This window comes from Panthera onca, chromosome F2 (genome assembly GCF_046562875.1).
Source record: "Panthera onca isolate mPanOnc1 chromosome F2, mPanOnc1 haplotype 2, whole genome shotgun sequence".
Classification (NCBI taxonomy): Eukaryota; Metazoa; Chordata; class Mammalia; order Carnivora; family Felidae; genus Panthera; species Panthera onca.
The window spans coordinates 1447326-1519414 of record NC_138356.1 but is presented as its reverse complement, the minus strand read 5'-3'; positions in this window follow the sequence as shown (position 1 = coordinate 1519414).

Below are 72089 nucleotides of genomic sequence, written 5' to 3'. Positions count from 1 at the left end.
GTGCTGTGTATGTTTGCCGCGAGGCATGTGCATTCACTCATGAAGCCAATGAATGTGTAAGTGCCTGCTATGGACCCAGCCCTGTCTAGAGAGGGAGCCAAGTGAGGAAAAGCTGATGCCGGTCCCTGCCCTCAAGGAGCAAAGTCTAACGAGGGAGACAGGACTTCATCAACACGCTAACAGAGGTGCAGCAGTGATTGCACTGAGTAACCGCTCAAAGGGAAAACAACAGACGGTGATGGAAGACCGTCTGGTGAAGGTGAAGGATTGTGAGGTTGGTTGTTGGGGCATCTCAGAGGGAGTCACGCTGGGAACTGGTGGCCCCCACACCCAGGAGATCAAGAGCAGGGCACAGTATGGGGAAAGGGCCCATCCACAGTCGCAACCAGAAGGCGAATACTCAGTGAAAACAGAAAGGGGAGATTCACTCCAGGTGTGGCCAGGTGCCACCCAAGCCTCCATAAAAGGTGGAGGCAAATTCAACTCGAGTGTCATGGGAAAGTGCTGCAGGTTTTAATTAGGGCGATGACACGACCCGATTTCATTACATAGGGAGACAGTAGACAATAAAATTGGAAACACAGTTTGGGAAGACATGGCAGGATGCCTTCAGTGACAGTCATGAGAGATTTCACTTACTTCACAGGCAGTGGAGAGTTACTAGAATTTTATTTTGATTTTTAAAAAAAAACTTTTGTTTCTAGACTTATTATGCAGTAAATACATATTTTAGGGGTGGCTCAGTCAGTTAAGCATCCATCTCCTGATTTGGGCTCCGGTCATGATCTCACAGTCATGAGATCAAGTCCCAACTCAGGCTCTTCACCAACAGCACCAAGCCTGCTTGGGATTCACTCTCTCCCTCTCCCTCTGCCCTTTCCCTGCTTGCTTGTGCTTTCTCTCTCTCTTTCTCTCTCTCTCAAAAATAAATAAATAAATAAATAAATACATATTATAAAGCAATCAGAGAATGCAAATAAGCAAAAGAATATATGCATAACCCATAACCACACCATTCAGATAATGTACATTTTAATGTATTTAGAGTTGACTTTTCCATGTGTTTTCTATGTGTATACCTAACTGTATGTGTTAATATACTATCTTATATACTTAATAGTATACATATGTATGTATTACAAAAACTGACTCTTATGAGCCTCCTGGAGGCTACTATTTTGAATGATGTGCTGGAGACATCTATTTCAATGAAAGCACTAAAATCATTTTCATGAATGGATGGCATTCCGTTGGATGTATGTTCTGCAACTGATCCCACTAAACTCCAATTGTTCAATGTTTAAGACGCTTCAAGTTTTCTGTATTATAATTAGCCTCCAATACAATTAATATCATCATAGCTAAATCCTTCTATATATCAGTAATTATTCCCTTAAAGTATATCCTACAAGTGTAAGTGCCAGATAAAATGGCATGAATACACTAAGGCCTTTGATGTATCCAGTCACATTATCCTCTAGAAAATCTGTATCAACTTACAACAGCTCCAGTGGTAAAGAAATGAGCTACCTACTCACAAGTACAGGGCATTATAATACGTTTTTATTTTTGTCTTTTTTTAGAAGCAAATGGCATCTCATTGAGATATATATATATATATATATATATATATATATTCTGCATATCTTCTATTACTAATGAGGTTGAACATTTTTTAATCATTTCCTGGTCTTTGTTTTTCTTCTTTTCTGAATGTCTTAGCCATTTCTTTTACTCATTTTTCTAATGATAGATTTATCTTTTCCTTCATATATATTTTTTATTATATATATTTCAATATTTATACCTATCTATATCTGAGACTTCTTTATGTATAACCTTTTCTGACATGTGATACAAGTATATTTTCACAATGCGTAATTTGCCTTTTACCTTTAGGATGCCTCTTTATCATACATAAGTAGTCCCTTTTTAAAATTTCAAAGGCATTGATGATTTCCTTTATTATTTCTGTGTTAAGGGTTATGCTTAAGAGTCTTTGCCTCCCAGTGTCATATAACTTGACATTGAGTTTACTTCTAGTAGTTTGCTCTTTCTACTTGAGTCCTGAACCCATCTGCCCTGCGATGTGAAATGCAGACCTTTGTTTTTCCTATATATTTCCCCAGAAGTTTGAAAGGCAAACTCTTACCACATAAAATTTGCACATACACCCAATTCTCTTCTGCTGCTTCTCTGCTGTGTCACAAATGTTCAGTCAGTGATAGACTGTCTTCATCCCCAAAGCACATGGTCCATGTCAACGTCTAGTACATGACAAGTCACTCTTTTTCCTCTTCTTTTCCAAACGTTTATGAGAAGTTGCGTGTAGCTGAATGCCACGGCTGGAACACTGTGCCCAGGAATATTTATCTCACACTATATAGAATGGACTAAGAAAGGTGAAGACATTGCAAAGAGGAGCCCAGAATGCAGCAATGACCTTGAAACAAGTGGTCTCAAAGACAAATCTCATTTTGAGCTTTAATCACCAGCTGAACACAGGGGGAAAAAAATCTTCCTGCCATCAAATTACAATCTAAGGATCTTTATATTTAAACTCTGAGGGATGTGATTAAAAACGTAAAGCTGTTAACTGACCTGGAAAAATTATTAACTTAACCCTGAGGGTACATGTCAGCCATGGGCAGAGGGGTAAAGGTGACTCATCTGTCAATCCAGGGCAAGATGTGTGCTTCACTGTTAGTCCAGGACTCCAGGAAGGAACTTATTTGAGTTTTAAAACAAACTTATACGGGGAAAATGGCAGCATGGGGAACTCTGGGAGTCTATCCCTTCCTGAGAAACACCCAAACACCTGACTAAGAAATGTGAAATCAACCTTGCTGCACTCTGGGAGGGTCAAATGTTTACAACCAAGTGACAGCTTAGCCAGGGGGTGCCCGGGTAGCTAAGTTGGTTAAGCATCTGACTTCGGCTCAGGTCATGATCTTGCAGTCCAGTAGTTTGAGCCCCATGTTGGGTTCTATGCTGACAGCTCAGGGCCTGGGGCCTGCTTCGAGTTCTGTGTCTCCCTTTCTCTCTGCCCCTCCCCCACTCGTCCTCTGTCTCTCTCTCTCTCTCTCTCTCTCTCTCAAATAAATAAATAAATAAACATTAAAAAAAAGCTTAGCTAGGAAAAGGTGAGTGAATCTGTGTAGACCAGGGTCACCATCTGACTTACCCAGAAGAACTGACAACAAGTGTTCAAAAAGAACTTATATGTAAATATTCAGAGGAGCACTGTTCATATATACAAAAGGTGGAAACAACCAAATATCCATCAAGTGATGAATGGATAAACAAAATGTGGGCCACCCATACAATGGATATATTGGAATAGAAAGGAATATTACAATACAATATTATTTGGCCGTAAAAAGGAGTGACATACGACACAGTCCACAGCATTGATGAACCTCAATAACATTATGCTAAGCGAAGAAGCCACAATGATGTAATTCCATGTATGTGACATGTCCAGAAAAAGCAAATTCCTAGACAGAAAACAGATCAGTGATTCCCTGGGGCTGAAGGGAAGGGCCAATGGAAGTGACTGCTTAATGTATTTGGGCTTTTTGGGGGGGGGGATGATAAAAAAGCTGTGGGACCAGACAGTGGTGAAGGCTGCACACAATGTTAATGTATGTAATGCTATTGAGTTGTACGCTTGAAAATGGTAAAAATGGTAAATGTTATGTATATTGTGCCATATTTTTTAAAACCATATAATGTATAGTTCTTGAAAATGTTTATATATCTCATACCAAATAATATATATACCCCACATGAATTTATCTAATATATATATATATCTAATATATATATATATATATATATATATAGTCTATGTAAATACATGTATGTCTATAAATTTCTAGAAAGACATGGAATAATTTATTTTTTTTAATCTTTATTTAGTTTTGAGAGACAGAGAGACAGAGTGTGAGCAGAGGAGGAACAGAGAGAGAAGGAGACACAAAATCCGAAGCAGGCTCCAGACTCCGGGCTATCAGCACAGAGCCCAATGTGGGGCTCAAACCCACAAACTGCGAGATCATGACCTGAGCCGGATGAAGTTGGACGCTTAACCAACTGAGCCACCCAGGCACCCCTGGAATAATTTATTTTTAATTATCTTACAGTGGGGAGGCTTTTTAAAAGCATGTTACATAACCCAGAAGTATTAAAAAATAGTTACTTTGTAGACATTTTAATTAGAAAAATTCTGCATGGAAGGAAAACACCAAAAACAAGTTTTCTTGCTTTAAAAAGAAAAGCTGAGGAAACAAACTATTGGGACTACATCAAAATAAAAAGCTTCTGCACATCAAAGAGAATAATCAACAAAGCTAAAAGACAACCCGCTGAGTGGGAGAAGATATTTGCAAAGGACATATCTGATACAGCATTAGTATCCAAAATATATAAAGAACTGACACAATTCAACACTGAAAAAAACAAATAATTCAATTTAAAAATGGGCAAAAGCCATGAACAGGCATTTGTCCAAAAGAGACATCCAGATGGCCAACAAACACATGAAAAGATACTCAGAATCACTCATCATCAGGGAAATCACATCAAAACTACAATGAGATATGCCCACACACCTGTCAGAATAGCTAAAATAAAAAACACAAGAAACAACAAGTGTTGGTGAGGATGTGGAGAAAAAAGAACCCTCTTGCACTCTTGGTGGGAAGGTAAGCTTGTGATGCAGCCACTCTGGGAACTGTATGGAAGTTCTTTTAAGAGTTAAAATATGATCCAGTAATTATCCAGTAAAATATCCAGTAAATATAAATAATTTAATTATCCAGTAAAATATGCTTCAGGTATTTTACCCCCAAAATATGAAAACCCTAATCTAAAAAGATATATGCACCCCTACGTTTCCAGCAGCATTATTTACAATAGCCAAGATATGGAAGCAGCTCAAGTGTCCAACAATACATAAATGGATAAAGAAGTTGTGAAATCTATCTATCTATCTATCTAAAGGAATATTACTCAACCATAAAAAAGAATGAATTCCTGCCATTTGCAACAAGACAGATGGAGTTGGAGAGTAGAATACTAAGTGAAATAAGTTAGCCAGAAAAACAAATACTACATTATTTCACTCAAATGTGGAATTTAAGAAACAAAACAAATGAGCAAAGAAATAAGAGACAAACCAAGAAACAGACTCTGAACTATAGAGAACAAACTGATGGTTACCAGAGGGGAGGTGGGAGGGGGATGGGTGAAACAGGTGATGGGGATTAAGAGCACACTTATCATAAAGAGCACTGAGTAGTGTATAGGATTGTTGAATATAGTGATATTGTACACCTGAAACCAATATAACACTATATGTTAACTATACTGGAATATAACTAACTAAATAAATGAATAAATAAATAAATAAATTGAAGAAAACAACAGCATTTCACCTACAGAAGAATGCTATTATTTCTAATATATGCAATGCTCTTACAAATCAATAAGGAACAGGCAAAAGTCAGCGGGAAATTTGAAAGAAAAAGAAAGAATATACAAATGGCTTTCAAATATTTGGAAAGAAAGCTTGACCTCTCTTATAACAAGATAATTGTCAAATAAAGTTACGTTATTTTTCACATCTCTAATTGGTAGAAGAATTAAAAACAGCAAGGCGAATAGGTGAGAATTAGGGGATTTTTATAATTATAGCAATTTTCCCACATTGCTGATAAGGGTGGAAGTCAATAAAACCCCTAATAAAGCAATTTGGTAATATACATGTAAATTACTAATATATGCATCTTGTGGTCAATAATTTTATTTCTAGGAATTTATTATAAATACTCTCATACATGTGAAGTGGCATTTACAGTCTTTTACTTATTGTTTTTAAGATCAAAAACTTGGAAATACCTAGAAATACCCATCAAGGAACTGTTAATAAATAATACAACACACCACATGGTAGAATAGGATTGGAAAAGGTTTTATGTACAAATAGAGAATACACTCCAAAAAATTACTAGATGATAGAAACAAGGAGTAGAACAGTGTGCATAGTGCATTTACCATTTATGTAAAAAAAAAAAAAGAATATGAATATGTATAGATTTGCTTTACAGATGCCTGACCTATTTCTGAAGAAATTTTTTAAAACTTTTGAAACTTAGTCATCAGAGCGAACAAATGGGTGTCAAGAGAGAAGTGGGAGAATGGTATTGTCTAACCTTTCCTACATTTTGCATTTGAAACTCTACGAATTTATGACCTATTAGAAAATTTAAAGGCATATTTTACGGAATACTCTTAAGTGGAATGCCAGTATTTAATCAATGGCATTTAAGATTCCACAATGGTAGACCTAATTGGGGAAATACAAAAATGAAGACATTGTTGAAATCTAATAACACTAAGCGGACCTCATTAAAAACCATCACTGGATGTAAAACTTCATGAGGAACTTAGCATACTAAGATATCGCTAAATCCGGAACTTGTGCCTTTTACTCGTGGACAGCATAGACGGTAACTTTCCACATCAGCTAGAAGACACTCGCAGTCAGGTCCCGCTGAGGGAACCTGGAGGGTGGTTCTGTAAATAATACAGTGAGGCCGGTCCCAGTGCAGACTGTGAGTAGCAGCACCGGGGCTGGTGTTCACGGATCCCAGTGTCACAGGCCAGATGCCAGATGTGGGCTGGTGGGCTTACCTTCCCCCCACCCCCCTGCAAGGTTTCCTCTCCTCTCACCACCGCGAGTGTTCCAGAAGTACCATCAACAGGAAGTGAGCGGATCTGGACCACCATCTGAGCTTCTGAGAGCTTCTGAGAACACATTTTCTCCCAGCGCTCTGCTGAGAACTTTATATGGTTTGCATCATGTAATGCAGCCACTGACCCCAATTTAAGGTACCTATCAATTCCCCTACTTTACATGCACATACTGACAAGGAACCTGCCCACATTTTGCACGGAAAAAGTAGTGTGGCTGAACACAGGGCTCAAACATGGAGGGGAGAAGAGGCTAGTTTCAAAAGAACCAACCAAGAGCTATTTCGGAATCCTCAACACGAGACCAAGTGCCCGGGTTTCAATGCTTAGTGACGGCTTGAGGGTCATGGACAGAGAACTCTAGAACTCACAGCATGCAATTCCCAATTTTGTACAAACATGGAAAACATGGGGTGCGTGGGGGGCTCTGTCGGTGAAGCGTCCGACTTCAGCTCAGGTCATGATCTTGCGGCTGGTGGGTTCAAGCCCCACGTCGGGTTCTGTGCTGGGATAGCTCAAAGCCTGGAGCCTGCTTCGGATTCTGTGTCTCCCTCTCTCTCTCTCTCTCTCTCTCTCTCTCTCTGCCCCTCCCCTGCTTGCACTCTGTATCTCTCTCAAAAATAAATAATCATTCACTAAAAAAAACGTATTTGAAAATTTTATCAGCCCATGTTCTGCTTCAATGGACACATTTGTTATTTTTTACTAACGCATCAACTGACATTAAAATAAGCTGCTCGACTTGCAGGAGACCATGGCAAAGGAATGACAAGGCATTCCAGCTCCAGGGAGCTCAGAACAACACCCATCCCTGCAAACAAACTCTCAATGGCATCATTTCCCTCCCTTCCTCTAGCTGATCCCTCCATCTAATTTTATTTTTAATGGTCTTGTGTGGTTTTACTGAAAGCCACCTCAAATATTTTTCTGAAGTAGTTAGAATATGAACCAAAAGCTAAAAAAAAAAAAAGAAAGAAAAGAAATCAAACCCAGTGCCAGTGAAAAGAACTAGAACAGAGGTGTACACAGAATGCCTGCAAAGTGCCAAACTGAGCTGGCAGGCAGGGTGGTGTTTGGTGTTTGGGGGAGAAAACACAGTGCGCTGTGCTGTGTTACAACATCAGGCATGCATATCCAGGGGACACTCGAACCCAGGAAAGAGATGGCCAGGCAGGGGCCAGAGGAAGTGATCCTTCCCTTCCCCCCGCCCCCAGGTGGTTGGACATCCCTCTCCAGCACTTCCGGAATACCTGCGTAAACCCCCCTGCACAACAGCATTTTGGGGCGCACGTTTCAGCCTGTGTCTGTCTTGAAGATACTTGAAGGTTATCGGAACGATGTCTTTTGTGTCCTGAACACCTACCGAATGTGCGGCACCTTCTAATTATTCAATAAATGTTAAATGACTTAGCGAAAAAGTAAACGAAAGAATAAATCAATACCTAAAAGTCTGAAGCTGAACCTTCAAGAAGAAGTAGAATGTGGCCAAGCAGTAAAGATCAGCAAGGTCTAGAAAAGTGCTGGGAATAGAGGCCATGGGCTTTTCAGGGAAGGTCTGGAGTTGGAATAGTGAAAGGGAGTGTACGGGAATGTGTCAGGAGGAGGCTGAACAGATAAGCAGGGGACCCAGTCATGGGGCACCTCTGACACCACGCGGTCTCTGAAAATGGACACCTCACTTTATCGGGGAATTAGTATCACATTAACATTCAAATTCTAACTAAGGGTGTCCCTGTTCAATTCTGTTAAATCAAGAACAATTTTATTAACAACGGGTAAAAGGCAAATATAGTATGTTATATTTGATGGTTTAGAGATGATTGTTTAAATAATGGTACTAGGGCACCTCGGTGGCTCAGTTGGTTAAGTGTCCAACTCTTGACTTTGGCTCAGGTCATGATCTCACAATCTTGAGATGGAGCCCCACATGGATCTTCCTTGGCATTCCTTTTCTCCCTCTCTCTGCCCCTCCCCAACTTGTGCAAACAAACGCTATCTTTCTCAAAATAAATAAGTAGAAAGAAAGAAAGAAAGAAAGAAAGAAAGAAAGAAGAAAGAAAGAAAGAAAGAAGAAAGAGAAGAAGGGAAGGAGGGAGGGAGGGAGGGAGGGAGGGAGGGAGGGAGGAAGAAATGTAGCTTCATGGAGAGTGGTGGTATCATTGTTTAAATAATCCATCTCTAATTATCTTAATCCATTCCACAACTTGACCAATCTCAACCTTCAAGTTCCCTCCAGGCACGGAGGTACAAGAGAGACAGGCTGTCCAGAAACTCAAAATGAACTATACTCCAGCAAGACTCTGAGAGCAACCTCCTCCTTTACTGAGTGCCACCTGAGAAATGTCTCATCTCCACTGAAGACAGCACCTGTGATGGGTTATTGTCACTCACTCTGTCCAATGCTAACAGATCCAACAATAACTGAAGACCATAGAGAAGAAAAGAATGCTTTGTATCAGGTGTGATTATAAAATAATAGGACTCTTTTTGCCATAAATACAGCAGAACCCAAAAGTCCTCCTCCCCAACCTTTTAAAGTGACCAGTTAAAAACTTGAAGTCAATGCGCCCCGCCTGGGTGGCCCGGTCAGCTAAGCATGGGACTTCAACTCAGGTTATGATCTCATGGTTCGTGACTTCGAGCCCCGCATCAGGGGGAGCCTGCTTCATATGCTGTGTGTCTCTCTCTCTGCCCCTCCCCTACTTGTTCGTTCTCTCTCTCATTCTCTCTCTCTCTCTCTTTCTCTCAAAAATAAATAAACATAAAAATTAAAAAAAAAAAATGCAGTCAATGCATCTCACCCCACCTGAGCCACAAGAAAGGCAGAAACTATTTTTTTAGGTGATAACATGACCCTTACAGGCGGAGGACATTCTGGAGTTCGGTGTCAGCTCAGTGCGTCAGAAGGAAAACTGACTACAGCAAAGCTAGAATAATGTCTGGCAGGCACTCGCCGGCATTCACATGGGCCGTGTTCAACGGCTTCCTTCGTCAGGTCGGTTGTGGGAGTGGCAGCCTGAGGATTGTGTGCAGCAGACCCCGCTGAGAAGGAAACGGTGGGGAGCACCGTTCCAGGCGCCCGCTCCTCCGTGCGAGCCCTTCTGAGGCTGAGTTTAATGGGCTGGGGCTGCCTACGGGTCACCCCTTTCCAGGCAATTTTCGACGTAAATCGTCACCTCCACCTTCCTTCCTTTGGTGCCCGGGGATCCTGGCTGACCACTTATTCCGGATTTTGGAAAGGTTTCTTTTTTTAATGTTTGAAAACTTACCTGCACACAAAGACTTGTGCATGAATGTTTATAGAAGTGTTATTTAGTTCTAATAGCCCAAAACAGGAGCCAACTCAGATGTCCTTCAGTGGGTGAATGCGAAACAAACAGGGGTCCATCCATCCAGTGGACGCTTCACGGCAATAAAGAGGAGGGAACTCGTGCACCACAACCTGTATGGATCTCAAGGGAATTATGCAGAGTGAAACGGCAGCTTCATCCAGACTGTAGAACTTCATTTGTACAACGGTCTCAAGTGATAAAATTATCACGACAGAAAGGAGACGAGTGGTTGCCAGTGGTTAAAGATAATGGGGGGCCAGGGGGGCTTTATAAGGAAGAACGGGGATCCTTACGATGGAATCGTCCTGTGTCTGGACATGAATGGTGCAATTACTAACATAAATTCACAGACACACACACTCACCTATACACTCACGAATAAATGCGAAATTAGTAAAATCCGAATGAAGCCAGCGGAATGTATCGATTCAGTATTTAAGGCTGTACTACAGTTTTACCAGATGTTACCAACTAGAGGAAACTGGGTAAAAGTCACATAGGATCACTGTAATTTATCTGACAGCTACCTGTCAATCTAGAATCGTCTCAAAATAAAAAGTATAAAAACAAATTCTTTGTAGAAATATTGTTGACCCAGCCTTCACGCCTTCCTATGGGGTGGGCTGGCCTCCCTTTTTGGTGAGAAGGGTCCATGAATTTTTCATCACCAAAGGACACCCGAGTGCCAGTCGGAAGACACAGATCAGTCCAAATCCACTGAATGCAGGTGTAGGGTCCTGTATATATACAGATACATATCCTGTATATATATATATGTATATATATATATACATATATATATATATATACACAGTAATATAAGATAGAAGAGTGATATGTATGTGTATATATATTAATTTCCCTGAGAGTTTGGGGCTCCTGTTGTATAGTGTAGTGTATCATGTACAATAGATGCTCAGTGGTTGGCCAGATGAAGGCAGCGAAATTGATCATTCAATGGAGCCATCCAAGCAAAGGCAGGACAAATGCTGACCAGAGTCAGGTGGCATACCTTGGTGGCTTTCTAGTCCTGTCAGTCCGTACATCTTGAAGAACACTTCATGCTGGGGCATCTGGGTGCTCCGTCGGTTAAGCTCTCGACCCTTGGTCTCCACTCCAGTCGTGTTCTCGTGGGTTTCGTGAGTTCTGGTCCTGGGTCAAGCTCCACGCTCCGGCTGGGGATTCTTTCTTCCTCTCTCTCTGCCCCTCACCCACTCACGCTCCATCTCTCTCAAAATAAATCAATAACCTCGGAACAAATAAAGATCTGTCACGGCGAAACTTGTATCTCCAGCCCAAACCTCCCCTCTGAACCCCGGGCCTGTCCATCCAGCCCCCGCCCTCCCCACAGCCTGACCCACTCCGGCTTCCTCATCTCAGCCTCCCTCCCTCCCACCTCCAGGGAGGTGGCACCTCCCTCCTCGTTGTTCCAGCCCAGAACCTCAGCCACCCTCGAGTTCTCTTTTTCTCCTATTCCACGTGCGTTCCATCGGCAAATTCTATGGACCACGTCTCCAGAAAACATTCACCATCTCTGACGACAGCCCCTGGTGCACGACACAAGCGTGTCCCCCCCCCCCCCCCGTGTCGTGTCGCGGCAACCTCCCTGGGGCCGACTGGGGGGTCCAGGCCCCCGGCGGCTGCGCCCTTTGCTGGAGCTCTCCCACACAGACTCCCGGCCGTGACCTACAGCCAGTGTGGACACTTGGGAAGAACTGCGTCCTGAGGTTCCGCCCCGAGCCACCTTTTCAGTAGCTGCCTGCGCTATCCTGCTCAGCGACGAGAGACTCACTGGCCGGTCACCCTGTCCTGCCAGCCAGCAGCCAGCCACTCTCCAGCAACGGAGCTGCCTGCCGGGTGTCACTGGTCCCACGGGCACGAGGGATCCCAGCCTGGAGGAGCAAGACTGTCCTGCTCAGGCCCACCCACATTACCGACCTCAGAATCGAGAAATAAAGACACTGCTGTGAGTCACCATGGCCTGGAGGGATTGTCGCGCAATCTCCCAACGGGCTTCCCTTTCCGCACCTGCCCTCCACGGTCCACTCTCAACACAGGGGACAGGGCCATCACCGAGGGGAGGGGTGGGGTCAGAGAGACTAGGGACCAGAGTGTAGAAGCAGCCACAGTAAGCCTCTGTTTCCACTCCCAGTGCAATCAGCGGCCAGGGAGCTACGTATCAGAGAAGTGATACGGTTCACTTGCAGCTTAAAGCTATGGCTCTACCAGTTGAATAGACAGGGTGCACTGGCCTCCCTCAGCACGTGCTCACCACAGGCCCTTTGCATGGGTTGGTCTTCTTCCTAGAATGCTCTGCCTTGAGACGCTCACCATGCACCTCTTTCCACTCATTTCTCCAACATCATTTTCACAGAGAGGCCCGTGTTGGCCCCCCTATTTTAAGTTGCAGCTCTCCCCACAGCTCCCCTATCCCCTTACCCTGGTTCATGCTTCATTCCTTAAGCTCTGGTCATTTTTTTTTTTTATTTTTTTAATGTTTTATTTATTTTTCTTTCAATATATGAAATTTATTGCCAAATTGGTTTCCATACAACACCCAGTGCTCATCCCAAAATGTGCCCTCTTCAATACCCATGCCCCACCCTGCCCTCCCTCCCACCCCCCATCAACCCTCAGTTTGTTCTCAGTTTTTTTTTTTAATTTTTTTAACGTTTATTTATTTTTGAGACAGAGACAGAGCATGAACGGGGGAGGGTCAGAGAGAGAGGGAGACACAGAATCGGAAACAGGCTCCAGGCTCTGAGCAGTCAGCACAGAGCCTGACGTGGGGCTCAAACTCACGGACGGTGAGATCATGACCTGAGCCGAAGTCGGACGCTCAACCGACTGAGCCACCCAGGCGCCCCTGTTCTCAGTTTTTAAGAGTCTCTTATGCTTTGGCTCTCTCCCACTCTAACCTCTTTTTTTTTTTTTTTCCTTCCCCTCCCCCATGGGTTTCTGTTAAGTTTCTCAGGATCCACAAGTTTTATTTATTTTTGACAGAAAGAGAGACAGAGCATGAGCAGGGGAGGGGCAGAGAGAGAGGGAGACACAGAATCCGAAGCAGGCTCCAGGCTCTGAGCTGTCAGCACAGAGCCCGATGCGGGGCTCGAACCCATGAACCGTGAGATCATGACCTGAGCCGAAGTCGGATGCTCAACCGACTGAGCCACCCAGGCGCCCCTTAAGCTCTGGTCATTTTTAACAACATGAAAATTACTTATGGATTGTGCTTCTGTCTACCCTTCTCCCCGAGAAGCTGAGCTCCACGCAGGCAGAGATCAGCTTGCTCAATACGTAAATCTCAAACTTTAACTCGGATCACAGCACCACGTAAGAACGTCTTGAGCCAGCACCGGGGCTCTTTGTGTGAGAAAATGTGTTAGTCAGAGGACAAAGGCGGTTTTAGGTCTTTAACCACACCGCTGATTCACCCTGGGCTCTCAGGCTGTGCCAGCGCTGGTTACGCAATCTCGGTGACCGCTGACCATTAGGCAGGTGGAAGGGACTGGGTGCCTTGACCCTGCGAGGCTCTCCTGGTGAGTCAGGGCTGTTTGGGGGGTGGCCCCTACCTTTGACGCTGCTACCTGCACACTCCCAAGGTGACGAAACACAGTGCAGACAAACAGACGGGACCGCCTTGGAGAGCCCAAGCCAGACACAGGCCGCAGGGGAGGCTCCCTGGGGCGGGAGCGGGTTGCAGGTTGCCGACTCACAGCCCCGAGCCTGCGGGGAGCTCCGAAGGGCCAAGCGGGACTTCCTCTCAGCTCCACAAAGCAGCAGCTCTTGGCCTTTGCCTCGTACTCTGTTGCTGACAAATAAAAGGAAAATTCGGCAGGATCTAAGCTACTCTAAACAGGATGCGTGGGGGTGAGTATTGCACAGTGGTGTGTGTGGAAGGATGGAGTCATGAGGGGGTCACGCACTCGCCATGAGGAGGTGGATGTCATTCGGGGGGGGGGGGTCTCTTCCTGCTTCCTTCAGCTGTCCTCTGTTGTCTGTGACCAACACATCCAAGTTAACACGAGAGTGCGTGGTGAAGAATTTCGGTGTGAAAGCCAGTCCACCAAATATAGACACAAATGTTTAGTGTTCGTTTGCTCCAAATGTGCTCGTTTTGCCATCCTTCTTTGCATATTTAAATTTGTACACCCTCACTTCGGGGCGTGAGAAACGATCCTTCCAAAGTAAGCCTCCACAGTGAGGCAGTGGGAGAAAGGGCTCAGGAGCTAGAGGCTCAAAGAGGGTTTGTTCTAGACAGGTCCCTGAAGCTCTGTGGAAAGACGCCACACACCCTCCCTGCGGACCAATACCCGGTCCAGTGGGCGGGGACCAGCCTGGGGCAAGTACTCCGAGAGGAACAGGGAGACAGTCGGGAGTCCTCCCTGCCTCGGTGTCCTTGCCCGGGAGCTGAGAGGAACCATTGCGCCTCCCTGGTGGTACCAGTGGGGACGCGGATGAGGCCGTTCAGGAGAGGAGTTGGGACCATATAAGGCACTTGGTCGATCTTAGCCGCGCTCATTATCACCAGCCATGGCAGGACGATAGCAGGGCCCCCTGGACCTCTTCCCTGAACCTTCACACACTCCTCATGGGGTCGGAAGTCAAGGCTGGCGGAGCATACACAGGACAGGTTCACACGACAGCATGGCGACCAAAGCAAATTCAGAATACCCCACTGCTCCCTGGAGTTCGTCCATGGACACGCACCAAAGGAGTCCCCTCAAATCCTCCCTCACGTGCAACCTCACAGGTGTGTGTCGTCAGCTTCACCAGGTTGATCGTTACGAGTTGCCAGAGGCTCTTTCTGATTCATTTCCACGTCTGGGAGCACAGGAAGTCAGCGCGGGCTCCTATGGAAAGAGACCTACACCTGCTTTCGGAGACAGTATCAAACCCAAGTTGTCGTGGGACCTTGGGCAGCACACATAACCTTCCAGCGTCTGAGTTGTCCTTGTGGTTAAAGGGCAGTGCCATAATAAGGAACATATGCAAACGCGCGGCTAAGCCATCCCAGAGAAGGAGTTCAGACACCCATGTTATGCCCTTTGTTCCCTCTACTCCACTAGCAATGTTTTGGGAACGTCTCAGCTGGCCACAAGTTTATATAACCCTTCATCTGCCAATTCTAATACAGAACTATGTTTGAGGTGTTACAGAGCACTTAATGTTCACATAAAAGCATCAAATTCTGCATTGCAATATGTGAAATAAATCCAATTCTCATCACTAATGATAATAAAAGGAAACACTCTGAAAAAAAAGGCTGTTCTGTACCTATAATTGTAAATAGCCTAGTAATCATCAGAGGGGCCAGGTACAGATGATCTCCAAGATAGATTAAACAGCATTATTTTTCTAGCTGACTTTCTCATAATTACCAATTATTGAACTCTGAGTCTAATTTCTAGATTTCACGCCCTCTTTTTCCCTAGTCTTGCCCAACTCATTAATTGATGCACTCACTCAACGGTTATTAGCATGACTAAATGGCATGTGTGGGTTTGCACATTTAGGATACGTATGCAATAGTGAGCACAGTGGGCTAAAATAGCTCAGCACATAGAGTCCGCTGGTGAGGAGAGACAAAGCGCTGGTACAGCAGTAAGTCCTAGGATTGGGGTAGACACAGAACCCCCTCACAGTCCACAGTGGCTGTTGGCCCAGCCTTGGGGCCCCAGGATTCTTGGAACGAATGATAGACCAGATCCAAAATGATAGCAAAAGTTAGTAGGGCAAAAAGCGGGAATACTATTTCCAGGAGAGAGAACAACAAATATCAGACCTCAGACCACACGAGAGCATGACGTGTTTATATAAACGCACAGCGTTAGAAGGCAATGGTGGTGAGACAGAAGGGCGGAGAGGTAAACAAAAGCAGAGGCAAAGGCATGCTAAGAATTATCTTCTTGAAAGTAATGGAGAACCATTGATATATGTGTGGGAAAATTATAATGTAGGAGATCGAGGAAACCAGGGAAAGAAGATGCCATAAGAGAGGGCGGTCAGCATGGCCCAGGGCCACAGAGAGGCCAGGTAAGAGGAGCAGAGCAGTGGCGACGGCGAACAACCCCAGCTGCTACAAATGAACCCCGGGCCTCAGTAACTTGGCACGACCGAGGTTAGCGTCTCACTCGCACAAAACTCGCACCGGGAGATGTTCCCGGTGAGTAGCGGTCTTCCACACGGTCACGCACGAAGCCCCGCGTCTTCCATACTCTGGATCTGCCCTCCTCAGTTTCTCTCCATTCAGCCAGACGGGGGAAATGGATTCCAGGAACTTCCAGACTTGGAAGTGCCCCACATCGCTTCTGCACGTATTCCGTTCGCCAGAGCTCAGTCTCATGGACACGTGGCGGTGAGAACATATAGCACAGCTGTATGCTTAGGATGAAAAAGGACACAGATTTGGGGGAACCTGTATAAGTGTCTGCTATAAGGACTAGAAAACGATCCTTCGGAGGTAGCAGCAAAAGATGGCTATTGACTATCAGTTAGCTATTGCTGCCTAACAAACCACCCCAAGACTTCGTGGTTTAAGAAAGCAACTGTTTATTGTCTCTCATGGGTCTGTGGACTGGCTAGGAAGCTCTGTCGACATGGGAAGGGCTCGTGGATTTAATTTGGGCTCGCCCATGATCCCGTTATCGGCGCAGGTCGGCTGAGGCTCCACTGGCAAGAATGGCTCAGTCGGGCTCCACACAGCCTCTCGTTCTCTGACCATCAGCCTGGACTTTTCACAAACAAGTGGCAGGATTCTAAGATAGAGAGAGGATGCACGCAAGACCCCTTGAGAGTTAGACTTGGAACTGGCACATTCCATCCCATTCTCTTGACCAAGGGAAATCAGTACACGGCCCAGACTTAACGAGTGGGGACACAGATGAACCTCTCAACAGGAGAACTATAATATCACGCCATATATGGGTATAGATACCTTTCTAGGGAGGGATGGAGAATTGGAGCCATTTTGCATGATCCGTCTCCCCCAGCGACTAGGGCAAGACCATTGCATGTGACATGAGCTGTGGACTCGAAGCAGAAGCCCTGGACTCAGGACTGAAGCCGATCACTGCATGGCTTTGTGGGGAATTGGGAGAGGAAGGGAAAAGAGAAGAACAGAACTGGGAAGAGAAAAGAAGAACAAAATGAGAGCAGTAGGAGATACGGCACACTGTAAAACTTTGCAGTTTAGAAGCAGAAAGTTGAAAATAAAAAGCAAAAACAGAAGCACCATGGTGACCACCCTACTTAATTTTGGAGTTGAAACATAAAAAATCCAAACTCTTACTGGCCTGATGAAGGAGAGACAGGAAGAAGAGAGAACAAATATGTATGCATGCATATATCCAGCAAGGAAGCCTCCTTGGAGCCAGTATTTCTGCATAATCGTCAGTAGATAACCAGTTTAAAAGAACTTCGGGACTAGTCCAGGCCATTCTCGTGTCAAGGAAGACGTGTTGAGAATTTCTACATGAGTACTAGAGGTGGTTACTCCTACCTGGTTATACTTGAGGAGTTCCTGTGTGCCAGGAGCTGTGCTTGGTGCCCGAGCACTTGTTCTGCCCCTGCAGGGTGTCCCGGGGGCCCCACTCACTCGTCTGCAGTGACACGGGTGCTAAGGACAGAACGGTGGGTAAGGAGATGAATGAACAAGGTAACCGTGACGATCAGACCTTCCTGGCAAGCCCCACCTGCAGCATTTTAAATCTCCCTCGGGGCCATTTAAAGTATCCCCCTTTGGACGAATCGGGCTCACTGGGCGCAGGTTCAGTCTTTCTGATTTTGCCCACTCCTTCCTCTCTTCCTCAAGCTGTCAGCCAGGCACAGTGGGGCGGGCTACACCCCGCATGGCCGTAGAGGCTCAGGTGGCCGTGGCTGTGGGCTTTTCCTATTAGCTGCAACCCTCCTATTCTGGGAGGGGAGGGGTGCTTCTAGCCCTCAGTTCTTGAGGTTCTCTGGCGCTTATCTGCGTGTCTCTGAAGCAACCAACTACCCATCACATGTGAGTCTGCAACCCCTCTTCCTTCTTCCCAGGAGCCTTCAGTGCTACTAAGGGGTGGGGCTACAGGCTTGCTCCCTGCCTGATGAAATCCCTCTTTTTCCCTGGAGGTGCCACCACACCACGCCCTTCTGTATGCTGTGGGCAGGGCTCTAAGCTCCCAGGGTTCATACTTGATGTGCTGAGAAATTTAGAAATTAGGTGACACCTCTCCCTGTCCCTCTCCCCTTCCCCTCCCCACTCCTCCCTCTCCCTCTCCACTCCCCCATCCCACCTCTGTCAGGCTTTCTGCAAAATTTTGCTTTCAAGCATATTAAGTTGCCAAATAGAAATTGGATTTAGAAATTCAAAAATGAAAAATTGTCTGCTGGTCGGTAGGTGTCTGGGGTTTTGCCGTAGGATCCAAGGCCAGTGTCTCCTCTGCTCGTAAAGCCTCTGGGACACAAAAGTCAGTACGATACAACACGCCTGGAAGATTTGTTCCCTTTACAGAATCCGTACGTCTGTTCCACACCAGGAGGTATACCAACGCGGCTTCTAATACTGCAACTGTGACAACATCAAGTGTATTTAAGTGGCAAATCCTTCTCGGTGGGGAGAGATAGGAGACGAAAAGAATATTATTTGAATGTACGAGCCCTCCAGGACGGTCTTGGGCTCTCCCTGTTAATTTTGCTGTAAAATATTCCCCAATTTCTCAAAGCAGAAAATGCCCCTTACCGTTCATTGATTCATTCACTGAGCACATAGTCAAAGAATGCCTCTTATTCATCAGGCAGTGTAGCAGGAACAGGTTATATAGTGGCAAATAAGGCGGACGTGAAATGTATTGCGCACGAGGGCAGACAAAGAGATATAAATCATTCTGTCAGCATCTTGTTCATAGCTCTGGTAGGGCACTCCAAGTTCGCCGAGCATTTCGTAGAGTCACCAACAGCCCCATGTCACGTGCTGGTAGTGCGTCCTGAAACTCAACGGCGGTGAAGCCCTACCTGTCCTCACGCAAACACTTGTGCATGTTTTTATCATTATCACCTGGAAGTTTTAAGCGCATGGCCAGATGACCCAGGAAACACCCATTCCATCAGGTCAAAGACATGGTCACTGCCTTCACATGGCGGCTAAGGAGGGAACACGTGGCCTATGGCACATTGGCCTGAAAGGCCATCCTTCTCCGTCTGATGATCTTACAGGTAAACAGCCAGCGGAGTCGACACAGAGAACACACGTGAGTTTTGAAATGTCACCGGCCCTTCTCCCCTCCAGTATCTCCAGACAAAGAAGACTGGGGAAAGAACGTTGTCCGGTTTTGAGATGGAAACCTGGTCGCAACTTTTAGAGTTGTAATCCACAGTACGCCCCTGAGCGTTACTGGAAAGGGAGAACACTTCAGAGTGGTTCTCCCTGCAGCTCCGCTCCTTAGAGGCAGAAAAGGAAAACTAAGGATTGTTCCTCTCCCGTGTTCCAAAGAGCTGAATGCTAGCTGACTTCCAGATGAGAAAGCTGCGAGAGGCCTCTTATGTTTAAAGCCTTCCTTGGACCAAACGTTTGAGTATGGTGTTCTTGTAAGAATTTCAATGAACAATTAAATAGGGGGGAAAATAATTTTCTGCAATACATAAAGGTTTCGTTTTGTTTTAGCTTTTATTTCTTTTCTTTCTTTTGGTGGAAACAGAGATTTCTCTCTTACAAATCAAATCAGGGCAAAGCCAAATGGTGGCCAAAAGATATGAACAGAGGAGGGGACGCTTGGCAGATGGGTCTGCCCAGACGGAATTCTAAAAACTCTCCAAAGAAACAGGTAGGGAAGGGGGAGAACGCCAAGCTTTGGAAATGAAGACAAACATTTCAATTAACAGGGAGTCTTGGTGTCCTTCATTACACGTGAGAAGACGGTTCTGAAGCACCATTTGAACAGATGTTGTTTAGAGAAGATTCAAGCGAAGGAGGTCACACTGGGAAGGATTTCTGCCAGGAGCCAGACGATAAGCTTTCATCTGTACGTGGGTGCCTGGGGACACAGAGTACCTAGATGCTGATGATAAATTGCATTTATGTCTCTCAACAGGCACAAAACCCTTTACAGAAATGTCACTGATTTTCAGAAAGCACCTGGGAGGGGCCGAGGAAGCACTACTGATCTCGTGTCCCAAGATTCCTCTGGGTAGGGACATCCCTGAGGTCTCTCTCCTTCTTGACTTTCAGAGAAGATGTACCAATCCCAAATACAAGCTGAACGCTTCAAAGAATTTACAAAGAGTCATGGGTGAAGTAAGTTAGAAACAGCTTTTTTTCTCTTCTCTTGGTGGTTTTGTTTTGTTTTAATAAGGTTAAACAATGCAGGCATTTAGAGTATAAATCTTGGGAGGAATCATGGCCAAGCCAATTTACATCTCTACCGTCTCCAGGTCAGAAAATCAAAAAAGACACAAGATGATTTGTCGACGAAACTGGCAAAATGAATTTTCAAGTTGTGCCTTTTAATCCAAAGATTATGATTCTGTTGCGTGTGGAAGGGGGAGGGGCCCGTGTTTTCTTAATCTAGGTAAATTTTGAAAAACCGATATAGATTAAAAGGGTCTGAGCGTAATTAAATTTATGAATACAGAGAAAAATATGAAGTTTTATTAACTATGGAAGGAATGTGGGTTCTTAGCTGCCCAGCCAGTTCACGACGACAAAGGAGATCAGCTTACAGGGGTTAAATAAACACAATATTTTATATTATAGTTCAAATGAACCCACTTGCAACCAGACTCAGGCTCTGAAATTGGCTTACCAGATTGAAGGTCTCCGGGGACCCTCGGGAGCCCTGCTCTGAGGTGCAGCCACCAAGTCGCAAGAGCCACACAAAGGGCCCAGCCCAGCCCAGCCCGCTCTCGGGACTGTGCTGCGGGCCTTGTAAATCTTGCTTATGTTTTCACATCCCCACATGGTGCATATTCCACAGTCCTAAACATTCTCGTGCTGGGTTTTGTAACCAGTTTGCTGGTGTGCTAAGCGGTGTAGCAGAAGCAAGGAGTGTGAAACCGTGTTTAGGCAAAAAAAGAAAATGCAGAGGAAGTCAACGTTGAGAACAAGGCCTTGTTTGGAGGGGTGGGGGGGCAGTCAATGAACTCACAACTGGAGAGGGCGCTGGGATTGGGTTGGCTGACGACACCACTTTCATGAATTCGTTTTCAGAGGTCTAAGCAAATGCACTTGGGGCCAATGTTCCAGGCTGAGACCGGGGGATTCCGCACTGCAGAGGCAGGACAAAAGGCCAGGAGACGGGCCGCTTTTCTGGGTGCAAGGGCTGCTCTGCCAGAGCCGCCAGAACCAGGAAGACAGGCACAGAGTAAAGTCCCCTTATCAAGTGTCCTTTGGGCAGCCAGGAGCTTGGTAATGGGCGCCCACTATGGGTCTGCCGGCAACTCCCACAGATTAATATTTCAGGAGTTAGGAACCCAGCTGAGCGTGAAAAGAGCATCCACTCAGAGTTAGGAATCACGTTTCAAAACTGCAGGGGAAAGAGAGAAAAAAAAGGAAGAGCCTCATTCATCTTGCTAGTACCGGACTCTGGAAACCTGACTCAACTCCCGCCACAGGAAAGGACGATGTTGGTCTACGTAGAGGCCAGCGAGTGTGGATCCACGAGTCTCGTCCTTCCTGAAGAGGCGTCCCTCTGTAGCTTTCCTGTAGCAAACTGCAACGTTGCTTAAACTTCCTTTGGTGAAACAGCGCTTTTCAAGAATGCGTTCCCAGAACCAAAACAAAGACTGGAGACCGCACAGTGTTTTTCTACAGGGACCAGGAGGGACTTTCTTCCCCGTGTCCACGATATACTTGCCCTCTGTTCACAGAGAAGGGCAGACGGCAGTATTTTCTTTGCCTCGCTAGCCTGTTTTGTTTCTTGAGAAGTCCCAGGAAACAGGAGGCCACCCCGTGAGGCTGAGGCCGCGGGGCACAGGGCACTCCGTGCGCCACAGCAATCCCAACATCTTAAGCAAACAGCTGGAGCCCCTCTCCTGGTCGTCACAACCCAGGCGGGCTGGCTGCCCCGGCCTCCCCAAAACCGATCCCCAGGCTTCCCCCCACTCCACGCTTCCCCCTCCCGTCCCCGGCTCCCACCAGGACCCCGCTGGGTCCAGGCCGCTCCGGGCTCCCACCAGACCCCCGGCTCCCACCCAGATTCAGCCCGCCCTGGACCCCCACCCACACTTCTCTCCATCCTCAGCTCCCCACCTCAGGTGTCTGGTTCCCTCACCCCACCTCTGGCTCCCCCCCATCCTACAGCCTGATCCCCACCGCTGCAGGATGACCCCTTCTGGCCCCCTCCCTGCCCCACACCTGGCTCCCTCTACCCCTAAGCTCCCTTCCCCCGCTCAGGCCTCCCACCGGGGCTCTGGCTTCTGACACCCCAGTACCCCTGTCCCCCCCAACACCCCTGCCTGCCTCCCTGGGCTCCTGCCCCTCACCCCTCATCTGCCCCCTCCCCTGCAGGCTCCTCTCCTCCTCCTCCTGCCCTTCCTCCCTCCCTGGAGCGTTCCCTGCCTGCCTATCATCTTGCTCTAATTGTTTCCAGATTCGTGTGGGAGGTCAGGGCCCGGGAGTGCTGCTTCATGCCAAGTTTATAAACAGAGCAGTGTTTCCAGATGGCCGCTGGCTCCAGCCTGGCGAGCAGGTTGATTGGGACCAGAATAACAACAGGTGGAGAGCAGACAATGAATTCCTTGACACTTATTTACTCCCTTAACTTTTTCTTCCTCTTACAGCCCTCAACTCCATCTGCCATAGTCACCTCCGACAGATTTCCAAAATGTTCAAATGAACAAGGAGGGAGGCAGTGGAATGCAAAAGAAAACAAGTTATTTCCCTAATGAGGGTGGTGAGTTGGATGTGGAAAGCAGCGGGAGGGGGTGGGGGTGGGGGGGGCTGTGAAAATCAGAGACGCAGAGGCACGGAGAAAGAGACGTGTACCACCACGGACACCCCCAGCCAGAAGCCAGAGCCGGACCACGACCCACGTGGAAAAGAACAACAGCAAGGACTCAGTCGCTTGTCGGTGGGTCCAGCCCACATACTGCCAACATGGCTGCCTAGAGCATTGTGGTCCGGGCCCAGTGGGGGGAACCTAATGCACTCCCGACTCCCCAGTCTGGGCCCCTGCCCCACTCCTCAGGCTCCCGCCTCTGAGCCGCCCCTGCGCACCGAGGGTTCCCACACAGACCTCCTGACCATGTTCTGGCTGTTAGCAGACAGTAGCCAGGAGTCAGTGGTGTAATTCTTCTGGAGCAAGTGTTCTGGGAAATGCCTCATGATTCTCTGAAGGAGGATTGACCAATGTGCTCAAAGCCCATTAAGATACCCAAGCGACTCAAATAGAAGGCAATCGGCTAGAGTTTGGACTGACTCTCTGAATCGGTGACAATGCACAAAGGGGTCTCCTGTGGAAGACCTTTCTACCACAAAATAATCTTCAGCTCACAACGGAGCGGGCTGGGAGGTGGCCTGAGAAAGGAGAGCCACACTGGGCCAACTGTTTTATGAAGTGAAATGAAGGGTTTTAGTAAACAGCAGAGGCACCAGATGCCTCTAGTTAAACATGGAATTGTACCAGCAAGTTCTGCAGTGATTGAGAAAGCTTGCAACAGATTTATACGCGAGGGAATAAATTACAAGTTACACTGTCCGGCGAGCTTCACAGAGGCCCCACCGCCAGGGCTCCACACAGAAGAGCCCCTCACAGAGAGACAGAGGCACACGCGACCACGCCAGCTGGACGTGGGATCGCCAGTTGGCCCTGACGGGGCAGAACTGTCTTGAGAGGAAGAGGAAGGAGCAGGCGCGTTTCCAGCTGTAAACCAGGCTGGCTCCGTGGCGGAAGGATGACGCTCACAGGTTTGAAGCCCTGACCTACAAAAGGACTGGCGAAGGAGACGCCTGTGAAAATAAAGCACATAAATATCAAAAGTACATTCTTAAGTGTCTCTGAGCTAAGACTAGATTATCTTTCTGAGTCCTTTGAATCTGAGTTTCTCCTTATAAAATGTAACCTGACACTCTGGCTTTGAAGACTGGGGATCTGGGACCAGGGCTGTGCAATTTATCTGAGCTGACAGAGATGTTAGTGCCCAGGCGCCGGCCCCGTCCTCCTGTCCATCCGTCCCATCCCAGGTCCTGACTTACTGACCTACAGGAAAGCCAGCACAGCACTGTAATTTGAAATATATGGTCGCTCTAGTTTTGTTGCCTCTCAGCAAGATAGATCAGAGATACAGGGACTCTAAAGCGCCCACCGAAAAGGCCGGACTTGGCCAACTTAGCCTTCATGTAGAAAGAACACCACTTTCCGTGTCTTTAATTACCTTCACCGGGTTTTCTCTACACGGCAAGCCCTCGGAGGTTTTTATCTGCAAAGCTCCAAACATCATATAAGGAATTCTTAAGAAAACAAGACCTGCCTTAAACTAAAGAACAACAAAACGAATTCGAGGGAATCAACTCATGACTGGGGGAATGAATGGAGCCAAGGGGGAAGGGGGGTGGGCAGGGGGAGGGGGAGCCAGGAGCTGAGGAGCCAAGAGCTCAAGAATCGGCTCGCATTCCAGCCCCATAAAGTCACTCAGTGAAGTCAGCTCCCCTTTAGAGGATGTTTACCCCTAGAGGAGCATCTGTGGAAGACGCTGGACGTTTCCTGGAGAGATAGCATTGCTGGCGACAGGTGCCCTCTGCATAAATATTGCAGATCCCACCGTATTGAGAAATATCAGAAGGAACGGTATTTGTCATAACTAATGAATCCTGGCACATAATCACCCATGCACTAGGGAACAAGTTCTACCCAACAAAAATGAATGCCAACAGCTGAAGCGAATTCTGCCCGCCATCACTCCCGTTCATTTGAGTACCTAGTAAGATTACCCTGTGGCTTGAGGCAGCCAAGGCAGAATTCTCTACCATGACCACCCTTGTTATACAGAAGAACTTTTTTCCACTTGTACTCTAAGACTGGGCAAGAAATGTTGTTCCCAACCACAAAGCCCTGAGATACACCATTGTGGCATGTGCTGAATTTACCAGAACAGGGACACACAATTTGTTCCTACAAATTGCAAATACCAGGTTAAACTGAAAGCTACTTTTATAGCTTAGATACTCAACACTCTTCTCTAGATGGTTAGTGGAGAGTGGGATTTGTTTTGGCTCTCCCTGTCTACACAATTACAAATACGTGGCAGGAAATAAAAATTTAAAAAAAAAAGAGCTACTGATAACATTTAGAAAGTTAAAACATTTTCCGTGGCAGGCATTTCTTAATTTCACTGATAAACGAACACAGTTTGTATTTGTAATTTCACTGGTAAGTGAAAACAATTCATATATCAAATCACGTGGGAGGATTGGCTTTCGCATGTGCCACCTTGATGTTGAATTTCATTCGAAGGCCGAAATGCAAAGCCTAAAACAGAGGGAGAGAAACATTTTCTTCAGACGACTTTATTTTTCAAATTGGAATTTATTGCACCTTTTCAAACGTAGACCAAAATATTTCAGCAAACGCAATGTGTTTGTTATTTTTATATACTGGTGGTGTTCTTAGGCGGAATAATGAGGCCGTAAAGTAGGCATGCCGAGGTCTGAGCGTACAGAGTGGCTTTAAATCATGGGTGTTTACTACACTGCTATCCTACAGAGCATGCTTAAATACTTCCTGAAACGAAACTTATTTAGAAGTTAGCTACACTGCTCTTGTAGTTCACCAGCCAAGCTACCCTTTATGTAACGCTTAAAACACTTCCAACCAGAATTAAGGGTTTTTTTCCCCCCCTTATACTTGGCAAGCAACTGAAAAGGCTAGTGTGGAGGAGGTAAGCAATGCCATTTCCAAATCCCGAAAGCCAAGTAAGCTGTCCATGGTGACTTAACCCAAATCCCCTCACAATGGAGTATTTGTTAGTGCCAAGTTTAGACTTCAAGGATGCAAAGTCAGAGATTTCAAAGTGTGGATGATAAGCACATCCTTTCCGTGACTTTTTTCCTAAGACTTAACCCCTCCAAGCTGTCCTTCCCCGTGCTTTGCCAAAGCCCATCCCCTTTTATGCAATGTTCTCTCAGACAGAAGTCATCGCCTGCCGCACCCAGCGCTGGCCGCATCTCTCTACGGGGCTGCATCAAGCCCGTACCAAACCCTGCCCAAAATGCTTGCAAAGCAATTGCAGCCAGAGAGAGAAAGCGGTAGGCATCAGTAAAACCAGGTTTGTCTTATGTGCTTTTTTCCTTTAACTCGGGGAGACAGTCAGCAGAAGATTAGACAATTTCTCTCCAAATTCCGTCCTAATCCCATTAGGTCCTCCAATTAGCACCGGTCTGCATTCCCTAGGTAAGGACAGAAAGCAATTAGAGGCCTCTCGCTGTGCCTAAGAAACTGGCAAAGCTCGTCAAACTGATACTTCCCAAAGCAGCCGGGTTGCAGGAACACCCAGACAAACTCGACTGGGGGGGATGTCCGGCAGCCCGTCCGCCCCTGTGGCCTCGCCTCTTTGTAACTTACTCTTACTCAAATTAGAATTTCGGGTGTTTTCTTGCCTGGTAGAGTGGTTTTCTGCTTTCACCTCCAAGTATCCTTCCAGGGCAGCATGGGTAAATTTGAATCGTGTTTCTAAGCCTTACCGGGGACAATGAAAATGGAATTGCGATCTGAAGCAAGCTTCGTGAACCACACGTCATTTTCAACTTGTCCCCGAGAAGGCTGGTAAGTTGAGACAAGGACTTCAGTAAAATCTTTTCTTTCTTTCTTTTTCAAAAGTGTATTTATGGGGCGCCTGGGTGGCTCAGTCGGTTAAGCGTCTGACTTCGGCTCAGGTCATGATCTCACGGTTTGTGGGTTCGAGCCCCGTGTCAGGCTCTGTGCTGATAGCTCGGAGCCTGGAGGCTGCTTCGGATTCTGTGTCTCCCTCTCTCTCTGCCTCTCCCCCACTTGCACTCTGCCTCTCTCTCTCAAAAATGAAATAAAAACATTAAAAATTTTTTTTAATTGTATTTATTTATTTTGAGCACACGAGTGGGAGAGGGGCAGAGAGAGAAGGAGAGAGAGAGAATCCCAAGCAGGTTCTGCACACCCGGCACACAGCCCGATGCCGGGCTTGAACCCATGAACCGTGAGATCATGACCTGAGCCAAAGTCAACAGCCGGATGCTTAACCAACTGAGCCACCCGGGTGCCCCTGAAATCCTTTCTGACAGTAACTACAAATAATCCCAGAGCAATCCAAACGTATCTGAATAGGCACCGTAAATTGGTAACCAGTATGTTCATACTTCTAATTCAGCAATTTTGAGCTCTACTTTTTCACGTTATTCAGTTTTGCTGCTTTTGAAGCAACCGTTGTGTGTTTAAAGCTGCAGCCAAGGAAATGGCTGTGACATCATGCGTTTGCTGATAAACCAAACTTCGCTCTCAGCGATATGTCTGGTGTATGATATCCACATGACTCAGTTTAAAGTTTGTAAAAGGTTACTCTAAAAGGTTAGTGTAAGGCCTCTATTGGTAAAAGAGTCTTATCCAAGGATTTGGCGGGACACCAAATCTAATCTGCTGGTGGGGGCGGGGAGGGGGAGGAGGTATGGGGGGCGGGGCTTGCGTCTTTACCGTGCGGGCAAAGCAGACAGGTTCCTGGTGCCCAAGGCCCTCGACCCTACGCTGAAGGAGCAACACCCAGACACAGCTGAGCTGACCTGGGCTTTTTGCTGTCTCTGATTCAAATTCTTTGCCCAGCACTGTTAGAGCTGTAGCCATTTAATGAAATTAGGCAAAAAGGACTCAGAACGTATTATGAGTCTTGGATAAAAGAATCTGTTGAGTACCATTTTGTTTTACCGTGCTGTCTCTTTACAGTAATAAAACCAGAACTCCCGAAATCTGAAATGAAGATTCTTATTCTATAGAATTTAAAGAGAACGGCCCGAGTCAGCAGGGGGTAATAATAACCTGAGCTGGGATCTGGAGATAAGCCACGAATTTCAAAAACGAAAATTAATTCCATCGCAAAGGGGAATAACCCAACTCAAAATGTTTAGATGATATCATGTAAGATATTACGTGGAAGAAAAAGATTTCCCTTTGTATTTTTAAAGAATTTTTATTTTCATTCAACATCATGGGGTTTCTATAACTTGTGAATGTTTCCAAAAGTAGAGATTTGTTTTAGTTGTGGGGATGCATTGTTTTCAATGTCACAGTCACAGTGATGTATTCAAACAGCCCCATGGTTGCTTCCTCTGGAGGCCAGTGATGACCTTCCTGGTGTTACGGTCATCTCCAAATTCCCAACGTCCATCACAGATCCAGGGCACCAGCCTCAGCCAAGCCCCGAGCAGGCCACCATTGTTCTGAAATGCCAAAAAGTTTTCCACATCTGATTTACTTAAACCTCTTTCCAGGGCATCGTTCCCTCTAAAAGATAAATAAGTGAATTGTAAATAATAAAATTGGAATTTGTCATAACACTGAAATGAATTCTCGCTACAATTGAACAAAGTTATTTTATTTGGAAAAGACCGAAAGTTACTGGTGTACCACTTGCTTCTGATAAAGATTCTTAAATATCCAAAAGGATTTGGAATGTAGTACTTAGCAGCAATAACTTATTCCCAACAAAAGTGATCTTTGGCCAAGGACCAACTAAAAGTTATGTAACCCAAATTACATTCATGACAATTGAGAAGGGTCTGCTTTCCTAAAACTCAAATGTCCTCAAGCACATTTCCTAATAGCTACCTGATGGTACATTATTCTGGAAAACACCGAGAAAGAAAGGGACAAGGAGACAAAGAGGGGGCGGGGGTGGGCAGACAGAGGCCGGGAGGGAGAGAAGAGGGAAGAGGGACAACGCAAAGGCTTTCTTAGTTTTGAGAAAGACGGCCCTGATCAGGGGTTGAATCCGTTTCAGGGAATCAAGTCGTTTAAAGCGGGTGTACTAACTATCCCAGAGCAGCCCAACCCGTATTTTCTCTCTGGGAAGTCACGCAGTCACACATGCCGTGATGAGGCAACACGAGGACGTAGTGTTTCTCTGAGAGAAGCAAGGAAGACAAAGAATGGGTTCTCTGCTGGGCAACCTCACAGGGGACAGCAGGGCAACCTCACAGGGGACAACCTCACAGGACAACCGCCCCAGGAGCTAAATGCTCCTGAAGTAACTTGCAAAACTACCCTTGAACTTCACGCAGAGCTTCGTCATTGTCCGCAGAGACCCACGAGCCCTTTGAGGGCCCGAGCGAGGCCCCACGGTTGGGTGCTCGGCACCCAGGACCCCCGGTAAACGGCAGGAGGCAGTCGATAAAGGCTGCAGAGAGGCTGAAAGGAAGGCTCCCTCCTCCTCAGCCAAACATGGGTTGGGACTCTTCTTCAGCTGAGTCCTTGGGCCTGAGAGCCAGTTTCCTCTTCTGGGAAATAAAGAGGACACCCCCCCACACCCCCAGCAGGGAGGTTGTGAGGAGTGAAGACAGTGAGATGTCCAGGGAGCTGCTGGCACAAGCTGGCTCTGAGCAGGTGCCCAGTCCCAGTAGCCCCTGGCTCTACCCCGGCCGCTGAGGGCGGCCCCGGCCCCCGACCTACTACTCTCCTGGGATTTATCACCAAATGGACAGAAATTAGTTTTCTGTCAGAAAAACCAAATAGGTGTGCACAGAAGCTTGAATGTATCTATTGCATTCATTTAAATGGATTTCCAAGAAGGTGAAACGTCTTTAAGTATATAAACCTCCACTCAGGATTGTGGCAATAATTTAAGATGTAAACCACGGAGGGCACACATTTTTCAGATTCGGCACTTCTAACTTCTCCGAAGCGTCTAACATGTGGAAAGCGTGTCAAAACCTGGTCCCCAGGACAGGCCAGGACAGCCTGGTCCCAAGACAGGCTGTGGAGACAAAGCTGCGTCTGCGGCTCCGGTGGGAGGGGAGGACACCAACCCGCAAAGCTTCCGGTGCTTCCAAGAGGGGAGGGCCGGATCATGGTTGAGATTTGGGAGTTTGACCTAACGGGGGGCCCAGTTAGGAGTGGGGGAAGGACTGTGACACAGCAGTCCTGGACGGGGGTCACGGCAAGGGGAGCACTTGGAGGTGAGGGACGGCTTTGACTCCTAGGGCATACACTGTCGAAGTTGCCCAGGGAAGAGTGGACGGGTCCCCGTAATGCACAATCAAACCATAAGCCTGCGCAAGACATTCCCGGAAACATTAACTTATGCTAATGAAGGCGGAGGAATAGCGAGGTAAGTTAGTGTTCACAGCAGGCATGGATGTGGTTCTTGGGGTGCAGGCTGAGTGTGGGGTGCACAGGGTATGTCGTCAGCCCGAGAGGAAGGGTAGATCGTTCATTAACAGCTGCGGATGTGTGCCCCTCCAGACTTTCGCCACTGGTCGAGGCATGATCGTCACATGCCAGGTGTCTGTTGAGACTTCCTCCACCCTGCACGGTTCCACAGCCTCCAGAAGCACCAAGCTGTTCATCCTTCTGGAGAAGCCTGTGCCGGATCATTCGATGAAACAGTGACTGTGCACAGCATGACTGTGCACCAGCATGTTACTTACAAAACAGACTCTGGGGGTGACACATCTGGACACAGACCCCTACTCGGAGAGGGACTGTGATCCAAGCGTGTTGTCCACTCGCAGCCAGGGGTCACCGGGGCCCGGGATAAGCCAAGAGAACAAATGCCATCCCCAGCCTAAAGAAAACCAGATCTGAGATCATCAGCCAAATAGCCTAATTCTCTGATTTCTCACTCTTGCTTCTTTTAGTTTTAATGATCCTAGAGGGGGTTGCAGGGTTAAAGTACCTGGCTCCCCCCTGTGCAGCGCATACTTCTCCTGTTATCGGCACAATGTGGTACGGGTTTTAGATTTCTGGCTGCCTGGCCCATTGTGGCGGTTGAGCCCAGTTTCCCAGGAAATTGAATCATTGCAAGGAAATGGAAGCAGAGGACACTGGTGCTGCTCTGGAGAAACGCACACAAGACCGGTAGTTGGTTTGGTTGTGCCCTTTATCCAGTTCGTGGTGAATTACACAAGGTATTGGAATCATACCAAGGAGGGACAAAAATGCAAAAAGCAATATTAAAAATACAAGACCTGCAGGTAAATGAAAGCACCCGAAGCCAGGAAGAGGAAAGGAAATGGCTAGAATAGACAAGAAATACAGATTGAGGGGTGACAGTCGTGGTCTGCTTCTATGAATGTAGGATCGAAGCTCTCTGTATCCAAAGACCAGCTCTTTCTCAGGCCTGGGGGGAGGGGTTGCTAAGGACCCTCCACTTGAGGTGTCCACTGGAGGCAGTCTTCCTGGGGTTTGAGGGTGCTGTGTCTCCTTCGTTGAGGCACGTGAATCCAGTAGTCAGCCCCTTCAGAGTTCACGGAGGTGCGAGCTATTAATAGTATCCGGTAAGTTCTTCCAGTGGCATTGTGAGCACAGTACCTCAACACAGACAACATCTCTGGCCTGTAGCTGAAGCCTCAGATAAAAATCGAAGTCAAATACATGCTATTTCTAGATCACAGAGACTGAAAACAGCTATGGTTAACTTATTCCTCGTCATTCCAAAGTGAAAGATCTGATAAGAGTTCATTATAATAACACACATGACAAAGAAATCTGGTTGCTTCCATTACTTACAAAACAAACATAGAAATGGCAGTCTGAAGTTTTAGACAGAATGTCTATATGCATAATGATTAAGAGCGTTCTCAAATACAATGTACATTAATCTGATTTACAAGAATGGATTTGTTATGTTCATCAAGGTAAACATGTTAAGATATACAATCATCCAGAGATCATTGGGAAACGTTCTAAACATCTGTACATTAATTAAACTCCCTGCATAGAGGTCTGATACACATCCCAAACAGAAAACACTAGCCACAAGTTTCTAGATGCAAATTAGAGTGACATCGTGATCAAGTAGACAGTTTAAATAATAACCAAAATTATGGCTGAGAACCATATTGTTTGTTGCCTAACATCAGGATGAAGATAGAAAAACTGTGGAAATGGATATACAGGTATATATTTGCGCACACGCACACACACACACACATACACACACACACACACATCATAGATAGCAAGGCACTGACCAATATCTTGTTCCTTTTCATACAGCATATGATTTCTGAAATATTTAAAAATTTTCCCTATACATATTTAGCATGGAGAAGATCCAGAGTCGCTTCTGATCCGACGACTCTTTCCATGATAACATATTAAATAATCCTATTATTTTAGGCCCCTCTCTTTTCAAAGTGAAAGCACAAGTCTTTGTGATTTTCTAGGGGTCCGCAAAATCCCAAAGATCGTTTTAGGTACAAAAGATACCCTGAAAGATATTTTACTTCATTTTAACACTTGAAAATCAAGATGCGGAAGCAAAAAAAATGTTGTCATGAGATCTGAACACTTATGATAGGATCATGGGTGCCTGAGAAATAGTATTTGGCCACTCACTGGAAAGTGACAATAAAACACTTAAAATAAGTCTAGAAGGTAACGTGATTAGCAAGAGCCTTCTCTCTTTTGAAAGTAAGGAAGTTCTGTTTTCCTAAATAATCAACGACATAATAGCATTAATGGATGAATGGATAAAGAAAATGTGGCATATAGATCCAATGGAATATTACTCCGCCATAAGAAAGAATGAAATCTTGCCATTTGCAACAACACGCACGGGGCTAGAGTATATTATGCTAAGTGAAATAAGTCAAACACCATATGATCTCACTTACATGTGGAATTTAAGAAACGAAACAAATGAGCAAGGGGGAAGAAGAGAGAGAGAAAGAGAGACAAACCAAGAAACCATTGAGAACAAACTGAATGACCACAGGGGAGGTGGGGGGTGGGGAGCAGGGCTTGGGTGGAACAGGTCATGGGGATTGAGGAGGGCATTTGCCATGATGAGCACCGGGTGTTGATGAGCTCCCAACTGTTGAATCACTATATTGTGCACCTGACACTGACATAACACTGTATGTTAACTAACTGGAATTAAAGTAAAAATGTTTTTAAATAATCAAGGACCTAATAAAGACAAAATAAAACACACAGATGTATTCCGGTAAAACAGTATCTTGGCAGAATACACAGAAAAAAGAATACGTGTTCATGTTTCAGGTGAAGACAAACACTAAACCAAAGAAACGACTTCATCAACACTAAGAAAACTTTGCTTAGATTTTAACACGTTGCGTACACCTTTGGAGCCGTTCTTTACACTGATTTACCTCCATATGCCAGAAGAACTTCTTTACTCTTTGGATCAACTCCTTGCAAATTTCCCCTTATTGATTAATCATGTCATTGTGTGTGTATGTGTGTGTGTGTCCTCTGTTTACTTAATCAAGACTAGGAAACTCTTACTTCAATGCCCTTTCTGTTCCAGTGTCTCTGGCTTCATTGTCCTTCTTTTAGGCTGAATGACTGACGTAGAAGCGTCATCTGTAAAACCGTATGTACATTTTGTCAGGATTCCACTGTGCCTCCATTCTCACGTACTTTCAAAATTCTCAGTGGGGTGTGGGAGTTCTATCAGTGGAGCTATTTCCCAATTCTACTTTGTGCTTATGTATTAGTCTCTGATTTCTGTCTTAACGCCATTTATAAAAGTGAGAAGAGAAAACTAGAATCCCGTCTGCCTCACGAGCTGTTCCTGGATGCTGTCTAACAGTAGTAAGGAGCTCTTCCCAGAGTTCTCCAACCTCTGTCCTTTCTTTGCTTACAGGACCCGATTAGAGGCCAGTTTTCAGAGGGAAGACTTTGGGGTTGGTCTCCACAAGTCAGCTTCCAGCTTTGACAGCTTTTCTAAGCCCCTCTGGTTTCCTATGAAACGTGAGGTCTTTTCAGTCATGCTTAACGCTTCCCATTCTACTTAGACTTCTCCTAATAATGAATCAATTGGTATATATTAAGCAGTTCTGGATTATACTTCCTAAAATTATGCTAAATCCCTCTGCAGATGTCTCCTTATTCTGACAGGTCTTTGGAAATTCTAACAATGGCTCTCGGCTCGGAAAAAAACAGTGCTTCGTATCAACAGAAAAGGGCACCCCAGTTCTGAGGGAGGTTTAGCTTTAAGAGGCAACTGAGTCCTAGGGGGTTCTGGCTGGTCAGGAAGGAAGGGAGTGAACCAAAGTAGAAGACGGGCCATTCAGCTACAAACACCAGACAAAGATTGTGGCTCCAGAAGTATGGAATGGTTTGCAGAGGGGTATCTCCTAGAACCAAACTCTCCTGGACAAAAGACAAGACTGAGGAAAGTTCTCAAGTGGTTTTGATGAGTGACCGAAGGATGCCAGTCTTACAACAGACCTTCAGAAATTGCTATTCCCGGGGCTGGCTGGAGGATTGGGCTCATGTCAAGGTTCCTCTTAATGAAGGACAATAAAATGGCAGGGGCAGGCAGAGACCGACAGTAGTTTTAGTAATGAGGTAGATTTCCACCAAGGATAAGCATTTCACAAATCTGATCAGACAGCCAAAAGATAGCTAAAGAGCATTCCTCACTCTAGAAAACAAAATAAACACCATCTGGGAGCTCACTGAAAGAGGTAATTGTTCTAACCAATATGAGACCCCAGTACCACAGCATCATGGACAGGAAGCCCCCACGCCTAGCAGGGGGCTCCGCAGGCCTGTTTCCCAGTCAAACGTTGCCACTAAAAGTTCCAGCGTTGACTGGATCTCAGTGGGACCTCCCAAACCAAAACATCTGGATCCCCAGACACACCGACATCGCCTGTTGATAAGGTGCAGCTGAGTTTGTTCCTTACCAGGATAACGTCATCTCACTCGACGGTAAAGCTGTTATAACAGTGCCTCAGAGGAGGGAAGGGAAGGGGTCAGAACTGACCAGCAGCAGGACTCAGTTAGGACCAGGGGAGAATCACGACGGTGGTCCAGGACTGGAGGACACAGCAAGGGAGGACTTTGAGATGAGGGATTCCTTTGACTCTGAGAGCACAGACTGCTGGCGTTTCCCGGGGGGGAGTGGATGGGTCTTTCAGGAAGTCCCTGTAATGAACAATCAAACCATTGCCTGGGCAAGCGATTCATGAGAAAAATAAATTATGCCAATGAAAGCAGAGGAATAGCATAAAATTATCCTAATGCAGGTAGTAGGACGTGGTTTCAGTTCTCAGTGTCGAGGCAGCAGGTGGGGTAAAAGGCTTTCAAGTAAGAAACTATCGTGAGTAGTATAAATGAAGAGCGAAGATAATCCACATACTGCTACTTAACAGGAATTCAAAAATAAACCGTTGAAAAATTCGTGTCAACCCTGGGGTCGGCCAAATGAAAAAAAAAATTAATGAACTTTTATTGAGCACTTGCTCAGTGCCCAGCCATCGTATAGGTTTTCTCGTTCATACCGCGCCCCACAGTCGAGTTAGAAGCACAGTCGAGTTAGAAGTTGTGTTAGAAGCACAACTCTGTTCGTTTTGGCAGCTGAGGCAACTGAGTGCCCGAGGTTAAGCGAGTCGTCTGAGATCATGCAGTTAGAAAGTGGCAGAGCCCTGACTTACACCCAGGACTCGTGACTCCAAGCCCAGCCCGGTGTCACTACATCACAGCCGCCTCCAAGCACAAGGAAACTGAGGAAAAAGGGCAGCCACACATGTGGAGGAAATCCCCAAGCAAAACGATGACCCACAGCGGGAAGTCTCCCAGAATCCTCATTTATCATCGCATTTTAAGCCCAGATCTTCCCTCTTGTCCCGCTGACCGTGTCTTCCCTCCCCTTGCACAGAGTGTAGTTTTGCCCAAGTACCATATTTTAAGAATCAGTGCTCAGGTGACAGTCCCTGCCTCTGACCTGCCTGCTCCACGGCAGCCAGGCAAACGCAGGCCCAGTCACGAGACTAGAAAGTCCCCTCTTGTCCCCGGGGAGCCATAGCCTGCGCATTCTCACACGGCGACTTGCGTTTCCGGGCAGCAGATCAGGTTACAGCACGAGTGGGAAGAGAACTTGCCTTGGATTTGACCTCACTGGAGCCACCAGAGAGAGGATCAAGGGAAAAGAGGGTAGTCGCCTGTTGGGAGCGGTTCCAGGACGTCCAAGGAGAAGCCTCCACAGAGAGCTGCATTTTTTGTCTTCTCCCAGGTTTCCAACATGTCTCGGAGCCAGTCTCCAGCGAGGAGAGGATGTCCATGCTCTTGGCCCAGAAGGGCCTTCTCCGTGCTCACTAGACCCACTGTGAGCTCTCTCCTGAGACATGGGGGAGACACAGGTGGCACTCGGGCTGCCCAAGTCCTTTGTCACAAGCTTACTGTTCGAACGCCCAGGGTCACGCTCTTCCGGCAGAGTCTAAAATCTGTGAGCAACGCATCATCCTCGTTTCGCTGATACGTGAGGCTCAGAGAAGCTAAACACACTGCCCCTGCGTCTCAGACGTCGAGGGGAGTTTTTCCAAGGCCACGAAGAGGGTAGTGCAGCCCTCTAAGTGGTCATGAGGGTACAACCGAGGCACTGACGGGCCTTCCTCATCCCTGCTCGGAGCCTGCGGCTCAAGCGCCTGCTGTCAGGGAGCAGGAGGCTCACGGAGGAGGCACAGGCCGGACCTCACGAGACGGTGGCCGTCTGTGCTGGATCTCCACAGACGCCAGGAACGGGCCGCAAGGACCGTGAGGAGAGGAGAGCCCGGGGGTCCACTCGAGCCTGGCGGGAAGGAGCTGCTGTCACGAGAGCGACGACAATGATATTGCGTCATTTACCAAGCAAGAGCCTTAAGTCTGTGACTTCGTTTAGTTCTTGCTAAATGAATACTGAGTTCTCACTGGCGGGACAGAATCATCTCCAGTTCAGAGCTACCCCATCTATGGCACCCTTAGGAAGCTTCCAGTGGCCCACCTACGTAGCCCGTGGGGAGCAAAGCCAGGAGTTAAAGTTGCACCCACTCGTCCAATGCCCACGCCCTCTCCCTGTGCCAGGCTGCCTCCCCTTCTGCGCAGAGGAGGGCCCGACCAGGCGTGGTCTCGGCATGAAGCCAGGCAGAGCCACTGGATGAAAAGCCTCCAATTTAAAGTGGCCTCGATCACCGTGACTGCCCCCGGAATCACTGATGAGTGAACCATTCCCCTTTTGCTTTTTGGCGTTTTATTTTATTTTCACCGCCTTTTGAGGCAGGTGTTATTAACCCCATTTCACAGATAAGTAAACCAAGAGTCAGTAAGTTTAGTGGGACGACAAAACTCCAAATGGCTTTTAGCCACTAACCAAGATGCTCTTGGACAAAGGAGAACCGTGAGTGGGTCTTGCCCCCAAATGGCTCATTTTATTTGCTGGAATTTGTCCTTGCAAGATCCAAAACTTTCTTAAGTTCTATTGTTTGATTTCAAGTGTGCCCACGTTTTTCTTACCAAAAAGGACAACTGGTTAGTCAACACTTTCTTCTACTTCTCTCCTTCTCAGAAGCTGACCTAATGCTAAATTCTTGAGAGAGTTTTAACTTGTTTTCCCTTCTAAGTTTGTCCTCAAAAATCTCCAGTTTATGCTGGAGCAGTGAGTGAGCAGAGGGTGAGAACAAGTGAAATAACCCCTGCTTCTGTTCTTGATGATTCAGTGGTGTGTGTGACCACCTGTCCACGCCATTTAGAGGACCAGAGCAGGACCCAGGGCTGGGGTCTGTGTGGGGTCCCCAGAGGATGCAGGATTACAGTCGACACTTGTCTTATGCAAGGTGTGAATTGGTGCTGTTTTATCGAATCCCCCACTATTTCTATTAAACTTCGCTTGTCTATGATTTGTTGTGTCTGATCTTTTTGCAGTAGGCAGGATGAGTTCAGTACTCACTGGACTTAAAAGTCCTGTGGTAATAGCCCCCGTGTATTCCCGGAAGAGTGAAAACATGGTATTACTAATGAAAAGCACATTCCTACTATGACTCAAGTTCATCTTCGTCAAGGGAGTTGGAAACAATTTACGTACATATATACATATACATAGTTTGATCCTATGAGCTGAAGGATTGCACAAGCATGATTTTTTTGTCTCTGTCTCCCTTCCCTGATTTAATTCTCTCCTTTTTTTCAGGGAGTGAGGAGGAATGAACCCAAGTGGAAACAAGCAAAAAAAGAAAAAAAAAAGGTTCAACTTCAATGAAAAATGATGCATTGTCTAGAGTGTGATTCATACTTTGTTCATTGTCATCAAGCTTTTTCTCACCTCTTTGTAAACTGAAAGAAAGGATGGATGGGAAAATTTGCTTTGTTCCGTAGGATTTCAGAAGATTCCACTATTCTTATGGAAAAATTTGCATTTCAACTCACTTATCCCATACAAATCTGTGTTGTTATTGTTGTTGTTTGTTGTTGTTGTTACTTTCTTTCAGACCAGTTTTAACATCTGTCTAGTTCCTTCATTGATTGAGTTGATTGAGGAGTAAAATAAAGGCTTCAATGTGTGTTCATTTCTTTATCTGTAGAAGAATCTGGCTTTCACCTTTTTCTGAAAATTATCTTTTGACAGAGATTGCTTCATCCTTGGCAAGTGCTGTAATGTTCATTAATTACTTTTAAGTTTATTTATTTATTGAGGGAGAGAGATTGTGCGCACACACGCAAGCAGGGGAGGGGCAGAGAGAGAGGGAGAGAGAGGATCCCAAGCAGGCTCCACACTGTCAGCATGGAGCCTGATGCAGGGCTTGAACTCATGAACTGTGGGATCATGACCTGAGATGAAATCAAGAGTCACACACTTAACCCACTGAGCCACCTAGGTGCCCCAGTGTTGTAATGTTCAAAACTAATGTGGCATTACTCATCTCTAATCTGGACACCACAAATTCTTCTTAGCACCTCTTTATGTAACCTAACTCAGCCTCTCATAACATTTTGCTCTCCTATCACTTGAGGTCTACCTGTAAGTGGTTTCTCCTGATTATACCGTGCACTTCTGAAATTAACTGCGGTGTGTTGGCACAATTGGGATGGACCGTGACCCCGAACACTGGCCAGCAGAGTGTCCCATTTGAATGACAGAAATATGGAATAAATGACCTTGGGTTTGCTAGTGGAAACCAAATATGACAGGTAAAGAAATATTGTAAAATATTTTAAGAGTTATGTGGAAAGTTGTCTAGATTAGTAATGTAGTTCTAACATGAGATTTTCAATAAATATCTTACTCTGAATGTACTCTCAATAATAACATTGAAATAACTCCATGAGTGGAAAAGGTCTCCAGTGCTTTGTAAAAGGAAACATATTTATAAAGATAATGTCTGCCGTCCTTGATGACTACATTTAGAGCATCATGTTATTTAAAGGGCTTTGAGGTAGATTCAGCTCACTTGGGTACAAAGTAACATTCATTTAAAGCAATTTTAAGTCTGATAATTCAGAGGAGAGCTAATTGGTAAACAGTCTTCTGCAAGATAGATGGAATATGTAATTGAAGTAACCAAAGATTAAAAAAGAAGTTAGTTGACCCGTCATTGGCTCTTGCGTTGGTTAACAAAGAAGATCATTTACTTAAAGATTTCTGTATAACTGAACATTAATACTCAAATAAAAATTGGGTAATAAAAACCAATTATATCCTAAAAACATTATAGCAGATAGAAAAAGGGTAATTCCTTAGTTTTTTTAAAGTTTATTTATGTATTTTGAGAGACAGAGAGGAGAGAGAGAGAGAGAGCACAAGTGGGGGGGGGAACAGAGGGAGAAGGAGAGAGAGAGAATCCCAAGTAGGCTCCACACTGTCAGTGCAGAGCCCGATGCAGGGCTCAATTGCATGAACTGTGAGATCATGACCTGAGCCAAAATCAAGAGTCAGATGCTTAACTAACTGAGATAGCCAGGCACCCCCAAAAGGGTAATTCTTAATATAATCTATTAATTTTCCTGCAATTCATTCCCTGAATTGCAAAAAGGACTTGTATCATTAACTTTTTAAAAGTGGTTTGCTGTAAACACAAATCTTTTTTGAAACAATAAATGGAAATTAACGTCCAGTAAATCTTCTCCGAATATTCATCATGTTGGGACATACAGGTGAGACAAACACCTTTGCATAACCAGCACTGCCCCTCTGTAGCACACATTCAATTAAAACAAAAATGTAATCGAGAGACAGAGGGGTGGGGCGCCTGGGTGGCTCAGTCGGTTAAGTGTCCAACTTCGGCTCAGGTCACGATCTCGCGGGTCGTGAGTTCGAGCCCTGCATCGGGCTCTGTGCTGACAGCTCAGAGCCTGAAGCCTGCTTCCGATTCCCTCTCTCTCTCTTTCTCTCTCTCTCTCCCCCTCCCTTGCTTACACTCTGTCTCTCTCTGTCTCTCAAAAATGAATAAACATTAAAAAAAACTTTTTAAGAGGCAAAGGGAACCACCAAGAAACAGTTTTCCACCACTATTAAAAACGCCTGGATACTGAAGAAGCCGGCAATGGAACAAAGTCCAAACCCACTGCCAAAAGGGAAACATTCATGAATCAATTAATGGCATGAAATCTTCCCCCACCCCCGCCCCAAAATTGCTTACTCCCAGGAACAGAGCTCTAACTTGTTGCTCTACTGAAGGATGAAATATTAAATAATATTAATCCTAGGAAATCACACATGAAACAACAGATACAACCTTCTGTATTCTATTCTACGTCATCCTCACAGCTCGAATTCTCGCCTGTCCACAATCAATACACCAAGTTTGCCCGACTTTGTCCAGCAGCCAGATATCTGAGTCCAGCCTGAGGGCCAAGAACCACTCCTCTCTGCTCATCTTAGGAAAATAGCAGCCTGGGAACAGCAAAGGCGGCATGACGTTTCTGGAGAGAAATATCAAAATCAACACCCTGAGTTATCAGGGTGATTATGCTCAGTTAAAAGTCATCCGGCCCTCCTGTGTCTGTGTAGCTATTCACTCACTGTCTGGCCATGTTCACCAGCTGATGCCCCCCCTGGGGCCGGCTGGCAGGGGAACGACCAACGGGGGCACATCAGACAGCCCCTTACATTTCTGGGTTTTCTCAATTTCATTATTCCTACTTATAGGAGTTTATTGTTAATAATAAAATGATTACTACTAATAATAAACAATAAAATATATTTATTATTCTTATTTTTTAATATGAAATTTATTGTTAAATTGGCTTCCATACACCACCCAGGGCTCATCCCAACAGGTGCCCTCCTCAATGCCCATCACCCACCCCCCCTCTTTCCCACCCCCCCATCAAGCCTCAGTTTATTCTCAGTTTTTAAGGGTCTCTTATGGTTTGGCTCCCTCCCTCTCCATAACTTTTTTTTATCCTTCCCCTCCCTCCTGATCTTCTGTTAAGTGTCTCACGATCCACATATGAGTGAAAACATATGGTATCTGTCTTTCTCTGCCTGACTTATTTCACTTAGCATAACACTCTCCAGTTCCATCCACGTTGCTACAAAAGGCCATATTTCATTCTTTCTTATTGCCACGTAATATTCCATTGTATATATAAACCACAACTTCTTTATCCATTCATCAGTTGATGGATATTTAGGCTCTTTCCACAATTTGGCTATCGTTGAAAGTGCTACTACAAACATTGGGGTACATGGGTCCCTATGTGTCAGCACTCCTGTATCCCTTGGGCAAATTCCTAGCAGTGCTACTGCTGGCTCATAGGGTAGATCTATTTTTAACTTTTTGAGGAACCTCCATACTGTTTTCCAGAGCGGCTGCACCAGTTTGCATTCCCACCAACAGTGCAAGAAGGTTCCCGTTTCTCCACATCCTCTCCAGCAGCTAGAGTCTCCTGATTTGTTCATTTTAGCCACTCTGACTGGAGTGAGGTGGTATCTGAGTGTGGTTTTGATTTGTATTCCCTGATGAAGAGCGACATTCGGCATCTTTTCATGTGCCTGTTGGCCATCTGGATGTCTTCTTTAGAGAAGTGTCTATTCACGTCTTCCGCCCATTTCTTCACTGGATTGTTTGTTTTTCGGGTGTGGAGTTTGGTGAGCTCTTTATAGATTTTGGATACTAGCCCTTTGTCCGATATGTCATTTGCAAATATCTTTTCCCATTCCGGCGGTTGCCTTTTAGTTTCATTGATTGTTTCCTTTGCAGTGCAGAAGCTTTTATCTTCATAAGGTCCCAATAGTTCACTTTTGCTTTTAATTCCCTTGCCTTTGGAGATGTGTCAAGTAAGACATTGCTGCGGCTGAGGTCAGAGAGGTTTTTTCCTGCTTTCTCCTCTAGGGTTTTGAAGGTTTACTAAAATAAACTAAGGAAATAGCTCTCCCTTAATGTTTAATAAGTGGTTGACTGTAAGACATATATAACATGTGTATATGATACAAATAAAAATTCATATAATAGTAACAATATGTGTGAAATATTATTCGGTCATAAAAAGGAGTAAAATCTTGCCATTTGCGACAACATGGATAGAGCTAGAGAGTATTATGCTAAATGAAGTCAGTCAGTCAGAGAAAGACAAATACTGTATGATTTCATTCATATGTGGAATTTAAGAAACAAAACAAATGAGCAAAGGGAAAAAAACAGACGAGAGACAGACCGAGAAACAGACTCTTTTTTTCTTTAATGTTTATTGATTTTTGAGAGAGAGAGAGACACAGACCATGAGCTGGGGAAGGGCAGAGAGAGAGACAGAGACAGAGACAATATCTGAAGCAGGCTCCAGGCTCCCAGTTGTCAGCACAGAGCCCGATGCCAGGCTCAAAGTCACGAACCGTGAGATCGTGACCTGAGCTGAAGTCAGAGGCTTAACCGACCGAGCCCCCCAGGGGCCCTGAAATAGGCTCCTCACTATAGAGAACAAACTGATTGTTACCAGAGGGGAGATGGTGATGGGGTGGGTGAAAGAGGTACTGGGGATTAAAGAGCACACTTATCATGATGGGAAAAATAAAATAGCAATACTAGGTGGCACTTATAAGGCCTTGCAATGTGCCAGACAATATACCGAGGTTGGCTTCTTGATTTTTCACAATAGCCCATGAAATAGAATCACCACAGAACACACCTTAGAGCCCTTCAGGAAATGAGAGGGCACCATTAATGACTGCACCATGGCAACACTTATAAATCTAGACTAGCCCAGGGAATGGTGGTGTAGACCACCGTATCTCTGGAAGCAAGGTCCAGGCCCAAGAACTGACTAGTCAAGGTCATGTGCATAGACCAATGGAGGTTAGGTCCTAGGCTGGACTGTCAAGCACACTGCCATACCGTGTGACGGAAACTGAAACAAATCTTTAAATGATTTGACTGATAAGAGGCTGAGATAAATATGTGTGCGTGTGTGTGTGTGTGTGTGTGTGTGTATGAGAGAGAGAGAGAGAGAGAGAGAGAGAGAGAGACAAGATGAAATAGGTCCTCCTCCCTACCTTACCCCCAACTAAACACAGCTACAAACCCTGCGATGGTGAACCAGGCAATCCCAGGAAGACACCGGGAAAGGGTGAAAGGAAGGCAGGTAGACTTCAGGCTAGAGAAGCAGCCCAGCGCTCAGCTCAGTCCCCACCGGGGGAGGAAGGCCACCACGTAGAGCGTGTGTCCGCTTCTCCTCAGCGACAGTGGATGTGCGGGTGTTTCCGCCCTCCAGATGAAACAAGGTTTCTCTGACACACACCAGGTGAACCACCGGCAGACATCACTGGAGCCCCACCGGAAATCAGTGGCCACGGGCCTGCCCTTCCTCCCAGGCCTGAGATGCCCCTTTCCTGCGGAGACACACCTCAGCGGGAGTGGCACCAGAGAGGCCCCACCGCAGCCAGGGCCAGCGGGAACAGGGGACCGCAAAGAGCCTGGGACGGACGGTCCTGCTCCACGCAGACACAGCTGGGCAGCCTGGGACACAAGTGCAGGGATCCCACCACACCACGCTCCCACCGAGAGACATATATCAGCTGCCCTTGGGAAGGGCCTTCCGCTTCTCAGGACATACCAGCAGGGACCAGTCAGAGCCCCGCGAAACCAGAGAAACCAAGCCCATCAAAACAACATTGCAAAGACTCTGCAAATTAAAACGCTGTTGGAACCACAGTTCAAAAAAATAGTTTAACTCTCGGGCTAAACCTAAAAAGGGTAGCTGTCTGCTAAAATGTAGGATTGAAATAAGGCCCGGAGACTCCCGACATAACAGACACAATGTCCAGAATACAACCGAAACTCACCTGTTATAATGAGGACCAGGAAAATCACAGCTCACATGAAAAAAAGACAATAAACTGATGCCACCAATGATATTATTCAGGTGTTGGAGTTACCTGACGTGGATCTTAAAGCAGCCATCATAAAAATGCTTCAACAACCAATTATAAATTCTCTTAAAGCAAATGAAAAAGCAAATCTCGGAAAAGAAAGAAAAGATTAAAAAGAATTAAATGGAAATTATAAGACTGAAACCCAGAATAGTAGAAATGAAAATTAGCTTAACAGGGTCAATAGCGGAACACAAATGAAGAGGACCATATCTGTGAAATTTAGGACAGAACAATAGAATTAATCTAATAAAAAACAAAGAGGAGAAAATACACTTAAAACGAAAAACTGAACAGAGCCTCAGAGACATATGACACAAAAGATCCAACATTCACATCATCAAAGTCTCATAAGAAAAACAGATGGAGGCAGGGGGCGCCTGGGTGGCTCAGTCGGTTGAGCGTCACACTTTGGCTCAGGTCATGATCCCACGGTTCGTGGGTTCAGGCCCCGCATCGGGCTCTGTGTGGACGGCTCGGAGCCTGGAGCCTGCTTCGGATTCTGTGTCTCGCTCTCTCTCTGCCCCTCCCCTGCTCACACTCTGTCTCTCTCTGTCTCAAAAATAAACAAAGCATTTAAAAATTTTTGAAGAAAAAAAAAGAAAAACAGATGGGGAAGAGGCAGCATGGCTAAAGGAATGGTTGAAGAAATAAGAGCTGAAAAGTTCACAAATCTGTCAAAAAACACAAGCCTACATATCCAAAAAACTAAACAAAATTTAAATAGTACATTTAAAGTGCTGAAGTAAAAGAACAGTCAGCCATAAATTCCATACCCAGCAAAACTTATCCTGAAGAAATGGAAGAGAAATAAAAACATTCTCAAATAAAGGAAAACTAAATAATTTACCATTAGCAGGCCAGTCTTTAAGGATTGGCTACAGACAGTCCTTCAAAGTGAAAGGAAATGATAGAAGAAAGGATAGAAAAAGAAGAAGAATCAAGAAGGAAGAAGGAACAACAGAGTAGACACACAATAGACAATCCTTGTCCTCTTGAATTGTATAAATTGTATTTGATAATTGAAATAAATATCCTAACACCTGATTCATAAGAAAATGATATTTAAAAGCATGGAAGGGGAAAGAAAAGGGACTAAATAGAAGTGAGGGTTCCACATTTTATCGAAAAATGGCACAATATTGAGATGAGTCAACAATTTTAAGTCACATATGTATACCTTAATACCCGGAAAAACCATTAAAAAAAACTATACAAAGAGATACACTGAAATGCTAAGGATAAATCAAGTTGGAACCCTAAAATAATGTCCAAGTGGCCCATAAGAAAGGAATAAAAAAACAGAGGGTCAGGAACCTGAGAAAACAAATTAAAAAATGACACTTTTAAGTACTAACACACCAACAATCACCTAAATATAAGTTGCCCAAATATACTAATCAAAATATAAAGACCAGCAAAGTGAAAGAATAAACATGATCCAACTATACGATGCTTTAAAAAACTCTCTCGTTTAATAACATAGGCAAGTTGAAAACAAAAAGAGGGAAATAGATAAATCATATAAACATTATTTGTTTTAAAAGCAGCAGTGGCTTTATTAATGTCTAATAAAGTAGACTTTAGAGCAAAGAAAATTGCTAGAGACAAAGAAAGACACTATATATTGACAAAAAAGATCAATCCACCAAAAGGAAATAAGGATCCTAAAGAAAGGAGAAACGCGCTAATCCACACATACAGCTGACAGTTTGAACTGCCTCTCTGAGCAAGTGATGGCACGACCAGATAGAACAAAGCCAACCAAAAGGATCCAAGAGACTTGTACATAACATACCACATAACAACAGTAGAATACAATTTTTTTTTCAAATGTACATGGAGCATTCCCTAAGACAGTCCGTATATTGGGCAATAAAACAGACATTAACAAATCTAGAAGAATTAAAATCATACGGAGAGTGTCTCACGATGACAAAAGTCAGTAACAAAAGACAAGAGAAAAATCTTCAAACTTTTAAATAAGCCATGGGTCAAAAAGGAATTCCCAAAGGACATTATGCTTAAAAACACAGAACAGGGGGCACCTGGCTGGCTCAGTGAGTTAAGTGTCTGACTCCAGCTCAGGTCATGATCTCACGGGTCATGGGTTCAAACCCCGTGTCGGGCTCTGTGCTCCCAGCTCAGAGCCTGAAGCCTGCTGCGGATTCTGTGTCTCCCTCTCTCTCTGCCCCTCCCCTCTGTCTTTCTGTCTCCCAAAAATAAATAAACATTAAAAAAATTAATAAAAACATAAAAACATAGAACAGAATGAAAACAAAAATGCAACATTTCAAAATAGTAAGGTTCAGTCAAGCACTTAAGAGGAAAATATTAGGGAGAAAGTGTTCAGAGGAAAATCATATTAAGTTTACCACACACTTACCAGAATGGCTAAGGTGAAAAAAGTGACACACCTAATGGTGACAAGAACGTGGAGAAGCAGAGTCATTCATACATTGCTGGTGGGAACGTAAACTGGTAGAGTCATTCTTTTTCTTTTAAGTGTTTTATTTATTTTTGGGAAGAGAGCAAGAAAGCGCACGCCTGTGTGTGTAAGCCTGGGAGGGGCAGAGAGAGAAGCCCAAGCAGGATCCGCTCTGCCAGCACAGAGCCTGAAGCAGGGCTCGAACTCATGAACCATGAGATCACGACCTGACTGGAAATCAAGAGTCGGACGCTTGACTGACTGAGCCACCCAGGCGCCCTGCTACAGTCATTCTTAAAAGCAATTTGGCAGTTTCGTATGAAATTAAACATGAAACTACCACACTACTCAGCGATTGTGCTTTTGGACATATATCCCAGAGAAATGAACACTTACATTTTCAAAAACCTGTATACAATGTTATAGCAGCTTTATTTGCCACAGCCAAAAACGAGAATCAGTCCAAATGCCCTTCAACAGGTGACTGAATAAAAAACGGTGGTACAGACATACTACGGAGTATTGTCCAGCAATAAAAAACCACAAACTATCAATAGATGTAACAACTTGGTTGAATCTCCAGGGTGTGCTGAGAAAAAAAGAAAAAAAAAAAAGCAATCCCAAAAGCTCATACTATCCAATATTCTGGTGTGGCAAAATTTCAGAAGGAAAGGACATATCGGTGGTTGCCAAGGACCAGGATAGAGGACAGACGGAGGCAGAGGGAAGTGAGTGTGGTTATAGAAGGGCGACAGGAGGGATCCTTGCGGGGGTGGAACCATTGTAGTGTCTCGACTGTGGTGGTGAACATAGGAGCCACACAGGTGTTTAAACTATGTAGAACAAATAAACACATGCACCAATTAGTGCAGGTAGAACCGGATAAGGTGCACGAATTGTGTCACCATCGATATCCTAGCTGAGATATTTTACTACAGTCCTGCGATGTAGCATCCTTGGGGGAGGCTGAGTAAAGAGCATATACGGGTCTTTCACACTGTTTTTTACTACATGTGACTCTACAACTATCTCAATAAAAATTTCAGTTAAAGAAAAAAGCACTGGGGCTCTGACTGGGTCGGACCTCTGAGCCGGTTCCCGTTTGGCCCAGAGACCCCTCTCACAAACGTACACACACATACACACACAGGTTCTTGGTGGCCCAGGTGCCATTAGCACGGCATCATGGCCTGAGGGAGAACTTACTGCCACATCTGCTATTGTTGATGCACAAAGATGAGGTCATAGCTCGAACCAACTTATTGTCCAGACTCAAAAAATCAGTATACGTTCTCTGACACAGGGATTGAAGATGGAACAAAGTCGAAAAGATCTTAGAAAATGCAAGGTGCATGTTGGTGGGGCGCCTGGGTGACTCAGTCTGTTGAGCATCTGACTCAGTTTCGGCTCAGGTGGTGATCCCAGGGTCGTGGGATTGGGTTCTGCTCTGAGTGTGGAATCTACTTAAGATTCTCTCTCTTTCTCCCTCTGCCCCTCTCCCCAGCTCACACTCTCTCTCTAAAATTAAGAAAAGGAAGGAAGGAAGGAAGGAAGGAAGGAAGGAAGGGAGGGAGGAAGGAAGGGAGGGAGGGAGGAAGGAAGGGAGGGAGGGAAGGAAGGAAATGCAAGGTGTATGTTCAGTGTATTTTGAAGAAATCTTTTCAAGGATAAGAAATCAAATTGTCTTCATATTCCTTGTGTCTATTATAGATGGAAGTAAAAAGATGATAAAACAAAACCAAACTGTAAGAGAAAAACAAACATTTATCCAGTAACTCCTATATAACATGCACTGATCTAGGCCCTCATACACATTATCTAATTTAACTTCTGCTTAGTTACCCGAAGAAGTAGAGAGTGTTATCCTCATATTAGAGGTGAGAAAACTGAGCTTTGGAGAGTTAAGTAAGCAAGTAACCATGCTTGTCTCTCACATAGCAAATTAAGAATTCTCTTTGTGGAGCCTGTTGATAGTGCCCATGGCACTTATATAAAAATCAATAACGTGAGAGGGTAGAGACAGGTATTTTGAACTGAAAACTTTTTCATTCCCGGTGAGTTCTCCGAACTAAGGCATAGTGGTCACAGAAAGTCACTGAAGATTCCCACTCCGTAGCGTTTCAGCGGGTGAAGAGAGCACAGGGCCGGGGTTGATGGTCTATTTGCTTTTGGAGGTACAGGGGATTGCTCAGAACCAGCCTCCCCTTAACCATGGATTTTAGCCCCATCTCCTCCCTCCAACCACCAGAAAGAGCTGCTAACAACCCATATGCCAAGTCGGGCCTTGGTTCTCTTAAGTTGTGGCCCAACTTCTCACAAATTCCCCACAATATGCTCTGGGAGAGGCACAGAGTACCCTGGGAACCCGTTCCAAGTACAGTGGTGTCCCCAAGGTCCCTTCGCCAGACAGGTGCTCCTGACGATGCCCAACCACCGTTTTTGGGTCCGATGACTTCCAACATTCTGGCAAATCCCCACCACAGCTGCACCTTCCGAAGTCTTAAGGCCGACAGCTCAGAGCTTCTCCCAAGCCTGCTCATATCCTGTATATTAGCCCAATTCTGCCCTCAGATACGTCACACCGCTCCTCCTGATTTCCATCGAAAGCCTTTTGCGAAACTAGTCCCTGCTTGAGGGTTAGGGAAACCCTGCCAGTGTCTGAGGATGACGCCCGCCAGTTGAAATTTTCTAGACGCGACGGTTTAAATGGCTTGTGACTGCCCTGGAAACATCTACATTTCATTTTAATTATTGGCGATGACAACGCGAGCTCTCTGCCATCATCTTGCATTTTCCCTCTCCACCGTCTGTTTCAAACTGCCTTGGCCTCAGCCTAGTGGCCCGTTTCTACTTCACGCCTGCTCAGAACCCAGATCTGCTTCGGGTCTCATCCCCCGCCAGGAGAGAGAAGCGAAGAAACGCAGTGAAATGGGGAAAGGTAACAGCGGCACCAAACACAGTAGAGCCAACAACTGGGGAGGAGAATCCAGAGCTCCCAGTCCTTCAGACATGGGAGAGGACGCGCATCCGGCAGGCAGGCAGGCAGGGGACCCGTCCTCTGGGTCTGGGAGCGCTGAGCGCTGAGCCTTTCCGGGAGCCCAGGAAGGAAACACACCGTTGGCTGGCGCTCAGCGACAGAAAGCAACCCACTTCTTTGACAACGGGGCGGTGTGCTCCCCCGGGGGACAAGCGGAGCCCGCACACTTCTGCAGACCCGGCAGGCCCGTGGGGCACCGAGCGCGGCTGGGGCGCCCGCAGCTTTGCACCCACTGCACAGAGAGGCACATGGCACATGCCTTCAGCGCCATTGACGGCAACGGCCTCTTGTTTCCAATCTGGCTGCAGATAATGAGATTAGCCCCCCAAATTACCATAAAGTGGAACAAGTAAACACAAAAGCGGGAGCTGGGTTTTCAGGGGCTCCCCTCCCCCCAGCCCGCGCACAGACCGCTAACGCGCGCGGCCTCTGGCTGTTGAAATTCAAAGCCGCGCGCCTGTTTGTCTAAGTCGCCACGGTGACCCCGAGCGGATCGAGAGCGCCGAAGGACACCCTGAGCGGCGTCGCGGCGCTCCTGCAGGGGCCGCCGTGTTTACATCAGGAAGGCCAGCCGGGTGGGGGGCGCCCGGGCGCCGGCCTCCCTCGCGCTCGCCGCCGCGCTCGGCTGGCTCGGCCGCGCGGGCCCCTGGCGCTCGGCAGCTGACTCCATCCAGATGTGCCTCGGCTCCAGAGTGGCTGCCGCGCGCAGTAAATGGGCATCGGAGGCTCGTCAACCCGGGCCAGAGCCATCGCGGTCTCGCGGGCCGCCCCCCTGGCACTCGGAAACGTGCGCCCGGGAGGGGACCGCGCGGGGGGCGCTCCCTGGGCGCGGGGAGGGCGCGCGCTAATGACCGGCCCGGGAAATGTTCCTGATGCGTTTGTACATTTCCTCGTAAATGTTTTACACTTGAAAAGAAAGGGGAATGCTGTGTATCATTTGGAAATGTTGGCTGTCTATAGGTCCCTGTGGATATTCCTGGGTTAGTACGACTTGTAACCAGAGCAAGAGAAACATAAAAAAGCCGGGAAACGCTGCCAATTAGTCATTACGGGGAGATTGTAAAAACAAGAGAAAGAGAAGGAGGAGGGAGCAGAAAGAAAAAAGAAGAAGAAAATGCCCCAGGAAAAAAAAAAAAAAATTGAAGAAACTAGATGTGTTTTTGTGGTGTTCCCGGAATAGAACGGGGAAGCCAGACAGCTGGCAGCCTTCTAATCAGAAGCGACCCCCAAGAAGTCCCCAGCGCAGCCCTGGAAGGACCCTGAGAGTCTCCAAGCTGTCCCTCTTTGCTGTCCCTATAAAACTCGAGCTGGGTCAGTGGGCAGGCAGTGTGCTTTGGAGCAGGACCCAATTGTGCAAAATCCAAGTTAGACATTTATTTCTGATGGCCTGCCGCCTACACGGCCCTCGCAAGCTGAGTTATAATAAAAAGAAGACAGGAATCGTTTTTTTAAACAATCACAAGTCCCTAGCAGCCACCAGCTTCAAGCAGACTGTGGCCATGCTTTCGGAAAACTGTTCTTAGCTTTATGGTGAGTCTAATTGAAATCTCCCCTCCCCCCCCACCCCCCTTGCTTTTTCCCCGGACTCCCGGGATGCAGGAACAGTAACATCACAAGCTGGAATGGATCTGGGTGAGCCTCCCCGTCCTTCTGCTGTGACTTGATTGATCCTGCTCAGGACTTAACAGACGTGAGGAGACTGGGTGCACCCCAAAGTTGAGACTGCAGGGCAAACCCCAGGAGGGGCAGTGCCTCCTCCAGGGAAGGGCCGTGATGGGTCCTGAGCCCCCAGGAAGTGGGGAGGGGGGCTGGGGCCCATTCCCCAGGGACTGGAGGCAGATCTTGCCAGCCACAGAACCGCTTACCTCAGCAGCAGCATGAAGACCCGGCGTCCGGCCAGGCTTTTTCATCCCACAAGATTTTAGTCCCCACCTCCTCTGAGTCATGAGGAAGGCCACATGTGCCTCAGATCCACTCCCTGGCAAGGTTACAGCTTTGCTAATCAGCTGGGGTCCCTCTTGGTATCTGGCCACAAGTCAGCAGATGTACTGTGCAGCTTTACCAGTACAAACTATCTTGCATAAGCTCTGTTTCAAAAACAATTATATGAGCAAATTATCTTGGCGTCTCGCTACAGATTTTTCAAATCTGGTAGCAGCATCTCAAAAAATGATTAAACCACAAGCACTATTTTAAAATTACATTAAACTGGACAAGAGACGAAGAATTCTTATAGAATCATCAAGAACATGCTCTGCTCCCTGAACGCAAAACGTCTTCGCGTGCGTGACTTAATTAGAGCTGGGCCTTCCTCAGAGGTAAAAACGAAAATAGGAAGAAATCATTTCTCTAGAAGGACTTTTACCTTCACAACACATGGCTTGAAATCTGTCGGCGGAAAGGTTATAATCAGAGAGTAATTGGGAAATCCTTGAGAGCTGGGTCCCGCATCTGCCACTCGCGTGGGCCGTGGCACCTGGGCTCACTGCGATAATGGCAGGGTCCGCGACGGATCGATCGTGTCTCTTCCGAGTTGAGGACTCAGACATAATATCACGTTTTTGCTGCCAAGCCTGTTCCAGCTACCGCTATTTGTCTGTTGCTTCTCTCTGTATGAAGCTCACCCCAGCATCTCTCTCCCCACTGGACACCCCCCCCCCTGCCAACAGACATCTCACCCCTTCAAAGCTTCCATCCATGCCTCACCCCCTTCGTGGCGGTGGGTGACCCCGTGACCGAGATCTGGGCCTTCTGCTCTTCTGTCTACACAGTGCGTGCTTCAACAAATACCTTATACTCACACTTTATACCGATGACTTGGAAATTTAAAGCTGTAACCTCGATCTTTGCCCCAGGCGTACTTCTCCATCTGCAACAAGATACCCGATTTCATTTGAACTTCTCATCGTCGTCGGAAATTCAGTACCAAATGCATCATCTTCCTTTGGGAAGGAAGTCAACTCAGGCCTCCTGACTCTAACTTCTCCCAGAGGTAACATCGCAAGCTCAGTAACGCAGGCCCATCAGTCCTGTCCTGGTTTCTGCAACAGTCCCCCCGCGTGTCAGGCTTGGAGGCACGAGGGTGAGCAAGGCGGCCAGCGACTCTCAGCTGCTGGCCCGCTCAGCACAGGATCGCCATGCCGGTCATGCACACTGCAGCCTAATTCCCCGCTCACAGCCTTGCAGTCCTTCACCTAGGTTTTCACGCCTGCTGAGGCAGCCTTACCGCCAGCCTGCTGGCGACCTCGTCTTGGAGAGCCGGTCCTTCCACACATCAACTTTGAAAAGGAGGATTAAACGCCTCCCTCCTCTCTAGTCAGGTAAATTCTAGCCGAACCTTAAAACCAAAATGAAGTCTACGGTCCTCCACAGGGACCCCAGGCCACCCCACATCACCACAGAGACCTCATCCACAGCGCACTCTGTTGACAAGGAGCCCATCTCCCTGCAACCTCTTTATTCCCCAGGCACCATTTCCAGGTTCTCTTGGCTGTGTCCTCTAGTCTCTTAGGCGCTTCAGACTCAAAAGTACCAAGACCAGTCTCCCCCGTTGCCTTCTCTTAATCCTTTCGTAGTCCCCATTATTTGGGGGAAATGATTATATTGACCTCTTCTTATTTAAATTGAGAAACTGGGGAACGTTCTCTGGACTCTTTTCCTTATTCCACTCTGAAATCCAACCAGCAAAATCCCACCTGTTCTACATCTCGGGACACCGAGGCAGGGTGCAAGCATATGATGCCCGGCGGGTGATCTCTGTGGCCTTGACCAAATGCCCTTCCTCCTGAAGCACCCCTCATGCTTCTCCATGCCGCCCCGGGGACCCCCGTCTTCCGGCCTCCAGCGATGGGTGTGGCTCCAGGTCAGGGCAAAGCCAACCGTCGGCCCCGCACCTCCCCTGCACTTGCTCCAGACCCTGCCCAGAGCCTCACTGCTTCTCCTAAACCCGCAACCGTGTGAATAGTCCCCTCCTTGTGCTCACTTCAAACTACGCAATTTGAGAGTGATTTCTGCCAGGAAAGCTGATATTCTGACTGATTCAAAAGAACTCTGTATATCCTATTATCACATGCCCTCAGTCCCCAGCACAACTCCTAACACATAGGAGGTGACTGATGGCAGTTTGTCAAACACATGCACAAATAGTGAGGGGAGACTCACCGATATGTAAGTCTGCAGTGTTAACGATCAGACAGTAAGTTGTTTGGAGTGAATCGAACGTGTGCCTTATGTGGAATCGGTGCCCGATAACTGCTTACTAAATAAAGCTGAGTCCTGGAAAGACTGGGTATAGTCTCTTTCGTAGGAAGCAGCTGGGAAACCGGAACAGGGTAGAAGAACAGGGATGAGTACAGGAGAGGGTGAGGCAGGAGAGGAGAACTCCCGCTCATTAAACAATCACAGTCATTCCATCGTGTGACTATGCGTTATGAAACACTCCTCCAGTCCCTTCTGTGTGGGTGTTTCTGACCTGTCTCTACCACATCACAGCATTTTCAAACTGAGAATCTAACAGAGCAATCGGGAGGGACGTATCCTCGTTCATCTGTTCGTTCTCTTCTCAGCAGAATTTTACGAGCACATTCGTTGAGTCAGTCATCTGTGTGCGGGGTGTGAAGGTGATTCCCGAGAAGTCATATCTTCTCTGAAGAAGCTCACGTTCTGAAGTGTGACATCAGGAAGAGAAAGGGACATAAACAAACAAGGTAGCACAATAATGAGAGCACAGAGCGCCGGGACCCGGACAAAGGTGCACACAGGTCTCTAGACACCAAAGGAAACCCGCACACAGCCGGTGACATCCGAGCATCCTTGGCAACTCGGGGAGAGTGAATAAATCGTCTGGTGGCACTCCTGGGAATTCAGCTCATCAGATGTCGAGACGGAGACAATGATCGTTAAGTAGGTCTGACTTCTCAGCCACTTCTCTGTTTGTTTATTAATTGGATTATTAAGATTCCACTGCCTGTGTCGATAGCTTGGACCAGCACACACTTCTACTTTGGTATCAGTCAGGAATTATATCAGGAGGAGGTCTCCAGCTAGAAAATACTCGGCACAGGAAAGCAGATGTGATCCTGGTTCTCAAGCAATCCCGAGGGAGTGGGCACAGTTCCCGTCCACAGGGGCAACGCAGAAGCTGGGTCAGGTTAGAGACACAGTGTGGTGAGCACACACAGCATGCCTAGCGTCACAGACACAGGAGTGAAGGCGCACGCCCTGGGTCCCTGATCTTCAGTGTCCCGGGATCCAACCATCCTCCTCCTTGAACCAAGTTGCCTGAGGCTCTGAGTGCCACTCCTTCCTCGGACTTGAGGTGTATCTTTTCCTTAAGTCATCCCCGATGACAGCACTGGTTTACTGAATGCCACACGGTGATGAACGAGTGAACTCTCCACTCTGCCCCGAGGCCTGGGGAAGTTAGCGTCACATCATAGCACAAGGGCCACCACAAAGGGACCTTCTCAATTCAATTAGCTTTAAAACGACACACAGGTGAACCCGGGTGCTGATCAATTTCCGCCCTACCCCCTCTTCCCCGACCCTAGACACATTGGCATCTATACAATTACAAGGATATACTCCCTTTTTAACGTGGGAAGGAATTAGTGATGAAAGTGTAGAGAAATAGTAGCACAAATAGCATGCCTTGGACACAAAGGCTGTTAAAAAAGAAAAATCTGCAAATGAAAGTGAGGCTTAGTAAAGCACAGCCCTGAAGTCTTGGCTCGCAAAGCAAAGGGGGAAAAAAAAGAAAGCAAGGAAGAAAAAGACTGGTGGGTGGGGGAGTTTCCTGCAGCCATGAGTAACATCTGGCAGAAAGCATCCTATACAGCCCTTTTTTGGTTTCCATCCACATGACATCACAATCTATGAATTTTGCTGTGATTGGATTTGAATGAACTTGTAGATTCAAAACAAAACCCACTTGAAACGAGCTTCACAAAGCAGCTCTATCTTCCAGCAGCGGTTCCGTTTCCCAACTGCCCTTTTCTGTTCTGCTCTGTTCTGATTGTGAAGGAGACTGAAAAGCCTGTCTAGGACAAACCCGGTCAGGTCCAAACCACACACACACACACAGACACATGCACACACGCACACCCTGAGACACAGGGGTCGTGGCCGGAAGGGTCCCAGGGATGCTGGGGGGGCATTTCCAATTCTGCCGCTGAGAAATCTGCTCCTCTCTTTTCTCTTTTTCTTTCTTCTTATTGTTACTGTCTTAGTTCTGCCCGGTAGGGGTAAGGCGGAAGACTCAGACCAGCCATGCAGACATGCTCTGGGCTTCAAAGAAACCAGGGCAGAAGAAATGAAAACCACGCAGTAGTCCTGGTGTGACAGTTAATGTATTACACCTATTTCAAACATTTTTCCTCCTTTGGTGGAATTTATTTTCTGAAGAGATGAGGGTGATATGTGTAAAACTAACAAATTTTTTTAGGCAGTGAGAAGCAAAGCCCAACATGCCTATGGATGTACAAGATCGTTGCAAAACAATTAAGTTGACCATTAAAACAGAAAGACCAGGTATGTCACGGTGTGAATACCTACATAGCTGACATAGCCATCATATTTATTTACAAGGCATTTTCATCTGCAAATAATTCTTTGTCTCTCCCTACCCCATGCAGACCCAGACGAATATGCTAAAATCTCTTCTGTCTCCGATCAACCTGGAAAAGCCAAGAACTCCGAACTTTTACCATGGTGGTGCCCAACTGTGATTTTTGGCCCCAAAGGATATTTAGCAATGTCTGGAGACACGTTTATTGCCATGACTGAGGTCCTACTGGTATCTAGTAGGTGGAGACCAGGGATGCTGCTAAACTTCCTAGGGTGCACGGGACAGCTTCCTCCCCCTCAACAAAGAGCCTTGTCCAAAATGTCAACAGCGCCACAGCGAGAACCTGATTCAACACATATGCCAACCTCTTCCCCCTCCCAAGAATGCATCCCCACAAAACTCCCCATAGTGTTCTCTGACTTCATAGTTACCAAGGCAAAAGCCAGCACAGAATCCACAACTGCTTGGCCAAAAAAACCAGCAATCAGGTCTCCTAACCAAATAGAAGTCAGTGTGCACTACACAAAGCCCAAACCCCTTGCAAGGATAAATTGAAATAAAAATCCATGTTACCCTCAGACCACGGTCAGCTTCTGCCAAGTAATGAGAATTACGGACGTATGATTTCAAAAAATATATGTTATCTTGGTGCACTTTATGAAGGAAAAACAAAAGAAGGCATTTGTCCATTATGTGGTAGCACTATTCATTTGTGGTCCATATTTGATTTCTTTGAGTAAGATGCAAAGACTTCAGAATTGATGTCAGAATAATGACAGCTGTTGAAAATGGCAACCATCAGGGTTTTCCTCAAAGAATCCAAGCCTTTCCCTGGCCTTAAGCTCGCAAAAGCCTGAGTCAAAAGAAAAGGACCTACTCAAAAGAAGGCCAAGTTTCAAACCTCACTTTCCTCCCGTGTTGCAGGTTTTGTTGTGAGCTTTGGACCAGTACTGCATTTACGAGGGAAATTGGCAGACCAGCTGCCCAATTGTGTGACTTTGAGGCGGTCACTTCACTTCTCAAACCTCCCTTTTCCCACTTGTAAGATAGGCTTTACTACTAAGGTAACAGTTGACAGTGACCAAGCATTTCCTATGTGGTGAGCATCGCCTGGGTGGCTGTCCTATGCCAGAACTAACTTACCTCTCCCTGTAGCCCCATGATGCCCAGACATGTTACTTGATGAGGCAATGGAGCCCAGAATGATTAAGTAACTGGTTCAGGTCACAGAGTTGAGGGAGCGAAGATTCCGATCAAGGCCTCTACCCGTAAGTAGGTTCCTGAGAGGCGGAAATGAGACGATGGTCACATTATCCCTCAGAGTAGTTGTCAGTGAATGGCAGTGACACTAGAATTAAATCAGTGAGATTACTTCCCGTTTCCCCTCTCTATAAGTGTCGAGTGAGCTAGGAGGTAAGCTGGGACCTATATTTCACATCATAGGAGAAAATGGTGGCACTCCCTCCTTAGCTCTGCTGTTGTTCAGAATGTTGCGCTCCTTGAAAATGCGCATTAGGCCTGGGGTTTGTGAAACCCCGATAGAGCCGAGCCTGACGAGGAGAGGCCGTTAGACTTCAGTCTGTTCTGGTGAGAGACGTTCAGTGTCGTTCTAACCGGAAGAATGAGGGTTCTTCTTCAACCTAGCTCTGACGAGGAGACCTAAATGCCTCCATTACTCAGATGCAGGGCAGGTTTGCATCCTTGTCAAGCAACAGTCACGGAGTTGCGCCTTATTTGATTCTACGCCTTACCACCTACGCTGTTTTGAGCGACAGGAACCAAGAAATACAAGATCCAAATTCGTCTTCCCACTGAGCTGACCTTGGAAGTGAGACTTGTCATCTGTAAGACCCGGGCACCTCACAGGCTGTTGCAACAACTGAGTCAGAGGTCAGGATGTCTTTGAGGGAAAAATTCAAAGAACAAAATGTGAACGGCTCCCCGGGATGGCACCCAGCGCTCCCAGTGCCCTCCCACCCAACATCTCGTGTGATTGCGCCGTCACCCTTACGAAACAGCCGCGGAACAGATGGTGTCCCCGGTTCAGCGATACGGAAACTAAGCCCCCTCCCAAGAGTTAGAACACTGCCTGTGATGACACACTTAGGAGACAACCCGGTGAAGTGAATTATGGGCACCAAGTCAGTGTTGGCATCCCAGTCCGAGGCGCATGACTCACCTCTGGCATCTCCTCTAATAGACTTGTGTTTTCAACTTTGCTCTGTAGCCATTGCCTAGAGTGTCATAATACACGTTTTTCATGCTCTCCCCACCTGCAGACGAATCCTACAAAGTCTGCCACTCCAGTATTAGGTAATGCAGTCGAGGTGGACGTCCAAAACATCCTGTTCTTTATGTGGCAGTTCTCTTTGTTTTCTCACACAAAAGCAGTTAAAAACAAGAGCAGCTGTGTCAGGCGCACATAGCCTTGTTTACAGCACCACAATTTGCCCGTCTTTTTTGGTAGCCGATGTGATTGTCTATAGACAAGAGCGAATCTTGAGGACCTACGTAATTTAGGAAAGTCAAGGTTGCTTTCCTTGTCAAGGAAAGTCAAGATTTAAGGTTGCAAAACCTTAAATCTGAAAACAAAAGAAATAGTCACGTGGGAAGTCAAAGGCAACACCACATTTTCCCTTCAAGACACAACGAACACGGTCAACAAAATAAACAGCAACAGCAACTGACAACGGGAGAAATGAAACTTACTTTTTCAAGGGCCCCCACCTATAGAGTAACAACACGTGGCTAAAGGACTTCTGCAGACCTTATCCGTATGTTCCCGGGAACCAGCTATTTTCCTCTTGGTTTCCTACAGGATTTCCAACCGATTCTGGAGGATGCCGGGTCGCAAGTAGAAGTTCTCTGACTGTCTTACGTGCACACAGAACCCTAGGCTGACTTCTCTGCCCGCTCTGGCAGAAGGCTGTCACGTCAACGTCTACCTCCGGCACCGTTCACGTTCACACCTAAGCTTACACCTATCAGAGCGTAGACTGGAAAACAGGATAACCCGGCTCAAAAGTCTGTGGAGCCCACTATCGAGATTGAAAGAGTGGAGTCCTAGTCTTATGTGTAAGAAGTTTTTTCTTGCTGCTGCAGCAAGTGCTGAGCACTTCTTCATTTCTGGGTTCGAAGACAGTTTCCAGACGATTCGTGTTGCCGACATTTAGGCTTCTAGATAATTGTCGTATTACCGCATTTCACATCTGTGTATCTAATGTTCATCGTATACCACTTTTTAAAAATCACCAAATATTTATTGAATGCTTATTTCAGACAGGTAGCATTGCAGGCATAGAATAAGGCAGAAAATATCTCTTACATTACGGGACAGAGCTTGCCCTCTAGAAGAAGGGACAGATGGACAAGAAACGAGTCAACACATGCTATAGGCTGTATGAGGGGAAGAGAAGAACTAAAAAGGACGCAAATAGGAAGATAGGCTAGAGTCCTCGGCTTGGCAGGGATGAGGTATCCAGCATTGGAGCGGAGAACAAATGTGGAAGCCACACAGTGACGGGAAGAGGCCACGCAGCTCCCTGTCCTATCCCCAAGCTTTCCGTTCAGATGGCTTTGTTAGCACCAACTGTGTGCCTAACACTGCCAGCCCCTTCATCCCAAGCAGGCCAGCCTCTCCTCCCTCTGCTCCACTCCCGGGGCTGGGTGTGAGCGAGACTGTCCAACAGGTGGGACTCTGTCTTGGGAGCGGACCAGCACCCTGAGGAAGGAGGCTCCACGAGCGTCAGCGGTCTGGTCACTGCGACCTCTTGCCACCTCCGAGATAAAATCCTCCCGCACTGTGACAGCACCTAAAGCTTCTTTATTACTTGAAAAGAACATTAGTCTGGCCACATCCGAACAAATTGCAGGTGCCACGGTTAACGGAGAAGCATCGTTCCAGGCTGAGGGCACCAAGATGTTACTCACGACAATGCAACAGGGACCAAGGGCTGTGTCTGCATTTAAGTCTCAAGGTTAACATCCAAGAGTGAAGCCTCCCCTTAGCATTTCTAGGCCTCAAGAAGGAAAGCTGAAAGGATACAAGCAGTACCATGTGCCCTCCTCTCCCTGGCCCTTGACCCTCAGGTCCTCCCTTAGCTTCCCGAGGAACATGCCAGCTGCACTACGAGCATTAACCCCCCCTTGTCCGAAGCCCACCAAACAGGAACCTTCCCAGCAATGCCTTCGAGAGGGTCCCGAGGAACACGTGTGGCCTCACAAAGGTTGACAAGGAGGTCAGAGCTGGAAGTGCCATCAGCTGGCCACGTCGGTCCTGACTCACCAGCCCTGATGGATGTCCCTCAGGCTCTAAGACCGTCACTAAGCACTCAGCAGACCAACCCCCAAGGACTGGGAAGGAACAAACATCTACGAGATACTTGATGCATATGAAAGGCTGTCTCGTATCTATTTCATTGTCAGAGTAATTTGGTGGGGGTCAGTACTGTCATCCCCATTTATAGACAAGAGCCCCGGGAGGTCGGCTCACTGTGACAGGTAACGGGTTTGACGTGTAGTCTGTCCCTTGCCAAGGTCCAAAGCCCAGGCTCTTACCAAAATGCCATAATGTTTCCTGCCAGCCTCCCAGTAGCTAGGACTTGAACTGCAGATTAGGGCCAATGTTCACAGCGGCTGGGGTAACCCCGGGCTTTCCAGGCACACCCTTTTATGGCCAGCCCTACCTGCCCACCGTCCGGCCCACTCTGCAGGACAGGCTGGCCTGGAGCCTGCTCAGACCCGCCCTGCCTGAGACAGAAGCTCAGAGCTCAGCCCCACTCAGCCCTCCCCAATCTCTGTGGTGAGAAGGAGGGGGTTGACATCATGCATTTCCAATGTACATTTCTAATGGCAGCAGCTTCTTTTACCCGTGAGAAAGTGGAGGCTGAATAGGTGAGACGGTTGGCGACACGAGCAGCAGAGGCGCCCCGGGGGCCAAGTCCCCGCACCCGAGCATCGTCCGCAGTGCACCTGATGCACCTGACCTGTGGTGCTCCTCCCAAAGCTGCACCTGCGATGTCATAACCTCCCGGGCTTTCCTAATGGCACACTGTGCTTCCAGAAATGTTGAAAGGACAGCCTCCTGAGAACACTGAGCACTCTAACCATGAAATGTGGACGCAGGTGCATACATACAGCTTGTCATTCACCGACGGCGGCCTGAGCGTATGGAAGGTGGAAAGCCAGCCATAGGCCCATGTCACAGAACTCATGGAGAGCTGTTTTGCTGAAGGTAACTAGGTACAAAGAATGCCATGCGATCAAAGTCGGGCTTCTTGTCACCAACACTTTTTGGACACAGATTCTGTCCACTTATCTTTGTTTTGTATTGTTAGGTAACAAAAGCACAGAAATCAAGAACTTAGAAACAATTCTAGGGGCGCCCGGGTGGCTCAGTGGGTTGAGCGTCCGACTTCCACTCGGATCATGATCTCACCGTTCGTGAGTTTGAGCCCCACGTCGGGCTCTGTGTTGACAGCTCGGAGCCTGGAGCCTGCTTCGGCTTCTGTGTCTCCTCTATCTGCCCCTCCGCCTGCTTGTGCTCTCTCTGTCTCTGTCTCTCTCTCTCAAAAATAAATAAACATTAGAAAAGAAGAAGAAGAAAATGAAAGGATTGCATTTATAGGCAAACTTTATTTTGTCCATATCGGCTGGACGAGGAACCACACAAAGATGGGGGAATTTGGGCTTTCCTTCCTTTGCTGAAATTCCATGTGACTTCAGTAAATCTTTTAGTTTGTCTCTAATTTGCCATATTTACAATAAAATTGCAATCATACTGCTGGCTACCTGCACGTCCGGAAACCTGAGATGAACAGTGGAAATACCTGTGAGCAGCATATAGCGACTTTCCCAAGGTACGGTATCATCATTTTTGGGTTCGGTTGAAACTGGTACTTCCGAGCAATTTGAAATTGCAGTAAACCAAGAACGGCTAAGCAGATCCCCGGAAGTTATGTGCTAGTCATCACCCCGCAGGGGAGTGTTCAAACGTGCAACAGAGGACACACTTGCTTACCACGAGCTTGGTGGAGAATCCAATCCTTCCATCGCTGATTGAGAACCTGTACGTGGAACCGGAGGCCTCGAGTTAAATTAAAGCGTGCTTCATTTTCATGGACCACGAAGGGAAAATATTTGACACGGAAGAAATTGCTTCGCGAGCTACTAACAGGCTCTTCCTCAACTGGGAGGCATCAGACACGGGGGCCCTGCCGCTCGGGAACGGGAGCTTCCCATGTTCCTCCAATCTTCGCGTGGCAGGCTGACGTCTTGCCAAAACAAATACCGGATAAAGCGGGCTCAGCACTCTCATTAAGTCTGGTGTTTTCTTTTCATAGGACTTGAGAACAGAGCTCCGCCGCTGGGATGTTCCCTTTCCTTTTCCTTTCATCTCTATCTCTCGTATACTCCCCGTCTTTCATTTATATTACGATGCTGCTGTTCTCCCATGAAGCTGAGGCTCTCCGTCTTCCAGGAGGGCCGTGGAATTGCAGAGAGCGATGTTTGTGGTGTCCAGGCAGAACACACAGTTCACAGTTGCTGACATTCCCCAAGCCCATCTCGAATAAGGGCCCGGCCAACGGAGACGGTTGGGAGAGCACGTCTCCGGGGACGGGTGGAAAGGCGCGTGTTCAAGCAGCCTACGTACCGAGTAAAACTTTTCCTCCGTGTATGCATAAAACTTCTTTTTCAAAATTAATTGGATTGTTGAACAGGTGGAGAGGAGACGAAGGGGAATCAAATCTGACTTTATACTTTTTAATTAAGAAAAACAACTTCTGCTCTACTCCCTTACCAGAACTTTAAACCCTTACTCAGCTGGCGCTTTTCCCCCTCGCACAACGCTGCAAAGGTCTAATTGCTCTCTTGTCAAGATGACTTAAAATGTGTTGGCCTACAGACGAACTCCGGGGGACAAAACGGGAACAGAAAAGAAGGAAATGTGTGCATGTTGATTTTTCGGAAAAGCAAAAAGTTATCTGTGCTGTTGCTTTTCTCCTGCCTGGGGTCTTGTGCTCTCTAGGTGGCAAACGATGGGAAGGGTTTTCATCGGGCACAGGGATGGCCGGGGCCTTCCTAGCCTGCACGGATGAACGCCGTCGGCCGGATCCCTTGCTGGGAGGGAGGAGCTCCATCGCGCAAACCCCTTCCAGGCGGCATCGATCCGCTCTACATCACATGCCTCACCGACACAGGCCGTGGAGGCCCGCACAGCTGTCACGTTTCACCTGGGACCCGCTGTCTGCAGCCGGGCCACCGTCAGAAGCCACAGGGTATCTTGTAAACCGTGGGCCCGACCGCTCGCGGCCTGATGCAGAACAGGAGCACAATCCCAGGGAAGGCCTGAGGAATTTCTCCTGCTGCTCCCCAGGAGGCTGCCTGGCCACGTGACCTTCTGGAAAGCGAACAAAAGCACGCTCCCTTCTGAAGACAGCGGAAATGTCTTTCTTCGAGAGCTATTCTTGAGGTGCTGCCTGGCCTCAGCCGGCCTGCGGCTGCAGACGCTTCCCCGAGCAGGCGCTTGGCCGGGCTACGGATGTCACACAGGGTGCCCCTGCCCCTCCCAAGCTCTCCTGGAGGCAGAAAGTCTGTGGGTAGAAGAGGGACCGCTGAGAACCCAGGACGCCAGTGAGAGCCGCTACCCACTTGGAAATATTGTGAACCTCTTTAGAGGTTTACGTGTTCTGTGACAAACCTCTCCCTCTACGAAATAGATGCCGCAAGAAAGCTGCTCTCGTCCACACACAGCCTCTCTTGAGGAATACACGCCGAGAACAAAGAAGTAAGGCTCTGTGTTTAGTTTTTCAGTGAAGGCACATGCTCTGAGCCAGCAAGCACTTTAGGGCTGTCGTGAAGGGATTTGTGGACACTTCTGGGTGAACTCGGGCCGGATCCGCTGACCCTGTACCCAGGGGATGGCTCCCACCGGGGAGAAGGGGGACTTTAAAGGTGACACGGTCACTTTGTTTGTCAAGGAAATGGTGACACATCTAAGCGTCGCATGTCCTTAGTTACTCGGTGAATTCACAGAGCCCAAGAAGAGGATGAAGGTGTGGGCTGTTTTGAATTTGGAACGCCTCTCTCTTTTCCTTTGCCTCTCCTCTTTCTTTTTTTAACCTTAAGATGATTCCACATCTGCATAATACAAAGCAAAAAAAAGGACACGATCTGATTGACGTAGATTCTTCTGGTGAAGCAAACCAGATTGAGGAACAACCCAGAAAGGCATGAGGGGACAGCTGCTTTGCTTTTTAAGTAATTTAAGACAGATATGATAAATAAATTCTGGAGATAGGATGTGTAAAACTCAAAAGAAAAAAATCTTTATCTCCTCTGTAAAAAAAAAAAAAAAAAAAGAACCCTGACCGGCACGATGGCAATGTCGGGGCCTGGAAAGGGCCGAAGGCTCGCAAGGAGGCCCCGAGGAGCAGAGCGCTCCTTGGAGCGGTGGTCCCCAGAGTGACAACCCAGCGGGGAGCTGATGCCCTTCATCCTGTGGGACCTGGGGCCTGAGACCAGAAGGAGAAGCCAGGCTGGCCAAGCTAAGAGAGCACACCCCCGGCAGTCAGGGCCGCGGGTGCAAAGGCCTTGAGGCGGGAAAGGAACAGAAAGGGGCCAGCTTAGGCAGATGTGTGTGAGAGTGGGGAAGCCCAGCGGGACGGGATGCAGGAGGGAGGTGGGATCCAGGCAAGGGGGCGGACGACGCTCCAGGAGAGGAGCTTTGCAGGAAGAGCTGCCCCTTCTTTCCAGGCTCTTCCTCCCTGGAGTGTCTGTCATCTCCTAATCGCTTAGGGACCATAGGAAAATGCCATGATGGCAAGGTCCCTCTGGACACCAGGACCACTCCAGAGTCACGACTCCTTCCTTGAACTGAACCCTCCATATCTCCCAGAAATGCCCCCTCCACCCCTGCGCCCCAGTCCCCCCCGCTCAGGGGCAGCCCCCCACTGCATGCTCCCCTGGATCCCCTGGTGCTCCAGGTGCCAGCAGGTACCCGTTCCCCTCTCCTTCGCCACGGTGTCCTCCCTCACTCCCTCCTGTGCAAAGGGGGGTGTGCCTGGATCTCCCTTCCAAGCTAATCCTTCTCCTCCTTCCTACCCGGGAACCTCAGCCTTTAATACACACACGAGCGAAAGAGAGCGAACATTTGGGGAACCTTCCACGTGTCTGGAGCGTGTTCTCTATAAATCCTCCTACAGACAGAGAAGCAAGCCCAGAGACGGTGTACGGCTCCCGTCGTATACTTGGCCCGTCTGCTTTAGAGCTCACTTGTGTGGGGGACACCATGGGCTCAGCTCTGCCAGCCCTGAGCTCTGCCTCTCCTCAGGGGGAGCATGCTCTCTCATCTTCCCGGCGGTTCTTCTGGAAACTATTGGAAAATGTTTGCAACCAACTTACTGTCTCACTAGGGCTTCCAGAAATTTCCACTTTGAGACTCTTTTCATCTTCTTCCTACTTGATTTCTTTGCAGCATCTAACACTGATGACCATCCCCCCCTTTCAAGGAGACCCTGTCATCTTCATCGTGCAATGGCACTCATCCTGTCTCCTTCTGTCCCTTCTTCCCTGGCTCTCACCAGCCTTGTATGTCCTACATCGCCTCCCTCCTCTCCACTGTCTCCTCTCTCCTCTCTCGTCCTCTACTCATAGCCACACTGAGGGCTTCCATCACTTCCCTGGTTCTGAGCACCATCATTCTTCAGCATGACGGTGATTCCCAGACCAGTTCTAACTCCCACCCTTTTGAGTTCCAGAATTGTAAACATCCTACTGTCTATTGGATATTCCGTAAGCACTGCAACCTACCATGTTTAAACTCAAATCATTACTTTCTCAGAAAAGAAAATCTTCTCCTTCTCTTGTGTTTGCAACTCACTGGCTGGCTGAATGACCCATTCACCTACCACAATTGTGCTTACGTTTTAAGACGTAGCGTGAGTGCTACTTTCTCATGAAGTTTTCGCCAAAGTTGAGCCCCCCTCTCCTTTGTGCCCCTTAGCCCTCTGGCTATGCATGAATTACATGACACTGATTCGTTTGTGCATCTGCCTCCACACTTGAGAACAAAAGTCCGGCTCATTTATCCCTGCCCACCAGGACAATACAGTGTCTTGGCCAACTGGATGGTCAGGAGTAAAAATTGGGAGTAAGGAATCACTGTATGAATGCATCTCAAGTTTGAAGGGCCACAAATAGTTTAATTAATGAAACTTTGGATAATTTTATTTTCCCAACAGTAATTCTTACTTGTAGCAAGTGTCAGTCTCTAAAGCCAGCACAGGAGACTGCCATAGATGTTTAGTTACCTGCGCTCCTGAGTTTAAGGACTAAAAAATGATGTTTTGAATTCCCTTGTGGTTTGTAGACTTTTGTTCCTCATTTTTATGTTAGTAAAATTGTCTCACTAGATCAGTGTTGCCATGACGCTTCTTTCCCCCAGAGCCTCCCCATCTCTGTGCTAAACCCAGTCCTCATGCACTGCCTACACTTTGGTTGTACTGAAAGACTCCCATGATAAAACCCTTGAAATAGTGTCTTGCATGATCTGATATCCTCATGGTTCAGGAATCCCTGAGGGCCTGAAGAAGCAGGCACAGAACGACTCTGAGGGACATTCTTTCAGTCAAGACCACACAGGATTGCAGGAGAAAAATATCATTTCACAAGAGAATCTCATAATCAAAGACTCCATAATGCATAAGAAATTATCTGTCATAAATAAGGCAGTAGATACAGCAAACATCAGAAACTTGAAATCATAGAGCAATGTTCTCAAGTAAGTTATAAAATGCCTATTTTTAAATTACTGAAAGGATGAAAGAGGAAAGAGAGTTCAATAATTAGAATTAAATAATTAGATAGAATTAAATAATAAGATATTTTAAAAGAAGAATAGGTAGCTTTGAAAAAAAGTAGAACTTTTACTAAAAAATACGTAGGCATTAAAATTAAAAATTCATGATTGGTTTAAATGCCACATTAGACATGGGTGAAGAAAGAATTGATGAACCGGGATGTGTATCTCATACCCAAAGAAAGGGGTAACTAAGTAACACAATTCTTTCAAATGGAATAGAACCAGAAGTTTCCAAGGTAAGTTCCTGAGGATGTTCTTTAAAATCTTCCCCTTCCTCCTCCCCATTCTTTCTTTGTGGACACAGGCACTACGCTAAAGGTGGACCAGATGTCTTACGAACACACAGAGGATGATGAAGCAGGAAGCAGAAAGGGTCTTAGCTCGCCTGCCTCTAGACATCTAGTCATGTGCGAAAAATTACACCCCTCTCAGCCTCCATTAAGTCACGTTTTCATTCAGATGCATCAGATATAATCTTTCTAGTTGACAAAATGAGATAAGAATCCAGAAGGACACCGTAGGTAGAGTGGAGGTAATGCAATATTTTAAAGAGAAAGTCCCTGAAGAATTTTCAAATCTAAAGGAAAACACTGAAAATGAAGAATGTCACCAGATCCCAACCAGAAAGGTTAAAAATAAATCCATACCTAGACACATTCTGAACACTAAGGAGAGAAAGAAAAATGTTAAAATTAACCAAAAAGAAAAGACATTTAGATTGAGGGCACATTCCTCAAGAGGAAGACACCAGGAGACAATAGAATAATATCTTCAGAGTGTTGAGAGAAAATGATTGATCTGAATTCTATACTTAGCTAAACTATTATTATTCAAGAGTGAGAACAAAATAACAACTTTTTCCAAGTAAAAAGAGCTGATCAGTCACAGACCTTCATTAAAATAGCAGCTACAGATGCGTATTGAAAAGGTGGGGGATGAAGCCTGAGGAAAGATGAAGGACGCATCAGTGATCCAAGGCACTGATAAACAGTGCTCGCAAAAATATGTGAAAACCTATGTAGAGGGGCACCTGGGTGGCTCAGTCGGTTGAGTATCTGACTTCAGCTCGTGGTTCATGAGTTCGGGCCTCACATGGGGCTCTGTGCTGACAGCTCAGAGCCTGGAGCCTGCTTCGGATTCTGGTCTCCCTCTCTCTCTGCCCCTCCCCTGCTCACGTTCCCCCCCCCCCCACTCTGTCTGTCTGTCTGTCTCTCTCTCTCTCTCATAAATAAACATTAAAAAAATTTTTTTAAACAAAAAAAACAAACAAAAAAACCTAAGTAGAACTTGACAAGCTTATGATTAAAGAATGTGTTGAGGTAAGAAACACAGAAAGTTGCTTCTCTGTTATTGCTTTCCTAGCATTACTGGATTCTGTTACTCTACAAACAAATGTCCTTGTTTGTCTCCAGCGACTTCTCTGCTAAGAAACAGATTGTCAAGTCGAAAGACCTACCACAGAGAGTAGTACTCTAGGTACTAATGGGGCTTTTCTCATATTTTCTGGTGCTACCTATACATCATTGACAACTAACATGATTTCGGTTTACAGATTTTAGTCAGGGAGAAAACAAATGTTAATTGTATACTGTGTGGGATACTAAGTAGTTGGATCAAATACATCCCTGAAAAAATAAACCCTGTGCTATAGCTAACCAACAAATATTGCCACCCCTTTGAATATTATTACTTCCACCGTCTCATCTCTCATTCTACCAAAACCCCCACATACACTTGCCCAATTAAATAAAAACAACACAAAAGCAAAGGGCCGACCCACTGAGACTGTTCCCCATGGGGTAAAGAACTTTATTATGGCCAAGTGTTTCCATGGCATCAGCTACTGGTGACATAGGACACTACGTAATAATTCGTTGGATATTTTTGCTTTGTATTGAATTTTGCTTTCCTCTATTTTTTAAATATATAAAGTAAATAATTCAGCCAAAATCATATAATATTCACAATCCCTACCTTGTTTTTCAAAAATTGATTATTTTCTTTTCCTCCTTCCCTCCCCTACCCCTTTTTTTTTCCATTGAATTTTAAAATAAGGGATCACTCTTCTTACAGTTAATTTCCTTTGGCCTGCCCATTTCCAAAAGAAGTTACAGAAAATTACACTAAGATTCTTATGGGTTTTCCTGACACTTGTCAAATGCCTCTTGACCTAAAATCCAGGCCAACACCGGCCACTTTGAGACAGAATTTGATCTCACTGTCATCTCAGGTTCCACTGGCCTTCGTCCCCAGATTAGAGACTTTGAATCCTTTGATTCATTAAAGACTTTGCATCCTTTGAAATATGCTGGGGGTTGACAAAATATTCTCAGGAGAAAAAAAAATCATTCCTTCCCTCTCTTACTCACAAACACAACATGGAAACAAGACCTAAACCCCAACGCGTAGCCCCTCATGGTTGCATTCCATTCCCAGGCCTGGTTGATGAGGTGGTCTGGGAAGCATTCTGGCTGGGAGAGATCACATTGCTAAATGGGGACGTGAAAAGGAATGTGGTTTCCTGAAAGTTTCCAGCAAGTACATGGGAATGAAGCTCTTGAAAGAGCTGTAGAGCTGGAAGCACTTCCCTTCAGAGAAACACTTCCAATTCCCCCGCGGAGCCAAGTGTAATAACAGTCCTGACATTATTATTACAAAGGGGAAAAAATCATTCATGCAGACTTGCTGCTGTAATTTGGGTATTTATAAGCCACACCCACTTTGCAACCTTCAAGCCATGTGGTTTAAAACGGAGCCCACACAAAAGAGGGGGTTGTTAGTCAAAGCCGTACGGCGATTTCTGCCCAGTCTCTCTGAGGGTGTCGGGGATAGCTGTTTTTCAAGTGATTTGAGACACTTTTTAAAAATTGGCCTCTTTCTCCCTATATGCAATATATATCCTCAAAGTTTTAACAAAGTTTTCCCTTTTTTGACCACAAGATAGAGTTCCAGACATGGGCAACGGACTCATGTAATAAGAGCTCATGGTTCAAGGGAACTTAATACAATAATCGTGTGTTCAGGAACATTTTCTGCAATTGCAGCTCATTTTTTTTCCTTTAGTGAATCTGCTTTATTTAGAATGAACCGATGGCTCCCAGAAGCCACTGTGGCCTCCCACCACACACATGTGTCATCAGTTACATTTGGACCAACTCCCCCAGTGGTGGTGGGCACAACACTACTCCAAGAGACGTAGCATTACACGTTGATCTTGTGGCTCCTGTGCAGTGACGAGATGGTTTCTTTCTTAATTGTGGTAAAACATACATGTCATGAAATGTATCATTTTTACCATTTTTATGTGTACCGTCCAGCGGCATTAAGCACACTCACATTATTGTGCCACCATTACCACCGTTCATCTCCAAAAACCTTTTCATCAACCCAAACTGAAACTCCGTCCCCAGTCTCCCTTTCCTCCGTCCTGGCAACCACTATTCTCTCTGTCTTTATGAGTTTGCCTCTTCTAGATATTTCATACGAGGGAAATCGTACAGCTTTTGTACTTTCGTGTCTGGCTTATGTCACTCAAAATTGCGTCTTTAAGGTTTATCCATGCTGTGGTACATTTCAGAATTTCATTCCCTTCAAAGGCTCAATAATAGTCCACTCTACGTGTATGCCATATTTGGTTCAGCCATTCTGCAAAGTCATTGCGATTTCTACAGAGATTACATGATATGTTTGGGGTGGAATTGACATATTTTGCTCAATTTATTAACAATAAATTGTTACCTTAATAATATTGTTCCTGACCCACGAGCCCGGGATGTCTCTCCATTTATGTCCGGCTTCTTTGATTTCTTTCAGCAACATTTTGTGGTTTTCTGCGTACAAGTCTTTCACCTCGAGTTTATCCTAAGTAACCGTATTCTTTGTGATGTTATTATACATGGAGTTGTTTCCTTAATTTCCTTTTCAGATTGCTTACTGTTAGTACATAGAGACATAGCTGATTCTTTGTGTATTGGGGATGCTTTTTAACGAGTGTTAAGAGGCTATTAATTAGCAGGAAATATCCCTTAAAAAAAAACAGAGCTATAAAACCGTGTCATAGTCACCTCCTTTTTTCTCCCAGTTTTATTGGCAAAATTGGCACGGAGCACTATATACATTTATGTAAGTTCAAGGTGTACAGCATAATAATTTGACTTACGTGTATCGCAGAATGATTACTGTGATAAATTTGGTTAATAACCATCATCATATATATACCAAAAAAAAACAAAAAAATACTTTTTTTCTCATGATGAGAACCCTTAGGATCTACTCCCTTAACAACTCTCCTATATACCATATAGCAGTACTGGCTGTCTATAGTCATCATGTTGTCCCTTATTTATCCAGTACTTATTTATCTTATAGTTGGAAAATTGTACCTCTTGACCACTTTTCTCCAATTTCCCCTCCCTCCTCCACTTTATGCCAGCATTTGTTGTCTCTTGTCTTTTTGATGCTAGCCTTTCAAACAGACATAACTCATCTGCTTTGTAGGTGTCTATATTTTGGTTCCCTGAGAGTTTTGAACAAAGATCTATTTGAGGCCAAAGGAAGAAAAAGAAAAAAGGGCCGTCCTACATGAGAATATGATCTCTAGGAAAACTTGATATATCTAAGAAGGAGACAACAAATGAACGGAAGGAAGGAAGGAAGGAAGGAAGGAAGGAAGGAAGGAAGGAGGAATTTGGCCTCTGGTTGAGAGAAATTACCGTCCCAAAAGAGGATTTATTCATTTAATAGTGAATACCTATTAACTACCCAGCACTATCTAGAGACTGGGGATACAAGAATGAACAAAACAAAAACGCCTACCCTTATTGAGCTTATGGTCTGTGGTTAAGAACCAGATGAGAAACAAATTGACT